The sequence below is a fragment of the Dipteris shenzhenensis genome, chromosome 18 (genome assembly GCF_047967505.1).
Source record: "Dipteris shenzhenensis isolate YYH24624 ecotype China chromosome 18, Dip_SZ_1.0, whole genome shotgun sequence".
Lineage (NCBI taxonomy): Eukaryota > Viridiplantae > Streptophyta > Polypodiopsida > Gleicheniales > Dipteridaceae > Dipteris > Dipteris shenzhenensis.
The window spans coordinates 27,349,603-27,421,691 of record NC_141613.1 but is presented as its reverse complement, the minus strand read 5'-3'; the positions used below and the strand labels follow the sequence as shown (position 1 = coordinate 27,421,691).

At 41.8% G+C, this 72,089-nt stretch overlaps 1 protein-coding gene and 1 pseudogene across 1 annotated transcript; one reads left to right on the top strand and one right to left on the bottom strand.

Moving 5' to 3' along the window:
* Positions 1-2,925: 2,925 nt before the first annotated feature.
* On the top strand, positions 2,926-7,793 carry LOC147891035 (uncharacterized; annotated as a pseudogene).
* Positions 7,794-19,890: 12,097 nt separating this feature from the next.
* Positions 19,891-58,100, bottom strand: LOC147891034 (uncharacterized). The gene is made up of 11 exons (XM_087389558.1): positions 56,968-58,100; positions 53,845-53,892; positions 53,402-53,567; positions 52,893-53,077; positions 52,526-52,634; positions 52,340-52,412; positions 52,131-52,209; positions 35,418-35,470; positions 20,828-20,864; positions 20,339-20,416; positions 19,891-20,235 (listed from the first exon to the last, which is right to left on the bottom strand). The coding sequence occupies exons 1-11, from the start codon at positions 57,139-57,141 to the stop codon at positions 20,185-20,187; spliced, it is 1,053 nt and encodes a 350-aa protein (XP_087245684.1). The 5' UTR covers positions 57,142-58,100; the 3' UTR covers positions 19,891-20,184.
* Between the last annotated feature and the right edge of the window lie 13,989 nt (positions 58,101-72,089).

The following is a 72,089-nucleotide window of genomic DNA, read 5'->3' as shown; positions in this document are numbered from 1 at the left end:
TCAAACCTTAGAAGTCTTATTTTTAAGAAATGGTTCTTTAGCACTAGTGAAAAGGAAAGTAGGATTCCAGAATCCACTTTATATGAAGATTGGGATTTGGATCCTAACCTTAAAGCTTACATTGGTTGTAAAGAAACAAAATAGCTCTATTTGGGATTCTGGAATCCCAAAGTTTGGGAAGAGTGGACTTCGAGAGTCCAACTAAGATGTGAAGGATTTTGGAATCCCAAAACAAAAAGACATGTAGTGGAAGGTTTTTAAAACTTCAAGCATCAACGGGGTTCCCCTGATAGTATGGGGTTCAAGGGATGGCAGCCCTTGAGAGCACGAACAAAATCATCTAGAATACAATGCAAAAGTCTGAAAAGTAGCATAGAAGCTACTTTACCTTCTCTACAGCTATTGTATTCCTTTGAAGGTTGGTTTCTAGAATCCCAATTCTCTACACTTGGGATTCTAGAATCTTAGTTCTCTGCACTTGGGACACTGGAATCCCAAAAATCAACACGATTATGTTAATATCAGCACAAACAACATTTACATCATGCAAAAGCTTCAAACTATTTCTTATTTCCCTCATCTACTCCCGTTTGTTTTCATGAAATTAAATTCTAGAATCCGAGTTCTCTATACCTAGGGGAAACGCCTAGCAAGTGATGTGAAATCTTGCAAATCATGTCAAAAAGAGAAGAAGAAGGGAAAGTGGTTATGATCGTGGGATCTTCTATTCCTTTCACCTCTCCAATGTTTACAGGAGTCTTAGTGGATCAAATTCCATCCTTCAGTTTGGATTCAATGACTCTACATTCAACACACACAAAACCCCATTCAGCAAACATAATTTTAGCACTTCGCTATGCTCAAGTTATGTCCATTGATGCTCTTTACAAAGAGGTGAGAATTCTCAACAAGGATCATGTTTAGTTTACAAATTCTATAAAAGTTGAAATTTCTTGGGTTTTTCTTGAAAAATGTACTTTATTTAACGTCTTCCTTGCTTTTTTTAACAAGTGAAAGCAACGATTTCTATACTTTTAAAACAATCAAAGTGCTCTTTTGGTCAAAATATTGTAGTTATTATCTCCCAATTTCACAAAATTTATGTGAATTTGGAGAGATTTTGCAATGTTCTCTTCAATTTCTACTTTTGAGATGTTTTTTGGTAAAAATTGTGCTTTTATATTTTTGTACCTTTCATACTGGGATTCTGGAATCCTACCTCTTAGATTTGTGACTCACTATTCTTTTACAATGTTCTAGGTTTCACTTCCATGCTACTTTCCACTTCACTAGTTCTTCTTTAATCTTCTTTTGTTTAGTTTAATTTCTAGAATCCAATTTCTAACTTGTTTCGTGATGGGGCATGCTAATTTGACTTTTATACAAGAACTTCTTCACTCATTTCTCTTTCCTCCATTACTTTAAGTTTTTTTAATCTCAGTATTTGTTTTCCAAGCAATGGCATCACAATCCCAACTTCTCCACTCCAAGAAAACATCCAAAACCTCCAAAATAACATCACCTTCTGAGGTGGGAGGTGATGGAAGAGGAAGGTTGGGGTGTTCAGGCTCCTTGACTCCTTCCCATTTGCAAGCACCTCCCATGAGTCTAGAGTTTCCGGAGACAAGATTGCTCAACTCACCAAATTTTTCGTCAAGGAGACAGCTTCTTGCACCTAAACAGTCTCTACAGCAAAGTGAGGTCATGCCAACAAGGGAGAGAGTGTCTTAAAAAAAGCATGTTCTTGCAGCAAAATAATTTCCATAGCAAAGCAGTCAACACCATCAAGAGTGAAAGGTCGTACACATAAGCGCTCTTCAAATGAGATGGAGGCTCCTATTCCAAAGGCTTCAAAACCTACTAGCAATGATGATTCTTTTGAGGAAAAGACTAAAAAATCAAAGTATGGGCATGGTTAGACATTGACCATGGGAGTTCTTGGCCTTCATAGGACAATAGTTGATCCTACTAACTACCTTTTTGCTCGTGACTAAACATAAAGGTTTATCAAGTGATACTAATCAAGTTTATGATGGAGCAAAGATCAAAAAAGATTTACATTATAGTTGAGTGTGAACTAGGATCATTTGAAGTTGTTGTCCTTTTTCAAAATGAATTTGAGCTACAAGAGGTCAATCCCCAAAGCACACAACAATTTTTGGAAGATGCGATGGAAACAAGAGGTTTGGTAAGAAAATTTCCTCTTCATCTCCTACTTTTTCTAACTATAATTTGCATGTTCTTTTTTTAAGTTCTAGTTTTCTTATTGGACTTTAGAGTTTGGTCAAGCATTTTTGGAGAATGTGGAGAGTATTTTTGGTGGTTCATATTTTGCAAGTATCTCTAATGAAGATGAAGAGACGCAAGAAGATGCGGACACCGACACTAAAGATTCGAGTGAAGAGGAGCCAGTTCAAGAACCTTCTATGCAAGACAAAAGAACAAAAGGTAGTAAAGGTAAAAAAAGGGAGAAACAACTCTTAAGTGAAGGTGAGATTGTGCCCTCACATCTAGGTGCACCCTTGTCAGCTTCACAAGATGAGAATTTAGATAATGCTACTCGAGAGATGTGTAAGAAGACAAGATGGTCAATCCTTTACCTTGTGAGCTACCTGTCAGTTGTATTGAACTACCATCCATTGATCCAAATCAAAACCTACAACCATGGTGCTACTACTACTTGTTTTGGTGGACGGGGATCAATGTCCTACAAAGAACTCATGGATAAAGTCTTAGGCAGATTCTTACAAGTATTATGTTCTAGGTAGAACCCATGGATTGCTTGCAAAAAAAGAACTTTGTCTAGAATATGACCACCTTGATAGTTATAAGATAGCAATTTGTTGGATTTATGCAGGTTTGACTGACGAGGAGTGCATAATATTATCCATGAATCACAATATTGACTCAAATTATCACTTACAAATGACTTTCATTCAAAAAATTAGATTCTTTCATAATGAATGGGTCACACAACAAAGTGAAGGGCAGATTGTTGATCATAAATTTTGAGTCACTCTTTGTGAGAGATGTGGTCTACACGTACACAAGAATAATGCATGTGGTGCTGACCAAAAGCCTAACATCAAGCCTTATGATAATTATTTTTAGTTGGCATTTCGTGATGGGGATGTCTGGAACCTACAAGAAGAGATTCTTGATTTATGGGAGCAAGGAAAGTTGAAAGGTCAAAAGATGTTGAAGGATCCTTCTAGCTCTCATGGGAAAGTCAAGGCAGATGAAGCCATAAATCCTATTTATGAAGACATGAAGATAACTCCTTGAAGATCTTTGCAAGGAATTCGTGATACATCTTTAATAGTAAGAGTTTTAGCACGTGTGAAGGTTGGAAACATCTCCTTAGAGGAGATGGGAGCAAAATTTGAAATGTATATTTTCTTACTTTGCTCATTCACTCAAATTTTATAATTTTTCACTCAAGAACTTGCTTTTAGCTTCTTGATAAATGTAGTTTTGTCTTTGTAGGCAAAAATCTTATTTGCACATGCAAAGAATTATGATAGAAAAGTTGAATTGTAGTGATTGGGATGAAGTTAGGAAATACCATCTTGATTCAAGTAACCCAAAGGAGCTTGAGAGATTCTTATTTATTTTTGAAAAATGTGTAAGTGGATTCTAGAATCCTACCTCCAAGTTTGTAAGGTTCTTCTTCTAGTTTTAATCTTAAGGTCACATGAACACTCTTTGAATTCTAGAATCCACTTCTAGTCTCATCAAGATGGTCTTTGCATTCTAGGTTCTAGCTTAAGGTCATATGTGAAATTCTAAGATTAATATTTTCATTTTTAAGGCTTAACAATCTTCTTGTCAAATGTTATGATTTACATTCTGAAATGTGAACTCTTTGATACTATTTTAAGTTTCAAGTATCTTGGGTGTTACTTAATATCTATGAAATGCATAATCGAGACCCTCATGTTAAGTTGAGGGAAATTCATCAACCCTTTAAACAGCTTTAAACATTTTTTGTCTCGTTGTCGAATAGAGAGGAAAAGAAGAGAGCAAGAACAAACAATTCAAAATGTTCCTGGTTAACCCAAATATATTTCAGATGATGTGGATGAGCCTCCCTTGCTTTGGATAGTTAATTAAGGATGAGTAGAGGAGATGACCACATTTGTGACAGTTCATCCTTATACTTTAGCAATCGTTGATGCTCCATATGGTTTTAAAGCTTCAAACTCAGTCAATGATGATGTGAAGTATGGAGTAAGTTCTTATAAAAGAGTCATTCAAAGTTTTCCGAAAGTGACAACTTGTCAATCATGGGCACTCATATTTTTTCATGCTCATGATCAAATTACAGCTGCTCAAAAAGCCTTCACAGATCTTAACATGGTGAATCAGATGATCATATGGTACTATTTCTACTTTTTCTCTTCTCTAGCCCTTTCTTTTCTTTTGGTTACATTTTTGTGGCATTTTTTACTAGAATCTTGTTGAGATATGGTGCCATGAGCACATAATTAGAGGCTAAGGTATGGTATAGGAAAAAATTAAAGTAGCCACCTAGGATGTGGACTACATGATGTGGAGATGTGCATCAAGCATATCCACAAGGAGAGATGTGGATCATAAGATCCCACAAGTGTTGACTATTCAAAGGGAACCCTCTATATAAGAGGCCTATCATGTATTGTTGAAGTGTGAGAAATGCACATCCACTCAAGATTCTATTTATGAGTCCAAGCCAATATATCTTGGAACCTAATTGACTTGACGTACATGTCATGAGCACTCTCTTCATCATATCTCCACATAGGTTCCATCCACCTTAGAGCGCTCCATCGATCCTGAGGTACTCTAGTTTTGTCATGGTATCAGAGCATAGGTTCAGCTCTCAGAGTTTAGCTCATTATAGTAGTTCACTAGGATTGCTCCGATTCCTAGATTAGTTTCAGAGTGTAAGATTAGTTTTAGATCTCGAGAGTTCTTCATTTAGAGAGATTCTTTCTGAGTGAGATTTTTGAAATCAGAGAGACATACTATTTTGGGGACTAACTATGTGTTCGAGCTCCTTCCCATGGCACTCACATTTCAAAATCTATGCCAAAGATGTTGAGAGAGGCTTTCCTAGGTGTGTGTGCAAGTGTTTGTTGTTGCTAAGGGTGTGTCCCTGTTTCTTGTTCAAGCTGCTGAGTGAGGGTTGTAGAGTGCTTAAATGCTTGGGTTTTAGTGAGAAGCCTTCAAGAGAACCTGCAACAAGTACTCAAGCAAAGTAGCAGTGCTACAAGCAAAGCGGCCGAGCTCCATCCGGTAATGAAAGCTTTGACCTTCAACTCCAAGGACCTCCTTCAGCAAAGGTGGCTTTACTCCTTCAGCAAAGGCATCTCGGCCATCCCAGACAGCCAGCAAGCCACCACAACCAAGGCGATGGCAAACGAGGCTCTCATTAGCCTAAAGGCCTCAACGGAGCCTCAAATGCCTCTTCACCTCCCATAGTTCCAAATAGCTTGATGATCAGCTGCTGCAAACCACCTTATCAAACGTCGCACAAGCACACGCTCCTTCAACAACCTTTCTATAGAAGACTCTACGTGGTGATGAGCTTGATGCAAGGAAGCTGAGACAAGCTACAACTCTAGCGAGTTCTTCTTCTATGCTCCCTGGTCTTTTGTCGAACTCTGCACTCCAGAGCTCCTGCAAACGGGCCAACCAAATTTCTCCTAGCTGCTAGTGAACTCACCTGCACCTACAGTGGCTGACACGCGTAGATCCATACTCTGAACCTGTTATTTTCTTCTTGTTTAATTGAACGGGCTAATACCAGCCTCTTCTCAGAAGCATTGGAGCAAGAAAACAAGTAGGTCGTTCTCGCCTTCTATGAGGCGCTTGCTGCAGGCGATGCAGAAAATGTATAGGAGCTACTGGCCTTGAATGATCTAGAGTGTTGGTTTCATGGGTCTCCGTCTGATCAGTACTTGATGTGTTTACTTATTGCATCAAGCACCCTTGACTCAGCTCCTCTCGTTCTCTGCATCTCAGGCGACTCCACTTCTCTACAGTGCCCGTCTCCTTCAATGACAACCGATTCATCTGCATCACCATCTTCTTCCCCCCCCCAAAAAAAAGGCCACGTGGCAAGATAAGACTTAATTGTGGTTAAGTTAATCCAACCACAGTGAATGTTCGTTAGTTTGGTTGAGTGCTAGTCAACTTAACCTAGATAGGACTAAACTTGGTCAGTAAGTGGATAGGGTTGGTCAAGCCAAACCCTTGGTCAGGTCAACCCATTATGCCATGGTTAGTTTAAGGTTAGGTAAAAATGCCACATAAGCACAAAGGCCTTTACTAAGCACAGTGTGTCTGCAGCATATGAACAGCCTCTGCCACATCATCAATTGCCCCTCTTCTTCACAGAAACTTCAACTAGCCGTAACTTTCAATCCAGAAAGAATTTGCACATGCTCCAAAAAGGAAAAGTGATCTTCTTTTTGAGCTCTATGCGCCTATTAGATCAAAATCATTGTATGCAATTAGACACTTCCATTAAAGCAAAACGAAGCAGACACTTCCATTAAAGCAAAACGAAGCTCATGGTAAGACCTTTGCAACAAATGGAAAAGCGAATCATGAATGCAAAAAAACCATGCCAAAAGCACGTGTATGAGATGACCATAGCACAAAGCATGGCAACCACACATAAAGCATTAAGGCACATGGTAGAACAAAGCATCATCCATCAAGCTACATCAAGCAAAGAAGAGACTGCCATCGACAACATGTATTGAAAAGCAAAAGCCTTGCCACCTTTAGCCCCATACAAACCTAAACACCTGAGAGTAGCTATGAAAGCACCTAGGGGAGGATTTGATCTTGTAACTCACATCTGACCACCTTGTAGTAGTAGCCAATGGATCATGACACCAAGGGGAGGTGTTGAGATATGGTGCCATGAGCACATAATTAGAGGCTAAGGTATGGTATAGGAAATAATTAAAGTAGCCACCCTAGGATGTGGACCATATGATGTGGAGATGTGGATCAACAATATCCAAAAGGAGAGATGTGGATCAGAGGATCTCACAAGTGTTGACTATTCAAAGGGCACTCTGTAACTCAAGATTATGTTTATGAGTCCAAGCCAATTTGTCTTGGAACCTAATTGACTTGAGGTACATGTCATGAGCACTCTCTTCATCATGTCTTCACTAGGTTCCATCCACCTTGGAGCACTCCATCGATCCTGAGGCACTCCAGTTTTGTCAAATCTTACTTGCAAGACTAAACCCAACATCCATGGGTACAAACTTGATCGACTTTCTTAGGCATGTGAGATTGCAATGACTGGTTTTCACTCTCCATCTAGATTAAGAGCTCAAGGGACATATAATTTTGCATGAAACCAACTCGTGCAAAGTTTTTGGAGACACCTGGCATTTGCAAAAAGTTTAGGCATACGATTGGTAAATTAACAGGCATAATTAATCTTTATCATCAAAATCGTCAACTTTTGATGATGGATTTAATTGACCTTCTTTCAATTAATGGACTTGTTTGCCGGAACATGCACCACAACTGTCAGTGCTCTAAAGAGGGGGAGAAATGTTTTTATTGTTGACTGTGACCCCTTATAGGTACAATTTATTGAACAAAGAGTGATGGCACTAGCAGAGTTTCCAGATGAGTACCAAGAAGTAGGAATGGAGACTACAGAGTCTGATCCAAGGTTTTCTTATGCTTCTAGAGAGCCTCAACCTTCCATTCGTGAACAAGCTATTGGGAAGATTGTAGATCTATTTGATTATGAACCAGATGCTCATAATGAGTAGGACAGAATAGTAACCAATACTCTTGATGCTAATCTTAAGCAACAAGAGGGATAGGGACACCAAGAAGAAGAAGAATATCCAATGATAGAATAGGATTTCTTGTCTTTTTGTCCATTACTCATGTTGATGAGTCTCATTAGGATAGAATTTCTCACTTTCTTGTCCATTACTCATGTTACTCAAAAATGTTTGTGTTATTCATGAGTCTCATTATCTTCTTCACAAGATGTTGTTGCTATCTTTTTATTGATGGTTAATACATATTTCATGGTGAAATGTGAGCAATATTTTGTTTTGATAGATCATTTCTTTTAGAAGGAAAAAACATGTCTTTGTGATTATAATTGATGAATGCATTATACATTACACATGCATGAATTATTAAAATATTTATAGAATATTAGATCTTATCATTGAACTTCAATTTTCCAATTTTCTAATTTGACTTGAAAAGTGGATATTTCTCAATTTTGAATTTGTGATATGTGCAATTTCTAAATCAATTCTAAAAGTAAGCTTATTTTGCAAAAGTTATGAAAATAGTTATCTTTAAGGTTTCCAAAACTTTCTAAAATTGAATAATATCTAGGCCAAGTAAAACAAGAAGATAGTCTATTGCAAATGACAACTCATGACTGGTTGTCATTTTTTATGACTCCCTGTTTGAGGTTTGTGTGCTTTGTGTAAACACCCAAGAGGTCCCCCTAAAAAGTGGAGGGATCTCAGCAACTTCCCACCACCATAGCTCAAACAACCTTGTGATTTCTAGAACAAGATGAAATCTAGAAGAGTTCCAATGGAGAGAGATATGGTTGATAGATACATATGTTATGGTTTATGTTTAGACCCAAGACCACTACCTAAACAAAGTACATATTATGCTTACTTGCCACCGTGAACTTTCCTTTGTCAAACCTCTGGACAAAGTCCGCACAGTGCATTGCAAATTATCACTTATAGTCACATTGTAAGTACCTTAAAACAAAGGTTCCGTACTACTCCAAATGTAATTACACCTAGCATGATACTTTGTACTATCATGATTTAGATCCTTCCAACCTTAGTCCCATTTTGACCATTCATGCCCAACTTCACCATGCAAAAACAACATCATGGACCGACATGTGCCACAGTCTATGTCACTAAGAATTTTCTTTAAAAAAGTGCATTTGTAGATCTATATTTGGTATAGTGCTTGGGCCAATAGTGACCAAAATCAAACTAAGCTTTGTCTCATTATAGGTCATGGAGCCATGTTCAACTCAAGGCATGGTAAAAAAAGGGACATACAACCTATGTGTGCTTTTAACCTATGTTCATAGGCCTTACTATGATTACTTTAAGTCTTGTTTAAAGTATCATAACATTTGGATATAATTTTCATGGTTGATCATGCATATTTCCTTGTTTCTTATGATACATTATGTCAAGCGTTGAAAAATATGCATTGGTGTGCTTCTAGGCTATGTGCTTGCCTCTAATAGGTGTAATACCTTACACAACCCTTAATCTAACTTATTTTGAGACTTATAGAAAATAATCATAACCATCGAATATGATTTGCATGGTTGAGAATGCATATTTACATGATTTTTACCACACATCATGCCTTGGTATTAAAATATATGCATAGATGTGCTTTTAGCTTATGTTATAACACCTGTTGGCATCCTAAAGAATTTGATTTACCTCATCAGGCATGCAGGTCGGTACTCGCCTCTGTCCTCCAACAAACTTTGCCTTATGGGCTATGAAAACTTTCTGAACTTCTTAGGGGATTCTGTCTTACTGCCCTTTGACCTTGATGTTTCCTGTGAGCTTCCTTTGAACCCAAAAATGCTTTTCATAAGCCTTAAACTAAGTAATTTTGAGGCATCTACAAAGTATCATACACATCGAATATCATTTTCATGGTTGGGTATGCATTTTTCCCTATTTCTTATCATACATGATGTCTGAGTCTTGAAGAACATGCATCAGTTTGCTTCTATCCTATGTGCTTGTCTTACATGGGTGTGATAATTTGCACATGCCATGATATTTTTCAACTTAAGTCGTATGAAAATTACCATACATCACATATCATTTGCATCATTGGAAGCATATTTCCTATTTTTGTACTAAGTATCATGCCTACGTATATCTCTGATGGGTGTGATACCTTCAAAACCGCTTAATCTTACTTAGTTTAATGTTTTGTCAAAGTATCATATCCATTGTGTGCCAAGGTCGCATGGGAATGCATTTTCTTGTTCTTACGATGTCCTAGTGCATGCCACTAGCTTTCTTAAAAAAAGTGCATGTGAAGGCCTATTTATGGAAGATTTGTTATAGTACTTGGTCATAGAATGAACTAGAGTCATTCCCATCACAAGTCACAAAGCCATGCATTTGATCCTTAACCTATTGAAAATTTATCAACTCAAGGTGTGATTAAAAAGAATATATGCACCCTTAAACAAGGCACGACACTACTCCAAATGCAATAACATCTAGCATGAATCTTTGTGCCACCATGATTTGTAGTCTTTGATGCCCCATATCCTACAATGTAGTGCACGAGTGACCAAAGTGGTGGACCCATATGTGTCCAATTACAATCTCTTGGAATTTTCCAAAAAAAGTGCATGTGCAAACCTATATATGGGACAAGATTTGTTACAGTGCTTGGAACCAGATTGACCTAGAATCATACCAAGTCTTATCCCATTACAAGCCACAATGCCATGAATTTGGCATTACCCTATTCAAAATTTATTAGCTTAACTTATAGCGGTGAAAAACGAGATACACACCCTAAAACAAGGCATCGTGCTATTCCAAATGTTATAGCACTTAGAATTAATCTCTGTATTATCATGATTTAGACTCATGCCAATTCTAGTCCTATTTCAACCATTATCCCCAACATCTCTTCAAAAAACCAACATCATGGACCCACGCATGTCCGAGTGCATTCCACTATGGTTTTTCTAAAATAAGTGCATGTATAGGCCTATGTATGGAAAAAAATTTGGTAGAAATCTTGGGCCCATAGTGACCTAGAGTCGTACTAGGTCTTGTCTCATTTCAAGTCATGGAATGATGGATTTGTCCTTATCCTATTGAAAATAACTCAAGGTGTACAAAAAAAGGGATAAGCATCCTAAACCACAGCATCGCATTACTCCAAATGCAATAACACCTAGCAATAATCTTTGTATCATCATGATTTAGAGTCTATAAATTTTAGTCCATTTTCAACCATCAATGCCTAGCATCCCCATATGAAAAAACAACATAGTGGACCACACGTGTCTTAGTACATGCAGCGATGGTTTTCCTTAAAAACATACAATTGTAGACCTATTTATGGCACAATTTTTGCTATAGTGATTAGGACCATAGTGAACTAGATTCATACCAAGTCTTGTCCAACTACAAGTCATGGAGACATGGATTTGGCCTTATCATGTCAAACTGTGGTAAAAACAGGGTTACACCCCTAAAACAAGGCATCATGCTACTCCAAATGCAATGACATCTAGATTGAATTTTTTGTACTATTATGACTTCAGTCCTGAATTTTTCTCCCATTTTAGCCATTGATGCCCAACACCCCCATGAAAAACCAAGGTCATGGGCCCACACGTGTCTTTTCTAACAAAAGTGCATGTCTGCACCTACTTATGGGACAAGATTTTGTACACTGTTTGGGAATAGAGTGATTTAGATTCATACCAAGACTTGTCCTATGATAATTCATAGAGCCATGTATTTGGCCTTACGTTATTGAAAATTTATTAGCTCAAGATGTAGGATAAAAAAAGATACACACCCTAAAACAAGGTGTCGCACTATTCCAAATGCAATAACACCTATCATGAATACGTTTACCACCATGAACTAGAATTGTGCGAACTTTGGTCCCATTTTGACTATTGATTCCCAACATCCCCATGAAAGACCAATGTCATGGACTTACACATGTCCTAGTGCATGCCACTTGGATTTTCCTTTCAAAAATGCATGTGAAGACATATTTATGGGACAAGATGCTTGAGCGCATAGTGAACTAGAGCTATAGAATGTCTTGTCTATTACAAGTCATGGAGCCATGGATTCGGCCTTGCCTAATTGGAAATTTATCACTCAAGGTGCAATTAGAAAAGGAATATGCACCCTGGAACATGCTACTCCAAATGCAATCTAACACCTAGCATATATTCGTAACATCATGATTTAGATTCCTTCCTTTTTTTTTTCCATTTTGACCCTTTATTCCCAACATCCCCATGAAAAATCAACATTGTGGACTGAGCTATGTCCCAGTCATGCCACTAGGGTTTTTCTAAGAAAAGTGCATTGCAGACCTTGGTCCCCTATGCCATCGAGTCATACCAAGTATTATAGGTCATGGAGCCATGAATTTAGCCTTACACCCTAAAATAAAACCTCCCAGGTTCCAAAATTTCACAATCCAATATAGTTTATCCTTTTTTAAGCTTTTTCAAGAACTAGAAGTGATGGAAGCATTAAGTTTTGAGGAAATTCATGTATGCACAAATTGCAATGGTAATATCAACACTTAGGAGAAACCCCCTATCCCAAAACCCATTGCTTTCATTACAAATCTTTAAGCTACTTGTGCAAAATCTCAAGCCTATAAAACCTTTTACCCATCTCTCCCCCACTTCTTCCTTTGGAGACACATCCACATTGTGTGAGGAGTCACATCTAGCCTCCAAAAACAAATTCTTTGCAGTGTGCTAGGTAGGTCTTGTGCTACCAATTCGCATCCTCTTTTCCAGTTCTTTCTTAAAGGGGTCTCTTTGATTTGACTTTGCATGATTAAGAAGAGGGGAAGGAAGATTCATGAAGAGGTGAAGAGGAATAAGAGGATTCATGAAAGGGAGAAGAGGGTAGCCCTTCTTCTTGCCTTTCCCTTCCTCTTTCCATCTTTTCTCCCTTCCTAGCTATCCCTTCCCAAATCCATCCCTTTCCCCTTCCACTTATTTCCCTTCCACCATCTCCCACCCCCTTGTTGTATCCATTTATAAAGTTTTGGAAACTTGCATTGTTCTTTTATATCTCACTATCTCTTTTTCTAATGCACAAAGGTTAAAATTGAAATTTTCATGGGAAAATGCTATGAAATTTTCCAAGAGTATTTGCTTTGTATTTTTTGTATTGTCTATCCCTCTTCTTCCTCACAAAACATTATGCTTTTGTTGTAGAATTGACAACCTACTATCCATTTTAAACATTTTGTAAGTACCTTATTTGTTTTGCTTTTTCATGTTGTTTTTGCTACTTTCTTTTGAAAATATGTGTGTTTGTTTCTATGCTTCCTATTCCATTCCTTCACCTCTCCAATCCTCTTCTCCCATACACATAACCCTCTACCTTATCACTTTGATAGAATTTACTTTTTTTTTTAAATCCAAAATTGGGAAAATGTGGGTATTATCATCATTCTTAGCATACATATGTATATGTTTGGATAGTATCATCATTCTTAGCATACATATACATACATACACACACACACACATACATACATACATACATATGCGTGTGTGTGTGTGTGCATGCATGCGTGCATACATGTGTGTGTGTGTGTGTGTGTGTGTGTGTGTGTGAGTGAGAATCCATTTGTGTCTATAATTAATTATAACATATTTTGCAAGACCAAAATTGTTGTATCAAACTAAATTTATTGTTTCATACAAAATTGAATGTATCTATACAAAAGTATCCCTAGCTACTTCCTACCCCTTTACTCATCCTCATTATTGTTGTCTGGGTCCTCACTATCTCCATAGCCACCACTACTTCCCTTCTCATCATCGTTCTCCCCTCCCTGAGCCCCTGCACTTGCTCCACTAGCTTGCTTAACAATTCACCACAAACATTGATCTTGCACATTATTAATGAGTTATCAAGTAAACATTACAAGATGTTTCCTTCCAAGAGTTATGAAGTAATCATTACAAGATGTTACCTTCCAAATTACTTATGAAAAATTAGTTTGCAATGGCCACTATTTCAAGACAATCACATCAAATGCACAATACCCAAGATAACGAGGTTACATAAGGAAAATCTTACTATATGATTCTTGTATTCATTGTTACAAATTGCAAGGTGTGAGCATATTAGATATATCCCTTCCCTAGAGAACTTTCCTCAACACATAGGCCATATAACTTCAATTGACATTAGCCCACCATAAGAAGTCAAGGTTGTAAATTTAGCAATCCATGCTACTAGAATACACACTTATTAACAACCCCTCCCAAGAGATGTGGAGAGTGTTTGGCAAAACAAAAGGCAAGGATATCTCCCAGGGACAAATGCCTCTCATCTCCATGATGTTGAATACATGGTTCAAGAAAAAGGGGGTCCATGAACAGATACTAGTAGAGCCTTGGATTTTGAAGAGAGCACTTATGTGCCTACATAAGGTTCCAATGTTCAAACAATGCAAAAAGGCAATATGTGTATGTCATAATGTAGGAAAAATACCTTTATGATGTTTGCTATTGGGCCCTTTGTAGTGTAGGATGTAAGTTCTAGTGCCAAACATGGTTTTCAAGTTTTGTCACAAGTGTGGGAAACAAATGAGCAATAATAGCATCGTGGAGCGTGGAAGCCAGGTGCATTGCCAAGCATGGCTTTCAAGTTTTAGTAAATAGAGTGGAAATTGATTAATGAGAATAAATTTGTGGAAATGTCTCCCCATGTTTCAATCTAGAATAAGCCAAACCAAGCTCAAATATTGGTTCTATCAGATGATGTGACACATGCATAGTCGCAATTCACTAAGCACAAGAGTATTGGTGCCCAAAAGCTTTGAAAAGTGGCAAGTACAAAGGGATTATGTTTATTCTCGATGTTTCTAAGAATTTGGGAAAAATTCCTACAAATGAAACAATATCAAACAACCAACCTCTTTGGAAAATAACTCCTACAGCAGATATCAAAGGAGCTTCAAACTGCATTGATCACTCTTTACACATGCCAACTACTATGACCCCAGGAATGTTTCAATGTGTAGTAGCTAAAGCTGAAGAGAGATTTGAATTAGATTATTTGGGAAATACATTCAGTGTGTATTTATAGTGAACCATCATCATAAGATATAGCACAAGACAAGCATATCAAAGGCAACTACAAACGGCATTGATCGCTCTCTACACATGCTACCTCCTATGATGCCAAGAATGGTGCAATGTGTACATGAAGATGAAGAGAAATCTTCAAATTAGATCATATGGGCAATACATATAGTTCATATCTACAAGAAAGCATCATGCACTTGCAATGACTTTAGTCAATGTGTGTCACAAGGCACATTTGTTACATGCAAGCCAGTGTATGTCCTAGGTCAAAAACATGGAAGACATGCCATGGTAGCTCACCATCCCTAACTCACTAGTATGGAGATCTTATATTGACCTCATATAACCATAAAATAAATGTAGATTCAAGAGAGATCATGGGGCTATTCTCAATTGGAATTGAAGAAAGGGAGGTGCAGATATCGATAGAAAGGGCATTAAGATAAGTGGGACTTTCTTCGCAATAGTTGGTGATGCCAAAGCATATACTAAGGGATGTATGCATTAAGATAAGTGGGGCTTACTTCACGGTGACATTCATCACAGTCAAGATGGAAAATGAGCAAGGATACCCCATGAGGCGGGGAAGGTTAAGGAGCAAAAGTGGTGCACAATTGGAAAAGTGATACGCTCTCAATTGCAATTGAAGAAAAGGAGGTGTAGATATTGATAGAAAAAGAACAATCATCAAAGAATGCAAACCTATATGCTTAGAAAGGGAGGAAGCATGGACATACAAGATAAGCTACTCACAATGAACATTGTGGTGATGGTGATACTTGATGCCATGAGAGTAGCAATATAGATGTTATTGGATGAAGGGAGCCAAAATTGGCATTTCCAAAGGGACTCACTGAACATGAACAGGTAAAAAGAAAAATGTGAGAAGAACCCAGCCATCGAATCAACCATATCAACAGCAATGGTCAAATCACTAAGAAACAAGCCCCCAAAGAACTTAATGTGGGTTTAGAAAGACAACTAAAGATAATACAAATTAATGAGGAACTACTTAAAGAGTTCCTATGAACTCTTATCACGAGACGAACAAATCTTTGCATGGGAGTACCTTGACTTAAGGGTGTACCATACACATTGATTCAGCTAGCTGATAGATGGTTGCTAACAGTCAAATCAAGCTTAACGACCTGAAAGGACATGATCATGGAAGAGAAGGCACTAAATCTTGTCAAGATTCTTCAAGCATCAACATCCCATGATGCCATGAAAGGAAGGGATCCCGTGAATTTGAAGAAGACACCATACGGTAAGGTAGTAGTGAACTAGCAATCATGGGGAAGAGTTCAAAGCGATTTACATGCTTATTTTTCCTCAAAACTATGATGCTTGTAGAAGCTCCAAAAATTATTGAGCTCACCTCAACTTTATTCCTATTTGTTTTGGCCCATGGAGGCTAATAATCCTATGTTTTTCCATGGTTTAATATATTGTATGCATAGGTTATCTTTTAAGCTTATGTCTAAGAGGGGTGCATATTATATTTGAAATTCAAGTGGGGGATTCAAACCCATAATCTTTTATTTCACACACTAGAGCTCTACCACTAAGCTATAGAGTAGTATAGCATCCCTAAAGATAATATAATATTATAAATGGTCTCTCCTCCCCCTCCATGTCTTTTCCTCTTTAATGCCCTCTTCATAAATGGTCCCTCCTACTCTCCCCAATCTCACCTCAAGGTGGCTCCTTCTTTAATGCCCCTATTCTTTAATTGAAACTCTTTCCCTTCCCCCTTTATCCCTTAGTTTAATGATGGCCTTGCCATCTTCCTTTTCACCCCTCTTCTTTTCCCCACAGCTAATTAATATGCATTTCCAATTTTTCAACATCTTGGGGACATAGGCTATAAAACGTTTGGTTTTAAGATAATCAAATTCTTAGAAACGATGCTTAGTACATTTGCATGCATCCGTTTTCACAATCTTTTCCTTTTTCACATTCATTCTCACTTTGTATTGGGTTCATCACTCCTTTCATTATCTATTTTATATAGGGAAATTGGTCCTTTCCTAGGAGGAAAATGCCCGACCAATCGCTGGCTACAAGCCATTGGCCAAGCACTTTTTGACCAAGAAAGGGACCGAGCACGAGCCATTCCCCCACGTGGAGGACCTTGGGGAGTCCCACTTGGGAGCCGTGGCAACCACTTGCAAACATCCTCTATGGTTTCTTCTTTGTAGCTTGGCCGACCCAAGCCAAATTGGCCACAACCAGCGCTGGAACAAATGTGGCTTAAAAGCTTTCAAACAAAATAAGTCTTCGATCACACCAAGGAGGAGAATGCCATCGCCACATACAAATCTACGATGAAATCATTCCGGGCCGGTAGGAGATGAATTCACGTGAATGAAGCCGAGGTGTCGACAGTATTCAAAGTTCCAAACAAAGATGACGAGCATCGAGTGCGATGAATTGTTACTTGACAGAGCTTGGCTATAAGGCTAAGGCTACGTCACAAGCCTTTAAGGAACACTGGATACTTGTGTGCAACTCGTCCAAAATGCAATCCAGGCAGGGAAGCAACCGATCCAAAAAGCGAACCCTTACGATTACAACAAAGAAGGGTTGCCATCCATCCCATGAATCAACCTCGATAGGTCCGCATAACAAGATCTCAAACAAGAGAGCAACACCTACTTCCAAATGTTTAAGCAGGCGGTCAACATCATAGCCCATCTGCAGAAATTTCCAAAACCCACCCGCTCCCCCCCCTCCCCCCCAAGATCATGGAATATGCAAAGCTGGACAAAACATGTGCCAGTGAAGGGAGAAAGAAGCAAGCAAAGAAATCGGTCCACAAATTGGTCAAAGCCGAGTTAAAGAAGGCAGCATCGCATCGAAGCAACAACCGCATGAGTGGACAAGGTGAGCAAAAGAAAGCATCGATCTCAAGGTGCACATAGAGGTTTAAGAAATGCAAGTAAACCAAGCAATCAAAGAAAGTGCGAGTTTGCAAAGCGAAGCTCAAAACAGTGCAACCCAAGTTCACGAATGAGCTTCTAAAATCTTCAAGGTGAGCTACAAAACAAAGTCAAGGAGTTGCTACATGTGTTAACCAAACCATCCGAGCCCTCCAAATTCAATGCTATACAAAAACATGACCAAGGTCTAGATTTGGCACCCAAGGGAGCAGCAAGCAAAAGAGTGACAAAAAATCATTTCAACCCAACCACGCGGAAGAGCATCCGGAAGTCACGAGGAGAGGAGGCACCACAACTTCCCATCTCCAAACGGAGCCAATAAAGTGCAGATAAGCAACGTGCGCAAAAGGTGACCCAAGTTGAAGACGAGCCCAAAGCAAAGGCCAACCAACTTTTCAACTTCCAGTGCCTCGCATGAGGTAGTAGACTCTATTGGCTGCCCATCAATCAGGGCAAATGGAGACCCAATAGAGGGAGCTTGTGTCTCCGATCACGTTACAAATTCCCATGAATATAAAGCAACTCCATATATCGCAAAGGCAAAGAAGATTCAAGGATGGCATTAACATACTAAATCTCCTGGATAACATTGCACATATGGCCACACCAAACAAAGAGGAAATGGAGCATTTATTATAAGCAGGCTAAAGATCATTAACTACAAAATGTCTCAAACCTCAAAAGTCAAACCCAACAAATAGACTTGCTGAATGACTATGCAAACCCACCTATCTCGAGAATCCAAGGTAATAAATAAAAAATGGGACCAGTTTTGAATCCCCAAACAGAGCAGATCCAAACATGAAGCAAAGTTCCACGCAAAACCAACAAGAGCCAAAGCGAGTTATGGCCTATATCCTGAATCGTCTAGACTAAACTGCAAAGAAGGGATGGAGGCGACGCACTAAGTGGAAAGGATACCAACACCACAAAGGAATTCCATCAACAACCTTGATAGAAATCCAGGCACAAGGCTTGACAATGTCTTTAGTGATGTTTGGACTTCATCAAAATGCCCAATGTTTGGGGGAGAGAGTACTTAAGGGATGAGTAATCAAGAGTTGTGAGGAATTACATTAATTGTGAAATGGCTGGTTCAAGATTATAAGCGTGCAGCTATTTTATGCATTGGCATTGTACTTAGTGGATGCATGAGTAGGGATATAATAGATTAGAGTTCAAGAGGTGTTTGTGTGCACATGTTCGAAGCAGTTGTATGGAGTTGTTGTGAGTTGTCAAGGCATTGGCCTTGTACTTGGCAAATATGCAATCATCGACTCACAAAGTATGTTCATAAGCGAAGAGTAGAAGATAGAAAATGAGTGTGTCGAGTGCAGCAATGCAGTTTGTATGGACTTGTGCTAAATTGAAGCAATGAATGGAACACCCTTTTCTCCCAACACAGTCTGAGCCATTTGGCCATCGGTGCATCTCGCAACTGTAATGAACTTGCTTTAATCCATTGTCCGACCTTGCGTATGAATGAGCATGTTGCATAGTTATCCCTATATATCTATTTATAATTATACATTGCACTTTTGCTTTGCTATATAATTACAGGACTAGGAACAGGTTGAGGCATTGTTACCTACTGATGGTAATAATGGCACATGTTGAGGGATCCCTCATTACAACGGAGCACCCCAGTTGCATGAAATGCAGATGCCAAAAGTTGTTTTCAAATAATGACATACTTACCAAAAAGCTAATAGAAAAACTGCTCACATTCCCAAGCTTCAAGACAGCAAAGTGACACAAGCCACATGCAACAAATGTTTCCAGTGAATTTACTAGTTGAAGCTCAGATTCAATAGTCGTACACAGCAGTTTACCAACACCACTGCACAACCTCAAACCATGTTTACAACAAGTTCTCAGCAAGGAATTAACATTGGATCATACAGTTCCAGGATTATTTTGCGAGGAACATCCCATATAAAACGCTCATAGAGACTTGACTAGAGGAGATGTCGAATGTTTCTATGAAAAAATATGGGAGGATTTCAAGGGAAGAAAATAGCAACTGGGAACTTGGGACCAATCACAATAATTCAAGAATTTCACATATGAAAATTCGGAATTTCCATTCTTAGAGAAGTGAACCTCCAATAAGACCTATCCCATAGGGGCAGGCCAAAGAAGGACTAGCCGAACAATGGCCCTCTAGACAGATTTTCTTAGACTAGTATCAAGAAGTTACCGTTAACTAAACACTGAAATACTGATCATTCACAAGACTAAATTACATAGGTTTGCAAGCAGCTGCAAAAAAACCATCAATTGCTGGCTTACTGTTTTGCAAATCATATAAATTTACAATGGACAGATCTCAAGGAAAACAGGTAATCACTCTAGATATGGTTGTACAAATTGCAGCTGAATTGACTTGTCCAAGGGCTGCAAAACCAAGATTCAAACAAGGAGTGTTTAGAAGATAAAGCTAGAATGGAAAAAAGTATATGAACTTCATCCCTTCTAAATCATGGATTGTATATTAAACCTTCACGTTTTTCTTTGCAGCCTCTAACGCCTCTTCTGGCATAAGGGATAAAAACAAGTCCAAATTTTGTCGAGCTGTCTGCACATGCAGAACTCAAATTAGCACTCTTCGAAACATTAAAAACCCTACTGCAATAGTCCATTAAGATTTTATAAATGCCACACATGTCTACTCTAATGCCCAGGGTTTCTAGTGTGCATGCATGCAACGATCTCTCTGTCTCTCTCCATCTCCCACAAAAATATGGTGATGTTTGTAACTCTTGTTGACAATGAAACTTTGTATATTCCTTACGTACACAGATAAGGTGACTGACTATGAGTGAAGATGGTTTCTAAGCACAAAATTCTGTACTTCTTGTCTGCCTGGTACATTCTCTTGGCCCATGAACAAGGAAGAACAGTTGAGTTCATTCTGCTGTCTGTGCATGTTGTGTCCATGCCCCCATGTGCATATGCATGAGAGAGAGAGAGAGAGAGAGAGAGAGACCTGCACCGACCGTAGACTGAACTTCAAAAATTCCATCCTGCAAAAGACAGAACAGGAGGTATGCACTTATACTCTGGTAGAGATTCCGTAGCATGGCAGGCAAAACAAACATATAAAAACCTAATACAGAATTCGAATCCATCTAATCAAGTATGCTCACTTTCAGTTTAGTAAAATGCATCATCAAGTGCAGACCATGACAATGTATTACTGGGCAAGAACCCAAAACTGATCTTTCAGGACAAACAACATTCCAAACGTATTACAGCTATTTGAATATTCTTAAGTTTTGCAGACCATCATCCATATAGCTCAGTTACAAACATAAAATCAGTCTGTAAATTACTGAGCTTCCTTTGGACCTTTACACTCAGTTGCTCCGCTAGAAAAAGGGAATCAATTAGCCACTAATGTCTTCATGCAAATCTTGAATACAGCTTCCATACTACTATTGTAAGGCGCTTGAAGACTTCTTACCATCACTAATCACCCACAAATAGTGGGTTGCTCAGCCTCCCCCGAGGGGAGATCCCTAACCCCTTCATACCCTTACCATCCTCTGCTTCCCCTTAGGCTCATTTGCAGTTGTGATTCGCAGCCCAAGGGGCTGCATGTCTGCCCTCACTCTCTCCATTTCTTAGAGAAGCTGCATGCATCTATGCTCATGGGGAGCAAAGATAAATGCTTTTAAAGATCAAGAAAAGAAGGGAAAAAGACAAAACACGGAAAGCTTCCAATGCAACAAATGGTTTGATGCTGATTGCAAGGCATCCCTGGGGTTAAACCAGGCCCAAAAAGCATTTGGTCTGCTCAAAAAGGGAGAAATAACTCTATGAAGAGGATATTCATAAAGAGAACTAAGCAGACCACCATGGACCCCAAAGGCTTCCATAAAGGAACACAAAGGAATAGGGGTACAAGGTGATGGATGCGCGAGAGGGTACACAGCTCTACCTCTTCACCCCAGAAGACATAAAGGGAAGGGTAGACAAATTGGCAAACAGTAAAGCCAGGATCAACGAGGGTTCAAAGATGATGCAAAAATGGGCAGATGAGAAGGCAATCCCTAAGATGGGAGTTTGTAAGAGAGAAGGAGACATCAAACAAAATTAAGAGTAACAGACAAAGGGGAGAAGAGAATAAGGGGGTTGTAAGAGAAAAGGAGACAAGGGAAAAGGGAGTTTGTAAGAGACATTAAACAAAATTAAGAGTAAAAGACACAAATAAATAAAACATTTGAGTAAGATAACCTACGCATATATTCTCATCAATACCCAAGCATAAGCTGCCATCTGGGTTTCCAAAGATTCCAGAACCTCTTGGATAAACCCAATGCTTATTAAGCTTTAAAATTCTAACCAAACAACAAAAACTTCGATATTGAAGAAAAAGACAAGAAAGCAAAAAACAAGAAAAGGAAATGCAAGAAAGAAAGTTTATTAACATCTACAAAAGACCAAAGGGTCTATGCGACTGAAAAGAAACCCGATTCCAAGCATATAAACTCCTCTGATCCCCCTCTGCCTCCAATGCCATAGATGAAGTCAGGGCTAGCCATGGCAGTCTACGTCGTCCGGATGTCGTGGTACCAAAGTCTAAAATGTCTAGGACAAATAAGCCATCTATGAACCTCCTAACCTGACTAAATTTATGAAGAACAATAAGACACGTCTCAAACAAGATCAATCGTCTCATAAACTCATTTGTAAGTAACAAGTAGAAGCTTGCTAAGAGAACAAAACAGTTAGTGCCCATGGGAATGCTGATGCCTTGTTGGAATAAACAATCCCCTAGTTCTGAACGAATTATCTAGAAGAATATTTAACCCAAGACACCTTCAGCATCCATAACTTTTCTCTTTCCATTCAGGGGCTTGATTTACACATGTCATCCAACAATAGTCAAAATGAAAGGCTGATTTTTTTACTCTTGAAATTTGCATCTATTTTTTTCTTATTTGTAATTGACAAGATTTCCTATTTGTGACGCCAAATCTTCCAAATCTATTTGAGTGTAGTAAAATCGAAGTTCCAAGCAAGATTGGAGTGCACATCTCTACACTTTGGGGAGTTAAAAAACTTCATCATTGATATACCGAACCATTCAAGATCCAACTTAAATCTACTGGAAAATATAACATGACCTTGAAGCAATAACTCAACCACATTTGAGACATCTATTGAAAAAGCCTTACAAGCATCTGCAATGAATCTAGGTTTCTAGGGGTTTTTATAAACTTCTAAGCTGCAGAAATTTGGGTTGCAAATGAACCCAAAAGACTTACAAAAAATTTGATGTTTTAAAATCACATCTGAGGTATGCTTTGCTGAATAGTTAATTCTCCTAGTAGAGATTGCAAATAAAACGTTTTGAAAGTGAAGGAAATTAATTGAGCATGTCTACATAAGAGATCACAAATATTTATTGGAACCTGCACAGGGATGCCTTGTCCCGAGCTACCACTATCAAAGGTGCAAATCAAAGGAACTTCTCTTAATTTTAAGCAGCTAGATTTGAAAGTTTGATTTCCAATCTAATAAGAGACCTTGGATTCTTCCACTTAGATAGCAAATTTTGAAACATCTTTCTCTATGGCTCTTAATAGACACGAATCCTTATAGGAAGAAAGTCAAAAAATAGGAAAAGAAATATGAAGGACTGAACTATTAATGGTAACAACACATCCTAAAGAACTATGAAAGAAAAGAGCAAACCTTTTATAAGCTAACTCTCCATGCATTATAAGGTTTCTACCAATGTTTGCATAATCAAAGGCCTTTTGTCCTAATGTTTTTACGTATTTCCAAGAAATCATGTCATGTGCATGGATTGGTATCTAACGTGTACTAGGTACACAAGACTAGCTCAGGTAGCCTGGGGAGGCTTAGAGCTAGGTAGGCTTGATTCTCGGGTTGAGTGGCAAGGGTACGAACCAATTAGAGGTCTTCCCTATTTTTGGTGCTTGGGGCCCGAGTCTATATAAGGGGCCCAGAGGTTCGGTTCTCTGAGAACCGATGGGAGCAAGTCTCGTTCCCAAGTGCTAGGTCTGATCATGGATTGAGTCACGGACGTGCACCTACATCATAGCATAGCCCAAGGCCCGGCAGCAAATCCCAAGCTTCACAGCGCCACCTGGTGGTATGGGACACCACGCTAGTTAGGATCTAGTTGGGAGTTCATGCCAGCAGCTCAGCTCGTGGCTCGAAGGGGACATCTCCTGATTCGGGATCGCATCCCGTAGATGTCATGGTTGAGTGGTGAGCAACTTGCTCAGATTCCTCACGTTTGGTGTGTTCTTGTGTTTGCTTGCAGGTCAAAGATTTCAAGAGTGCTGGGGTCGTGTCACTTGGTATCAGAGCCAACTCCTGAGGTAGAAACTTCTGTTGCGAGAATTTTGGACAATTTTTTCTCCAGGTATGCCCTAATTTCGAAATTCGTGCTCAAACCTTGCAAGTGTCTGCTCGTTCATCGGTTAAGGGAAGTGGTTAGGTTTAGGGAAAGAAGGAAGGAAGAAGAGAGAGAGGGTGAATTCGAGGCTAATAAGTGGGGTTAGGTGAGAGAGAGTGTAAGGTGTAGCTAGGAGAGAGTGGAGAGGGTTGGAGGAGAGGCGTGAGAGGGGCTGCTAGGCAAGCGATGGGTTGAGGGGAACCCCAGGGGATCCCGTGTATGGTCAGGGCTGCGCAGTGATTAGGTGACGCATGCAGGAGAGTGTAGAGGGGTGCGCCATAGGCTGGAGCAAGATTGCAGCCAGGCTGTTGTTCGGGGAGGCTGGATGCTAAAAAAAGCACCAACCCTCCAAGTTTGGGAGGGTCGGCTTCTTAAAAAGCATAGCTTTCTAAAAGCTGTACCTTCTACGTTATAGCCTGGCGAGACCATAGTTCTGCCTCAGCTTATGCTTGTGCACACGAGAAGACCCCTCCACACCCCTGGCGGATTTCGTCACCTAGGTATGGCTTGCAGTAGACTTCCGTACGGCGCAGCCAGCAGCGGGAGTCTCAGGGTTCACTGACTCGAGCTGATCGTCAGTCTCATATCTCTTTCATCGGCCAGCCTCTCCTCTCTTTCGTCACCTCCTATCTGGACAGTTTTTTCTTCTGGTCCACTCTCCTAGCTCGGATCCCACCTGTAACTTCTCTAAGTTACTCCTTTCATCAGATCAGATTTCAGATATGGCTGATTCAGTAGACCCCGCACTTGCGATGGGAGATCAGGATATGAACTACCTCACGAAGAAAGCCTTCAATGAATTCACCACTGCTCTTGATGGAAAGTTTGAGCAGGTTAACACGAATCAAACACAGCAACTCCGAGGGATTCAGACTACACTCACACTTTTGACTAGCACTGTTCAGGCGCTCACACATGTGGATGCCATGGCCTCAATGTTAGGTCCGAACATCACTCCAGATCCTTTTCGCGGAGATCAGAAGTCTCGTACCAAGGAGGTCGTTGACACTTGGTTGCACAAGTGGCAAGTACACTTCCAGTTTCACCCTTACCCAATGACAAGAAAATACAGCTTGCAGCAGGGTTTATGTCAGGAAAGGCTTTATTGTGGTGGAAGAAATCCAACCCAAGCTTGCAACATGGATAGAATTCGAAGGGGTCTTCAGGAGTTTCTGAAGAAGGAGGAAGATTACGATATCGTACGCAAGCTCAAAGCCCTCGATATGTCCAAGCTGAATCTGACTTTTGAGGTTTATCTTCAGAGGTTTCAGGATTTGCAGACCAGAGCTACAAAGATGGATCCAGTGACCTTGTTAGGTTTGATACCATGGCCAACGCAAAGGGAACCACAGTTGCTGACACGGGTGGGAAGAACAAGAGAAAGTTATTCCAGTATACCACTAGTACCGGGGAGTCGAAGTCTATAGACAACGCCTCCAAGAACCATTCGACTCACGCGAAGAATGGTCGTGCTGTTTCCTTCGTACCCTGAAGCTAAAGAAAAAAGGATGTTGCTTCATAAGCAAAGAGTGGGGCCACACTAGGAATGATTGTCCTAAGCGCAAGGACCAGAAGCAAGTGCCGGGCCAGAAGCTCCATGCGGGTCTAGGTACCAAAGCTAAGGGAGCTAATCAAGTTTCGATTACAGGTATTTCTGTAAATGTCATTACCTGCCCATTTTCTTGTAATTGCACTTTTAATAATTCGTTATTTGGTTCCCATGATCTTTTTCGAGTTTATGGAGAAGTTAGGGACCAAAGAGTTCACATTCTCTTTGACCCGAGCAGCTCTCACAACTTTGTTAATTGCAAACTTGTGCAGAAGATGGGGCTGTCCATGATACCTAGCGATCACACCTACAAAGTGCAGCTTCCCGCTGGGAAGCAATTCTGGGATCGCAAGATTGAAGCGCTTTCTATCCGGATTCAAGACTACACAGCGGCTCTTACGTGCTATGTCATGCACTTGGAGCTTGTGGACTTGTTAATCGGAATAGAGTGGTTTAAAACCCACGATATTCGGATTGGATCAAAGGAACATACTCTTTCTTTTTTGGATAAGGACACCCAATTTTGTATTCAGTGTGATTTCCCTCTTCTTAGGGACCTATTGTATCTATGATGCAGCTTCGGAATATATTAAACACTTCTCATTATGATGTGTATCAGTGTGTTTTGATTCCGCTTTCTTCATTTGTTGTTTCTGTTAATACCAAGAATGATTTAAGTGTATTTGAACACCATGAATTGAGAACGTTGTTAGGTGATTTCATGGATGTATTCCCTGCTCAACTACCGGAAGGTTTACCTCTAGAACGGGCAGTAGACCATCGCATAGATTTAATCCCTGAGGCTCAACCTATTAGTGTCCCACCTTATAGGATGAGCCAGCTTGAGGAGGATGAGTTAGATTCACATCTGCAGGATTATCTGAATATGGGCTATATTCGTCCTAGTAAATCACCTTAGGAAGCACCTGTCCTCCTAAGAAGAAAGATACTTCGTGGAGAATGTGTATAGATTATAAACAATTGAATAAAGTGACAATTAAGAATCGATACCCCCTTCCTCATTCCGATGATTTGATAGACCGTTTGACCGGAGCGAAGTATTTCACTAAGATTGATTGCGTACGGGTTATCACCAAATCCGTATCTATGCTAAACACATACATAGAACCGCATTCTGAACTGAGTATGGCCTCTACGAGTTTCTCGCATTACCTTTTGGTTTGACCAATGCTCCTGCCACCTTCTAGCAAACGATGAACGATTTGTTTCGAGATTTTCTGGGCAATTCGTTGTTGTGTTCTTGGATGACATCTTGGTATATAGCCGAACGCTAGAGGATCACATAGGACACCTCCGGATTATCTTAGTTATTCTAAGACAGCATAAGCTCTATGCCAAGATGAGTAAATGTGACTTCTTTATGAAGGAGATCGTTTATTTAGGACACAAGATTTCTTCTGAAGGTATTAGCATTGATCTGGATCGTATCCAGAAGGTTTTAGAATGGCCTATCCCTCAGACTGTGAAACAACTTCGTTCTTTCCTAGGATTCACGGTATTTCTATGGAAGTCTATGTGTGATTATTCACACATCACGGCACCCCTAACAAACATATTGAAAGGTCGTGGACGCAGGTCTACCCAGCCGATCTCTTGAAATGATGCATTGAACAAGGCTTTTGAAACCTTGAAGTTAACTATCAAGGAAGCACCCGTTCTTGCATTACCCGATTCTACCCGGCCTTATGTTTTAAAGGCCGATGCGAGTGATTTTGCGATTGGGGCAGCTTTATTCCAAGAGGGCAGACCTGTAGCTTTTGAGAGTAAGAAGCTCGACGACACCCAATATCGTTGGCCCACACTAGAAAATGAACTCTATGCGGTTGTGTAAGCTCTGAAGGTTTGGAGACACTACTTGTATGGTTCGACGTTTCTTGTATTGACCGATCATCAGTCAATCAAGTATGTGTGTGATGGGTCTAAATTGAGGGGACAGAAGGCTAGATGGGCAGAATTAATGCAAGATTTTGATTGTGAAATACGTTATCGAAAGGGTTCGCTGAATAGTGTGGCGGATGCCTTAAGTCGAGTCAAGTTTGTAAATGCTATGTCATTTACGAAAATATCCTCATACCTATTTCAATCCTTGAGAGGGCTTTGCGCAACTGATAGTCATTTCAGTTCTTATTGGCAGAGAGTCCAGGATGGGAGCTCCATGGTTAACCAGGACTCAAGGATTGTGCCACCTACGGTACAGGCGGCGGGAGGTCAATGGATGATTAGGAACGGCTTGCTGTTCCGAAATGGAAAGATATGTGTGCCAGAGGTTTTGGATCTTCGATCCAAGATTCTCTGGGAGTGTCATGATGCTCCTAGTGCTGGACATCCAGGTATACATCAGACTCTGTCTCTTGTGAAACATACCTTTTATTGGCCTAAGATGCATGCATTTATTGAACACTGTGGTAAGTTGCCGGGTTTGTCAGGTTACTAAGGCAGAACGCCTTAGAAGCGCGGGTTTATTACAGCCATTGCAAATCCCGGGTAATAAATGGGAAAGTATTTCCATGGATTTTACTACCGGTTTGCCAAGAACGCGCAAGGGTCATGACTCTATTTGGGTCATAGTCGACCGTCTAACAAAAATGGCTAGATTCTTACCTACAAGAACAACTATTTCAGCTGTTCAACTAGCTCACGAGTTTGTGAACCACTTGTTTAAGCTGTATGGTTTGCCCTCTAACATAGTCAGCAACAGGGACTCGAAGTTTACAAGTAACTTTTGGACACTTGTTTTTGAGCTAAAGGAACGATGGTATATTTGCGAATTCTCAAGGAATCTAAGAGCCTAAGTACTGGTTTGGTTCCGAAGTTATCCCCCAAATACTGTGGTCCATTCAAGGTTATTAAAAGAATTGGACGAGTTGCATATAGACTAGAATTGCCTCTTGACGTTAAAGTACATCCAGTATTTCATGTCAGTAGGCTAAAAGAGTTACTAGGTGCAAATGATCAAATTGTTTCTCCTCAAGAAATAATAGAAGTTACAGATTTGACTTTTATTCCACACGAACCTGAGAGTATTCTTGAATTTCAGGATAGACAGATTCGTAATAGAACTATCACGGAACACAAGATCAAGTGGAAGGATCATGTTGAGGAGGATGCAACATGGGAGACATTACAGAACCTCCAGAGGACATTCCCGGGTTTTTTAGCGAACTCAGGAGTGAGTTCTTAAAGGAGGGGAAGTATGTCATGTGCACGCACTGGTATCTGATGTGTACTAGGTACACAAGACTAGCTCAAGTAGCCTGGGGAGGCTTAGAGCTAGGCAGGCTTGATTCTCAGGTCGAGTGGCAAGGGTATGAACCAGTTAGAGGTCTTCGTTATTTTTGGCGCTTGGGGCCCAAGCCTATATAAGGGGCCCAGAGGTTCAGCTCTCTGAGAGCCAATGGGAGCAAGTCTCGTTCCCAGTGTTGAAAATGGGGAGAGGGTGAGAGACGCATGATTGGAGACAAGAGCTGAGGCACAAACTGATGTTGATTGATTATATTATCACAGCAAGTACATAGCCTCTTTTATAGGCTGGGCAAGCCTTATCTTCCCACACAGACATCTCATAGATGAGGTCACACACAAGAGAATCTAGATCCTATAATCTAGGGGAGGAATCACACCTATCACATGAGGTGGCACAAGTGGCCTCAAGACTCTTCACACTCACACAACTGTAGGACACTCCTAGGACTCTAGGACCACACACACTAGGACTCCGATTCCAACAAACCCCCCTTCGGAGCTAGGGTGAGAAACTATGACATCATCCAGACTGTGCATCCCAAGCAATCTCAGAGGCTAACAACTGAGCATAATTCAGAGGTTGAACCAAGCACTCTCATGGCTTAGGTGTCAACGTGATCAGAGACTCAAATCTGAGCATGGATGCATGACCAACTCATAGGTCTAGGGAGTACACCAACATCCTGGAACTTGGCCAGGCCTGATAAAGGAAAGACATAACAACCCCCCTGTCTCCCAACTGGGTACATGGAAATAAGTGGAGCCTTTTATAGGACAAGGCACACAAAATGACAAATTATTACATCATTTTAGGGGGACTACCCAAGGCAGAGTACCTAACACACATGACTCTAGAAAGCCCACTCTTCATCTATCACCTCATGGAGGGATAGACCAGAAATAGCAGCAGTGCAAGCTTGTTCCTCAAGTCCAGAAGGTGTAGCTTCATCGTCTTCATCCTCACTCTACTCCGCAACCAGATTGGCATGTTCTTTGGCTTGTACCTTTGCCATCTTCTTGAAGCAACGATCCTCTGGATGGCCAAGCTTCTGACAATAATTACATTTAAGAGGTTTTCCTTTGTTCTTGGGCTTATTCTTGAGAAAGAATGCTTTGCCAGATTCAAAGGAAGATTCTGCTTTCTCTGTAAGCCTACGGTCCTCATCAATGAGATGAGCTACCATATCCTTAAAGCTCATATTGCGGCTGAGTCTTAGGACAGCAAGGATCTCATTGTACTTGGAAATGTCTTCAATACTTAAGAGAAGTACAGCAACTTGATCATCATCTTCAACAATGGCTCGGATGGCAGATAATTGTTGGAGAATTGACCCAAGATTGCTCAAGTATTCATTGAGGGTTTCAGTTTCCTTCATCTTGAGCTTGAAGAGTTTTTGTTTGAGAAATACTTTGGAATTATTGATCTTATGCCCAAACAAATTCTCTAATTTTTCCCAAACGTCACTTGCAGTCTTATCAAAATCCACATGGTGGATAAGGTTGTCAGCTAAAGCTAGGCCAATGATAGCCATTGCTTTATCATTTTGGTTCTCCCACCAACTGATTCTAGCATCATCACTTTGGGGTTTTGGCTCCTTGCCATTGGTGATATTCCATATCCCTTCTCGCATAAGACGAAGCCGGAGTTTCGTCTACAAAGTTGGGAAATTGCTCCCTGAGAATTTCTCGATTAACGAGGAGTTTTTTATGCTATCCATTGGTGGGAAGGTCTTAGCTGTTATTACAGCCAATGTCTAAATCCCTTACAATGTTTACTCAAATTTTGCAAAAAAAGGCCAAATTTTACATGGTAGAAGCTTCAATTATGCCAAAGGAAGACACAGGACAGAAAAGCCCTAAATTTTAGGGTTAGGGTTGCTGCAAAATTAGGGTTTGCAGAAAATTGGGGCTTTTCAAAATTTCCTAGAGCATAGTGTTCTAGCAATACTAGGGAAGCTTAAGACCATAAAAGCCCCAACAAATTCACCCAAAATGAGGCAAAATTCTTGAAAAGCGCAATTCAGGGTTTTGGGCTCAGAAATGGGCTGGAACAAGCTGCTCTTCAGGTCGGTCTGAATCCCCTCCAAATGTGGCGGCGATTTTGACACGGGCAGCAAGATAGTGCTAGCATACCTCCGAGTTCACAGCAGGGCAATCAAGCTGAGCAAAGGCGGAACAGTTTGCTGAAGCGTGGGCAACACAAATCAGCACGGAAGCGTGAACTGCAAACCAAAAGAGCTGCGACGTGCGAGTCGATGGCCACGGCCCTCACAAGGTCGTCAGTTGCTGGTACATGCGAGACACCGCCAACATCATCGCAGGAGCTATCGCAGGTCAGGGGCGGAAGGAGGAGAGCGGAGAGGCGGCAGCAGATTGCGAGGGATGCGTGAGCAGATTGTGAGGGAGGCGTGAGCAGATTGCGAGGGAGGAGAGAGGTAGCAAGCAGAGGAGTTAGCGGAGGAGATAGCGGGCAAGAGGTAACATCAGCGCGGACAACATCGGCATTCTTGAGGCTGATGGCGGGTAGAATGGCGCAGCATCAGGAAAGATAGCGGGCAGAACTGGAACGGCCTGCTGGTCAGCAACGTAGAGATGGCGACGTGCGGTGGAGGTAAGGCTCAGTCAGGGAAGACTTGCTCTGATACCAACTGTTGAAAATGGGGAGAGGGTGAGAGACGCATGATTGGAGACAAGAGCTGAGGCACAAACTGATGTTGATTGATTGTATTATCACAGCAAGTACATAGCCTCTTTTATAGGCTGGGCAAGCCTTATCTTCCCACACAGACACCTCATAGATGAGGTCACACACAAGAGAATCTAGATCCTATAATCTAGGGGAGGAATCACACCTACCACATGAGGTGGCACAAGTGGCCTCAAGACTCTTCACACTCACACAACTGTAGGACACTCCTAGGACTCTAGGACCACACACACTAGGACTCCGATTCCAACAACCAAGTTCTAGGTCTGATCTTGGATTGAGTCGCGGACGCATGCATGCATCATAGCGTAGCCCAAGACCCAGCAGCAGATCCCCGGCTTCACAGCACCACCTAGTGGTATGGGACACCAAGCTGGTTAGGATCTCGTTGGGAGTTCGTGCCAGTAGCTCAGCTCGTGGCTCAAAGGGGACATCTCCTGATTCGGGATCGCATCCCGTAGATGTCATGGTTAGGTGGTGAGCAGCCTGCTCAGATTCCTCACGTTTGGTGTGTTCTTGTGTTTGCTTGTAGGTCAAAGGTTGCAGGAGTGCTGGGATCGTGTCAAATCATAAGAGAATTCTAAACTCCTCTAATCCAATGAGGAAGAGCACTCATAACCTGAGGTGAACTTAAACCTTGTCAAGATCAAGACAAGTAAATCAGCTATCATAAGCTCTTTCCTTAAAATGGGAGCTCTTTCAAGGCAAGAACTTGAGATTTTAAAAACATCTCTAAAGACACGTTCATACAAATGACTATTGGTTTTGTAATTGATCTTAACAAGAGAAGCTTTTTAAAATATATAGAAGTTTAAAAAGAACCTTGATATTAAATCTTTCGAAAAACTTAATAGAAAGAGAGAGAAATTTATATGAAAGAGTCTAGAAAGAAAGAAATTTTATTAAAGTCTTCGGAAGACCGATGGGTCTATGAGACTAAAAGAAAACATGATACAAATCACAGTAAGGGTGGAGCTACTAAACGAGCATCATCACCCGTGCTGAGTCCTAAGTCTGATCATACATAATCAAATACATCTGAGAGTGACAATGAAAAGAAAAAAGACTGGAGTGGGAGCGGAATCCTCCGTATGTCATGTCACCCTGGCCGGTGCATAGTCGGTGATGGGACGCTGGCGTCTCTCAAGGGATGCCATGCGTCTCGATCTCCTGGAGGAGGCTCGACGCAAGACCAGAGCCACCGTGACTCTCGTGGGACGTGCCCCGAGTCTAAACAATGAAAGGAGGTCCCCTAGAGTAATCTATGTGTCCCCTCGATGCCTCGTGTGTCGTGCTACGATCGTCGGGTCGGGGTCTTTGTCACGTCTGCGTCTAGAGACTAGACAATCAATATCACTCAATGGGAAGAACTCTGTGATCCTGCTCTGAGAGGTGTCTGGTGGTGTGGCCAAGCTCTGTCGCCTGAGTAAGTACTCTCTGTGTCAGACCTCCTCGTGAATGAAGGCCGCTAGGCATCTCTGATCTGGGTAGGCGAGGAATATGGAAAGGAGCCCGAAACCGTCTCTGAAGAGACAGTAGTAGCGACCTCGGATCTCGTGGTACACTAGGCACCTAAAAATAAAATGCTCCTCCGACTCAACCTCCTAGCAGTCGCACAATGTGCATGTGCGATGCTCCCTAGGAATCCCCTTTGCTATACCGCTCTCTATGTGGAGGCGGTGTGACGATACCCGACACTGTCCGATGGAGATCCGTAGTGAGTGAGGCATGTGAAGCTTAGTGTACCCTGGTGGCGTGATGAATCCCTCCTCCGAACTACGAAGACACTGATCTCTGTAGAAGCTTCACTGGAAGCTCCCTCGGCTCCAACCACGTCCTAAAGGTGTGTAGCTGCAGGAGATCCTCTCGAATGACCTAGTTGGTGTGTGGCCCGATCGGGATGGTGGGTGGGAGTACCGGAGGGGCATCCAAACTGTACTGAAAAGGAGGTATCCTATCGATGTGAAACCCCAATCTCACAAACCATCTGTGAGTCTGTGCATACCAGCCTCGCTCATCTCCCTCTGCTGCCAACCTCATGGAGGAATCGAGAGCCAACCATGGCAACCTCTGTCTCCCTGATGTGCAGTCCCCATATGATCTGACCCAGTGTAGATATGTGATGGTCTGAAAGGCTGCATCTGGCTGGAGTGGAGAAGCACCAAACTCGGCCTGGATAATATGATGTGGTACAAATGGTTTCCCCCGGATCATCCGTGAGAGCATAAGGATCTGCAGGCGCTCCACCCATGTCCACTCTATATCTGACATGTCAGGTCCCCAACAAGGGCTGCCATAGATACCGGCTAGTCAGAGAATAAAGAACCTACGAGTAACGACAAAGTTTGGACTACATGACAACAATAGCCACAATCTTTGAGAGGGTAAAAAGTAGCATCAAAACTAAAGAGGGGATTTATCAAGAAACTTTGGTTTCTAACAAAAATGCCCTTTTTCTCCCACTCGATGTGGGTTTTGCAAGGTGAGCTGAAAGCATCATGGAAGACTGCATGAAAAAAGAAAGGGAGAGAGGACCGACACTAGAACGCATAGTGCCTTTGTTGCTATATGTAGATGATGTAGTTTTAGTGACACAATCCCAAGAGGGTCAACAAACCCTAGCAAATACCTAGAGTCTTTCTCACATAAGATTACCCTGGTAGTTAATGTGGATAAAATAGTCTTGAGCAAGGGGCTTTGCTCCAGCCTTGTCTCCTCTTCTCCAACTCTGCCCATCCCTCAAGCTAAGTCAACAAACCCTAGCAAATACCTAGAGTCTTTCTCACATAAGATTAGTCTGGTAGTTAATGTGGATAAAATAGTCTTGAGCAAGGGGCTTTGCTCTAGCCTTGTCTCCTTTTCTCCAACTCTGCCCATCCCTCAAGCTGGTTTCCATTGGGCCTCCCTCCTCCGCCTCCAACCTTGGCAAGCACCCCCCAAGTGGAATCGTGATATCATACAAACCAACTAGATCCGACCAAAGGAGGTCCCATGGCAACATCCTCGAATTCCTCCCCGTATCACATTTCGCCTCCCTTGAGGAAAGAAGCAGGTTAAGCAAGCCCAAAATGACAAGGCACCTTGTGGGCCTTACTCTTACTCGACTCCAGACTTGAGATTAAGAATATGGGAGCCTAATGCTAGAGGTGACCACATCCAAAATATGAAAATATCTAGACAGGGCTTGACCCCTTCCACTTGCATATCAAACGTTATGTTCCTTCTCAAATCCTAGTGGTTTCTCCATGTACACTCCTAAGAACATCTGATTCGGCATCCATATAGTCAACATGCAAATCCAATGTGCAAGCCACCAATAGCAAGGGTGCTCCATGTACACATCCAGTAAACCTTTATTAAGGACATATGATTCGGCATCCATATAGTGAACACGCAAGTCCAATGTGCAAGCCATCAATAGCAAGGGTCTACTTAATTTCACACTTTCATCGATGAAACAGCTCACATTTCCAGAGAAGGCTGATAAAAACTGTACAAAGATTGCTTAGGACATGGTGAGGAGAAATAATATATACCATGGTCTCACGCCTTCACCTTTGGCTCCATGATCATACAAAAGAACAAAATAAAGACATAAATTGAAGGAGGAGAGAGGGAGGTACTGTTGAGTTGTTGATGGTGAGCTGAAATTTTCAAAGTATTTATTGTAGTCTGCCTGCATTTAAAAAAACAAAAAACAAAACCAACAATTGTTTATCACACTAAGATTCAACACCATAGCACATCTTGCAACTTTTCTCCTTCAATTCTAGAAAAGCATTGGATTCATACGCTTGACATGTGTAAATATGTTGACTATTCCACCAATTTTTAAACAAATGCTTGGGGATACTAAACCCCACAAATGCACATCTCAAACATATTGTAACTGTTTACAGCAATAAAAGTATGAAACATAACTACAAGCATTGAATGGACATAAAATGAATCTGGATTCTGGTATGCACCCAAAACTTGTCCTCAAAGTTCACAATTGCATGATCAATGCACAAGGAAGAGCACTCCAGTGTATGATTAATGGACTGCACATGCCAGTTTTGAATGGGATGCAACTCTTTCCAAGGACTGACAAGATGCCATGTTTCTCCACCAGCTGAGGACATAGTGTCCTAGACTATGCCTTGGCACAAGTCAATGCTCTACATGACATAGAAACTTTCAGGATAGGAGAAAAATATCCTGAGTCAAACTCTTTCCACGGACTGACAAGATGCCATGTTTCTCCACCAGCTCAGGACATAGTGTCCTAGACTATGCCTTGGCACAAGTCAATGCTCTACATGACATAGAAACTTTCAGGATAGGAGAAAAATATCCTGAGTCAGACCATTTCCCAATATGGATGACTCTTGGTATCCACATTGAAACAGAAGTGCAGAAATTTGCAGCCAATTCAAGAGGCTTCCGAATAGATCAAGACAAGCAGAAAGAATATTCCATCACACTGGATGCAAAGCTGAATGCAATGGCAATCACACCTACATGGGAAGCCCTCAAAGAAGCTGTCCTCGACACCGCAACACAGGTTTTTGGAGCAATTCCTCAAGACAGAAAGAAGATGCAAAAAGGGCTGCCATGTAAGAAATGGTATGATGATGAATGCAAGAAACTACGCAATGAGCTGAAACATATTTCTGATGCAAACCTCTACAAACAAAAGGAGAAGCAATACAATGCCCTCACGAGGAAGAAAAAAAGAAATTACATTCTGAAAAGGGAAAAATCTGATTTGCTCACCTTCATCAAGAATCCCAGAAAGGGGTGGAAACGGATTAAGGGCCCGAAGAAAAAGGTCATGGGAAATATCTCAAATGAGGAAATGCTTGAGTATGTTATCAGACTCTACAACCATGCCAATGCAACAGAAATGGGAAATGAAGAAATGTCATATGCCTCAGTCAACCCTTTCACTTTTGAGGACATTGAAGCCGGGCTGAAAAAGATGGCAAATGGAAAGGCCTCTGACCACATGCACATGTGTGCTGAACTCTTAAAATGGACAGAAGATAGGACACGACAATGGCTATCTCACATACTGACAAATGCTTTACACCATGGCTTTCCACTTGACTGGCAAGAGAATTGGGTTCAGCCCCTATTCAAAGGGGGAGACAAAAATTCAGTCACTAACTACAGAACTATAATGGTCAGCTCCACACTAGCTAAACTTTTTAGCACAGTGCTTGAAGCAAAAATTAGCACTTGGGCCGAAGAGACCAAGAAGAGGGCCATTGGACAAGCAGGCTTCCGTAAAGAGCATAGGACTGCAGATCATCTGGTCACATTAAGAGTACTCATGGATGAAAGCTGACTAAAAGGAAAAACTCTTTTGTGCTGTTTTGTAGATTTTAAGAAAGCATTTGATACAGTCCCGAGAGGGGACCTATGGAAAAGAATGCAAGACCTCAGAGTCCCCTTGGCATTAAGGGTAGGCATCTCCCGAATATACGAGAAAGTATTATGCAGACTAAAACAAGAGCATGGACTGTCAGCTGCATTTCAAAGTAATATGGGGGTAAAACAAGGCTGTCCTCTCTCACCTACACTGTTAGGAAAATGCATTGACAAGTTAGAAGAACTCATAAATAAATTTGCAGCAAGAGAAGGGATACAAGGACCCAAGCTCGGGCTATGGGCAGGGCTATGGACAATACTGTTGCTTCTATATGCAGATGATGTGGTTCTTTTTGCCTATGACCCTGATTCCATGCATCAACTTCTACAGACACTTCAGGTCTATTGCAATGAAAGTGGTTTGCAAGTTAATGTCACCAAAACCAAAATGATGGCAGTATGCACCACCCAGCCTGAACATCCTCCTGTTATCAGCTTTGAGGGGCAGCCCATTGAATATGTCAATACCTTTAAATACTTGGGAATCGACATACCAGCCGACCACAAATGGTGGCAATGTGCACAAAGAAGGTTGGATACAGGTTGGGGAAAATACTATCAACTTGAAAATGACTGTAGGCACACTGACACCCGGAACTGGAAGATCCGGAATATGTTGTTCGATGCATATGTAGTTGAAACAGTGCTACATAGACTAGAAGTATGGGGAGGAAGCATCTCTCCATCCACATGGAATGAGATTGACAAAATGCACAAAGCATTCCTACGACGACGTCTAGGAGTCAAGGCTACTACCCCTTACTCAATGCTCCTATTGGAAACGGGTAGGAGGCCAATTGAGTTTCATGCACTGATCAGAATGATGCAGTATCTAGTGGACGTGCAACAAATGCCAATAGACAGATTACCACACAGAGCACAGACAGCAAGTATGAAACTTCAAAAAAACCATAAAAGCAAGGTCATAGGTACAGGATGGGGGACAGACATAAGGAAATGGTTCAGCAGACGGAAAGTGGAATCATACTTGACTATGCCACCTGAAAAGGTCAATCTACAAGACTTCCAATTGTCCTTACTATGCACCCTACAGGCTCAATGGTTGATAGCAGAAAAGAAGAAAAAGCTAGAATACTACCAAGATCAAATAAACCCCCTATGCAAGTCATCATTCATGACATCAGATGCCTCTGCTCAGCCATACATCAGCACTCCCATCCCTCTTCTTCTCTATCGCGGGATTATTGCCAGATTCCGCACACGATCACACACCTTGGCAATAGAGAGAGGAGCTTGGCTGAATTTGCCACGACATGCCAAAGTTTGCAGATTCTCTGATTCACAATGTACAGAGGCACATGTAGCTCTACAATGCCCCAGATATACACATATCAGGGACAACTACCAGCAGATACTTGTAGACACCACTCAGCTCTCATCAGTTCTCACCATTGTCCCTCCAGCAACGTTGGGATCTTGTCACCGGTATTTTTTCGTAGCGTCAAGAACTTGAAAATTCTTGACCCCTCCACATCGGAGGAGATTTTTGTACTGATGATTAGGTCCCATGGGTCATCTTTGACCCCCCAAGGACGATAAATTCTACTTCTCTCTCTCTCTCTCTCTCTCTCTCTCTCTCTCTCTCTCTCTCTCTCTCTCCTTCCAAGAAAGCTCACGCCAAGTCTTGGCTGAGGCGAGCTCCATGGCTCAGCCAAGGGCGTCACCCAGTCATGGAGCTCACCCTAGCCACAGCCCCGACCTGTCCAAAAGCCGCAGCCCCAACGAAACCTTAACCACTGCCATCATCACTTCAACTCGAACAGACCTTCCAAGAAAGCTCAGAAACGAACCCGCCATTCAACAATTCAAACCCCCACAGCTCCAAAACATACTCTCAGACCTCCGTTCGTGGATGTACCAGCCGTCACGCAGGGTTTACATAGCCGGCTTTGTTTCTACTGCCAGCTCAGTCGGCTCTGTTTTGAGCTCGTCATAGCCTATCGTTGTGCGTCTCACAAGCAACTTCGTGCTCAAGCAGTTCTCATCGTGGTTCGATGGTGGGCTGTTTTGTTTCATGGTGTCTTGGGCAAGCATGCATTGCCACAATCAATTCGCACAAGAGCAAGTTCTTAGGGTTGCTTGATGGAAGAATTGACGGAACCGGATTTCTATTGACCGAACCCAACGCTGTTTTTCTGACAGGAAAAATACAATTGACGGAATATGACCAAACCAAGAGTCAAATCTTTCACACAAGATGTGAGTTCCTTCCTATGTAGAGACATCTCCAATCGCAGCTCGAACAAGATGGGGTGAACTCAAACATACTTTAAGTCCTCAAGAATAGATTAAGAACCTTGAAAGGGAGAATCGTGAGCTAAGCTAGATAGTGTACTCAAACGCCTAGCCACACTGGAGAGTCAACTTGAGAAGCAATCTAGCCAAGAACACATTCAAGAAGCTGTACACCAGTCTGTGAGTGATTCCCCTTCACATGTCATTTCTAAGCTTGATTATATGATTTCACATGAGGTCAAATCGAAACTCAATAAACATGTGGATTTAGCGTTCAAGGAGGAGAAAGCTAGAGAGAAACTTGCACTTACTAAGCAGATTGGGGGCTTACCAAAGCATTGGCGAAGCAAGGATGTAAAAGTTCTTTTACCATTTGAGGAAAGCCTTGACAGTATAGCAAATGCCATGCCCATGATTACTTGGGACACTGCGGTAGTTGCGGCATTCCAATGCACACCACAAAATCATGCCATCATCACATTCAAGACCATAGTTACGGGAAACGGGGAAACGGAAACGGGAAACGAAAACGGAAACGTTTCGGGATTTTTGAGAGGTGAAACGGGAAAACGCCACGTCATCAAGGGGGTTTAGAGTAATGCATACACACATTTAGAGTGCTCTACCTTCAAAAAAAGTGCACAATAAGCTATGCTCTACCTAGTACCATTAATATTGATTGTAACTTTGAAGATTCAAGTTTCATTGTTCAACCAATCACACAATGCAGATTTCAATTACGCAAGGTGGGGTAATTTATAAATCCTATAACAAGTTACAAAATGGAAAAATAATTCATGATTCATGATATTTAAGAAACCAATTGTTACGCTCTAGCCGAGGTAGCATGACCTCGGAAGAATCAGTCGACATTTCCCTTATAGGATCTATCTTTGTAATATATGTGCTTTCGCTTTATGTAAATGATCGGGAGGGATTAATGTCAAGGTCCTAGGTGAGGGCTGATAGCACCGGACTAGATAGATCTGAGACCAGGGGCCTAGTGCAAAGAAGTTGCCTAGGGGCAAGGAATTAAATGCATCCCAAGAGAGGGGTGAAATGTTGCATTAGAAAGGCCCTATATGGATGACATGTGGCATCTAGATCTATCTAGGGAATTGGGGTCTGTCAAGGCTTGAGAGAGAATGAAGAATTGGGATTTACGTGATTTCGAAATGGTTCTCTCTCTTATGCTTGAAGTTTTGGCAGTTTGGCTGGGTGGACAAGAGAGGTGCTACTCCCGTGATCAGCAGTAGCGGCTAGGAAAGAGAAATCTGTTATATTTGGTATCAGAGCGACGGGTTGTGTAGGGGTAAGACTTGGGAGCAGCGCAAGTGAACGGCGCTCACGTGGAAGGGTGACGTGCTGCGGTGAATCGACGCAGACAGGCCCAAGGTTGAGAGAAAGAGGTGACGCTGGTCAGCGGAAAGTCCCAGGGGAGACTTCGATTGATGCAGCGGCCAGTGAGCGGCAAAGTTGAAGGCTGGCTGGTCGTCGCGTGAGCTCGTGAAGGACTTGTGTGCACGTCGTCCGGGGGAGTGGTCGGAGCTGTCGATGAATGGAATTGGAGAGTCCAATGGGGACACGTCTTACGTAATAGGCGATACGTAATAGGTGATATCCATCGTAAGGGCGCTGACCTATGAACGACGTGGGCAGTCGGTGATTGACGACGGATCAACGGAAGACCTGGAATGGGATACGCAGTTGACTCGACGCAATAATAGAGGAAGAGCGCAGGAGGGTTCCGTTGATTCTGACCTCCATGCGATGAACTACGATGACGTGACGACGAGGGGTCTGAGTGTAGCCCTCCCGCACTTGGCATAGTTGATCGGACCTGACGGAGGGGAACCCGTGGAGAACAGTTGGTAACAGCAGTCGACTGTTTCTCTGGCGCGCATACAATCAGCGTAGGGATGATTTGTTAGAACTGCCAGCAGGCCGTACGTGCAGGCTGCGACACATTCCAAACAGAAGGGAAAAAAGTTGTATCAGTGCAAGCAGATCATTCGTGGAGGCTACAGTCTTCGGGGACTCGGATTGCGTGGAGTTTCCAGGGAGCATCGAACTTTCCTTCACTATAAAATTTCAGTTTGATTATACAGTTTGTTGTTTTAGTATAGAGGAGTTTACGGTTACTATACTTGTGTGTATGCATGCGTGCTCCGATCAGAATCAGTTTGCAGAAAATTCCCTAGTATAGGGAAAAGCGCTATTTGGGTTATGCATCTATCAAATGCCTGGTCAGTGTGCATAAGGGATTGCAGGAATTCCCTAGTATAGGGAATGGTGTTCAGAGTGTCAGTACCCTGAATTGTGTCAGCTTGTGATTACAGTGTTCTAGGGGTGTGTTTTTATAATAAAAAAAAAAAAAAAAAAAAACCCCAAAACAAAACGCCTACTGAACTAATGGAAGCAGAAGAAGGGGCTTCCAGGAGGGACCCTGGTGAATCAGGAGTCCGGCCGACCCAGCAGGGATCGCGCCCAGTAGCTCACACTTTATCTGGCAGGATTGCATTGTTGGAGGATGCCTTGCAACAGTTGTTAGCGCAGCAATTACAAGCCAATGCAGGGCAGTCCGAACTTAGGAGAGTATTACAGAGTATGTCTGCCAGACCTTCTCGAGAGGAGAAGGGAAAGGCTCCAATGGAACCGGAGTCTAGTGTCCATACGGTCGAGCCTAGGAAGGCTAAAGTGCCAAATATTGCAAATTACAGACCGGAAAAGTATTCTGGTCGGATGAACGACCGTAGCTCCGATGTCATTGAGACATGGTTACACAAATGGGACGAGGCGTTCGCCATTTGTGAGATCAGAAATGACATCAAAAAGATCCGCGAGGCCACCCATATGTTTAGTGAGGCAGCGGATCGGTGGTGGATTAAACAACAAAAAGATGGCATAGCATCCACTACCTGGGAGGGGTTTAAAAGAGAGTTCAGGAAACACTTCTTACCTCCTGACGAGGCATCCCGAGCTTGGGATCAATATAGGAACCTGCGTCAGAGAAATTTATCAGTGGCAGAATACACTGATAAGTTTCGAGAGAGTGTAATGAAGGTTGACGAACCCCTGCCTCAATCAATCCAAGTGAAAGATTTCATATTTGGATTGAATGACCGAATAAAAATGGAAGTTCGGGCTAAGTACGCGAACACGCTAGATGATGCAATAGCTATAGCCTTGAACTACGAGGATGCCAAGGGCAGCAAGCCAAGTGGGTTTGCACAGGTCGGAACCCAGTATGGGTATCCGAAGAAATCTGGGTTTAAGAAGAAGTGGACTAGTAAAGGGAGTGGTTCGCAGCCGAGTGGTCAAGCCAAGCAGGCGAGACCGGCTGAAACTCCTAAACCAAGTACCACCATTGGAGTGAAGAGAAAAGTAACTCCAATGGCAGCCCGGGCTTGGTCTAAGTCTCCCTTGAACCCGGAACAAAGGGAAAAAGCGAGGAGAGAAGGTTTATGCTTTGGTTGCCTTCAACCTCATCAGTGGAGAGATTGTCCACGTAATAAAGATCGTCGGATGGCTGAGATGGTGATCTCAGAGTGCGACGTGGAGATGCAGGGAAGTCCCAGAGCAGAAGAGATGCAGATTCAGCTAGCGGGATCTTCTCAGAGGTTAGTACCTTGTTTGTTCTGTGTGTCTGTTACTAAGTTAGTGACGAGTGCACCTGATAACATCCTATCTAAGCCCGCAGCAACGGGGTATACAGCCTTCAATGATACGGAGTTAATCAAAATGAAAGGGCAAGTGGCCAATCATGATGTCATTGTGTTGTTTGACTCAGCGTCAACTCACAATGTGATTAACTCCAAGCTCGTGAAGAGGCTGAAATTAAAAACAAGTCCATCTGACTATGCGTATACAGTCAGGATGGCTGATGGAAGTTCAACTGAAGTATGGGACCAAAGGGTTACCCAGTTGGAGCTTCGGATTCAGGACTATGCTGAGAAGCTTGATTTTGAGATGACCAAGCTTGCTCATGCGGATATAGCCCTGGGAATGGCGTGGCATTCTAGGAAGAATCCAGCCATTGATTGGAAAAAGCACGTATATCAATTCAAGATGAATGATGTGCTTTATGTCTTGCGAGGTGAAAGAGATATACCTCAGGGACCGTTGGTTTCCGTGATGGAAATCAGAAAGGCTCAAGTAGAGTCTTTATACCTTTGCACAGCATCGGTAGAGTCGGTGGATGAGTCTTCGGCTAGCACTGATGTTATGCAAAGTGATGAGATGGCCAAGCTGGCTAATCTTATAACAGAGGAGTTCTCTGAATGCTTTAGGGATGAACTACCTTATGGGTTACCTCCAGAGCGGAATGTTCAGCATAAGATTGAACTGATCCCGGGGGCAGAACCTGTAAATAGACCTCCCTATAGAATGAGTTTTACTGAAGAAGCGGAGGTGCGTAGGCAACTGGAAGAATACCTCAAGTTGGGGCAGATTCAACCAAGTTTCTCACCATTTGCTTCGCCAGTGATATTAAAGAGGAAAAAGGATGATACGTTTCGCCTCTGTATAGATTACAGAGCATTGAATAATATCACTGTTAAGCACAGGTATCCGATGGCTCGGATTGATGATTTGCTAGATGCATTACATGGAGCCGTGATTTTCAGCAAGATAGATCTCAAGTGCGGCTATCATCAGATCCGGATTAGAGCCGAGGATGTGCATAAAACCGCTTTTAGAAGTAGGTTTGGTCATTATGAGTTTTTGGTAATGCCCTTCGGCCTTACCAATGCTCCAGCGACCTTCGTCATGCTTATGAACGACTTACTACGACCGTATATCGGAAAGTTCGTAGTACATTTTATTGACGATATCTTGATATTCAGTAAAAGTGTTACTGAGCATTATGAACACTTAAGAATAGTGTTCAGTACTTTGAGGAAAGCCAGTCTTTACGTGAATAAAAAGAAAACTATACTGTGTATGGTTAGGCTTGAGTACTTAGGGTTCATAATTACTCCACAGGGGGTTGAAATGGATCCGAAGAAAGTGGCTGCGATACTGACTTGGCCAATCCCTCAGAGTCTGACCGCGTTGCGATCATTCTTGGGATTTGTCCAGTTTTATAGAAGGCATATCAAAGGATATTCCGGAATAGTATCGCCATTGACTGATCTGACCTCAGATAAAATACCTTTTATTTGGGGACAGAATCAACAAGAAAGTTTTAACACCATAAAACAAGCTGTGGTCTCAGGACCGGTGTTAAAAATAGTTGATCCCCAGAAACCGTTGTTCCTAGAAACCGATGCAAGTGGCATTGCGGTAGGAGCAGTTCTCCTTCAAGAGGGAAGGCCAGTAGCCTTTGAAAGCAAGAAGCTTTCTCCCTCTCAAAGGAATTGGCCAACTCATGAATTGGAGTTGTACGTTGTTATCCATGCTTTGAAAACATGGAGGCATTATCTGTATGGTTCAGAGTTTTATGTGGATGTGGATCATGATACTCTGAAACATTTCTGTAAACAGCCTGACTTGAGGGGCCGCCAAGCTAGGTGGGCAGAGCTCATGCAGGAGTTTAATCTAACGATTCGGTACCGAAGAGGAAAAGACAATAAGGTAGCTGATGCGTTGTCTCGCATTATGCACAACCTGAGTTTCACGGTATTAGAGAGTGCTCTAATGACCGAGATTAGAGAAACTCAGAACGTGGACGAGTTTGTCCAGAGCTTATGGCCTAAAGCTCATGTGTTAAAACCCGGGGAAAATGAAAAGGATGACCTGGCATCCAGAAAAGGCCAAACTTATGCAAGATATACCATAAGGGATGGTATGCTAGTTAGAAATGGCAAGGTTGTAGTACCTGGTCAGAATGATCTCAGGCAGAGAGTCATTCGACATGTGGCATCTAGATCTATCTAGGGAATTGGGGTCTGTCAAGGCTTGAGAGAGAATGAAGAATTGGGATTTACGTGATTTCGAAATGGTTCTCTCTCTTATGCTTGAAGTTTTGGCAGTTTGGCTGGGTGGACAAGAGAGGTGCTACTCCCGTGATCAGCAGTAGCGGCTAGGAAAGAGAAATCTGTTATACCAATCATGATTCATAAATGGTAATTCAGCTTTCAAAGCCCAAATGTCATAGTAACAAAAAGAAAGCTGAAACCCAAAAAAGGCTACATCGAGGATGATATGATCAAATAATAAGCTCATCCTCATCCTGAGACTCAACCTCTGCTCCTCCGCCTCCTCATCATCATTCTCCTCTACTAACAAATCATCATCATTAGGTGAGTGGGCATCATATGGGCTATGAAATCCAATATATTTGTCATGCGTATACTCGTGTCTCATCTTGTTAAGCAAACGCAAGTTTGCATTAACAAAGACAAGATCATTGGCCCGTTGCGTTCGCAGACGGTTTCTCTTCTTTGTGTGGATATGGGCAAAGCTACTCCACAAACGCTCACAAGAAGAGAAGGTGCAAGCTTGGCTTAGAATGCGGATGGCAAGCTTTTGCAACTCGGGGGAATCAGCTCCATAATCCTCCCACCATGTAACAGCCCCAACTCGAAATCTGAAATTCCAAAACTCCTAAATTTCAGATTTCTAATTTTGTATTAAATAACAAATTACAAGTTCCTAAAATCTGAAAATTAAAGTGAGTTAATATTACCTATCATGCTGTGCATCTGGCCATCCATACATGCCTTCCTTATTGCGATAATTGGCAAGCTGGTCTTTTATCCTCCGCCGTCCATCAGGAGTTGGCACCATCTTCTGAAGAGTGAGGTTCCAACCACGAACAACCTCTGCATCACTCTGTTGTGCACTTGCCTTGTGTTGAAACTCTAGGTCCAACACAAAGGCAGCTGCATGCATGGGAGAGTAATATTGATTCCATTTGCTCACAGCCAACTCTTCCAATTCTCTCAACCTTTGGGGATCCTTTTCTATTTCTCTAATATTCTCACTCATCCAATCCATCCCCTCATACACCTTACCAAGAAAAGGCATATCTCCATCAACTCGGTTAAGCAGCTTCACAATAGGCACACATAGATCAACAATGTGAGATGCATCAGCCCAAAATTCATCACTACCTATGCACAAGTCATAACAATAAATTCCAAGAGCCTGCCTAGAAGTGGGCCATGCATCCCACTCCGGGATTGCCACAACTTGTTTCAGTGCATGTCTCATTTCAAGGAGCCTGCAAAGCATCAAAAAGTTGTATGCAAATCTTGTCTCTGCATACTTCAAAAGCTCCTTGTTGGCAAATTTACGGTACAAAGCAAGAGAAAAATTATGTCGTGTGATGAAGTTAACCACCTCTTTTCCATTGTCAATAACATTCTTGACCCAATCCAATTTGCCAATGTCTTTCAATAAATTATTCAAGCAATGTGCTACACAAGCACTCCACTGGATATGAGGATACTTTTGCTCCAATAATGCACCTACTGCCTTACTGGTATTTTCCCCATCTGAAACAAGTTGCAAAACATTAGACGGCCCCACATATTCCACTGCATCTGCCCACATTTGCATCAATATAGGTGCTGTTTTTTGTTGCACTCCACACTCTATGGAGTGTATGTAGAGTGCAGATCCCCTACAATATGCAAGGATACCCTCTAGTGAGTGACTTCACACATCACTCCATCCATTTGCAACCAAACTTACCCCATACTTTACCCATTTCTCTTTCACAGGTTCAATAGCTTGCTTAACTGCCACCACCTCATCCTCTAGAAGCTTGCCCCTCAAAGCATCAAATGTGGGAGGGGTATATGTGGATCCAAATGTTTTGATTTCTGACACAATCTCTTTGAAGTAGGGTGATCTAGCAACATTGAAGCTAATCCCATTGGAGTAAAAAAATCGGGCCACAGCTGCATCTACTTGTGCCTTCCTTTGCAGATGCCATGATGTGTAAAGACTGCCCTGCCTATGTGAAGTAGACCGAGATGTAGCAGGAATATCAGCAGGAGCTCCATGTGCACTCGCAGAAGAAGAAGCCGTAGTAGCAGAGGGAAGAGGACTCTGAAATGCAGTGGCCTGCTGAACACGTGCTGCATGAGCACCTGAAGAAGCTCCTACACCAGTGGAAGCCATTGTCTTTGCCCTTTTTGTAGTGGGCAATACTTCAACCTCTCTTTGCAGCCTTTCTTTCTCTTGTGGTGAGATTACGGAGCATAGCCCAATCCCCCCATCCTTAATGCCAAGAAGATGACATTTGACCCTCTCAGGGTTCCCTCCTCGCTCCAATCCACACCATCTGCATCTAAACTTGCGAGCTCCTCCTTTCTTGGAGTCATACTTACCTACCAAATCAACTTGGCTCCACCAATAATCCGATTGGGTGAACTCCTTCTCTTGCTGAGGGACAATGCTTTGTGAAGCCATATCCATGAGCAAAAAGAGCACTTGTACAAGCTGCAATAGATCAAATTTCAAAGGGAAAAGCCAAGAATCAATGGTTGCAGCCAAAAAACAGCAAGATGTTTGTGGCAAGAGAAGCATAGAGAAAAGAAATGTGCTCACTAAAGCCGGGTGTCCAAAAGAGCAGCCACTCGTAGGGCCGGGAGAGAACCAGGCGGGCCAAGAAATCGTGGGGGAGAGTAGCAGGCAGGCGAGCAGAAAAACGTGACGAAGAGAAGTAGGCGCGTGGCGTTTTTTTTTGTTCTATCCCTGTTTTTAGGTCACGCCCGAAACAGCCCCGGAAACGGCGCGTTTCGGCTCTGAAACGTCGTTTCAGATGCCATTTCGGCGTTTCTGCACGCCGTTTCAGGCCGCGTTTCACGTTTCGACCGCGTTTCGCGTTTTGGGGGGTCGGGCACGGGGGAAACGCCGTTTCCGGCCTAAATTGCGCCATTTCAACGTTCCAGCGTAACTATGTTCAAGACACAAGAGGATAGGTTGGTAATCTTTCGCTAAACCAAAGCCTTGAAAGGCACCAAGGTATGGATAACAAAAGATCTTACCCCTCAACAACTTAAGATGAAGGCTAGTGAACCTCACAAAGTACGAGAAGCTCGAAAGAATGGCAAGTGGGCAGTATATCGGGAAGGTGTTGCTCTCATTAAAGATTTCAAATTGGCTAAGACACCACCGTAGATGTAGAGATACTCAGTCCATAACTGATGTAGTACAGAAGTCTTCTAAGGCACTAGGAGGGACTCTCAGTCCTTAACGAACATTTTTGGTTCATGGACTCTTAGTCCTTAACTAATTGTGGTTTCTTTAGTCTCATAGATCTTTCGGTCTTTAGCAGACTTTAAGAGACTTTAATAAACTCTCTCTCTCTCTCTCTCTCTCTCTCTCTCTCTCTCTCTCTCACCCACTGAGGCTTATATGAGATCATCCTTTTGGTGTACTTTGTACCTTGTCCCATAGGCCCGTGAGGTCTTCCGCAGATGTTAATACATCTTTCTTTCTTTCTTTCTTTCTTTCTCTCCCCCTCTCCCCAAAACTCCGTCAAAGTAATGGTGGCCAAGATGAGATCTCTTGTCACCGTCTCATATAACGTTGACCTCACAATTCACTCCTCATGCCAAGAGCTGACCTAACACCTATTACGCGATGTTTAATTGCCCCCCAACATCTGAATGGCTCATATAGTCACTCCTTCCACATAGAGCCACACTCACTTTGACCACTCATCTCTACACTCGTACAAAGGACATAAACAGCCAACCAGCCCTAAACACCAAAGCCAAATCCTCACTCATACATTCACTACTCCCCTCTCCCCAAAAGCCATGATCATAAAGGCCTTCAAGAAAACACTTCAAGAAAACTCTCTACTCATGGTTGTGGAATACTTGCTAGCCAAGCTCTTTCATTAGGCTTTACGTGTAGGCTTAATGGCCAAGGTGTATGAATCAACACTAGAGATCCACATACCCTAAGCATTCTCAACACATAAACATGCCAACAATGACTTAGAAAGGTTTTAAACAAGAATCAAGATCACTCCAACAAGATCACATTTCCATCCTAGGAGCCTCATAGAGAAGGCCAAACACTAGAAGGATTCAACTTCATACCATGAGCCTACCTTACGTCATGACATGCTCACATCAAGACATCTTCCTCGGTCTCCATTTCATGTATGTGTAACAAGGGTATAGAGCGTCAAATCTATATGATATCATTTGGTTGCAATCTCGTGTCTTATCTCAAACAGAACTCTATGATGAGGCGTTGAGCTGGCTCATAGGTACCCTGGTGACAATATGAAGGCAGTCCTCACTCAAATGGACTTGCAAAAGGCCATCTTGGCCGCACGTAGCTGCGAGGACGATCCCCATGTCTTCTGGCTCTCTAGCTGCCATTGGCCTTTCCCAAATGTTTGATTCCTTATGACTCTCTTGTTTTACCGAAGGCAGGAAGGGGCATCTAGATATGGCAGTAAATGATTGATAGACATGCCTTACAATGGAAACCATCTCGAGACACAGGTGTATCAACGCTGCTCGTCTTCATTAGCTACAAGCCACATAAATGATGAGGGCCCTACATGGTAGTCTCTGTGGACCTGCATTTGTGCCAACTGCTTTTAGCAGTACCACGCCACACAATTGTGTCACAAACAAACACATACCTTTACACTTGGCCAGCCTCCACCTCCCCACCATTCGACTGTCGGTTGCCAAGTCCGATCAGCGAAATCCAAATTGTGGATGGCTTCGTATGTACCTCATTGGTCCATCTTGCCATATGACCCCCCAGATTGCGATTGGACAAAGCTGAGCCATTACCAAAGGAGATACCAAGGCTGAGATTGGTCAAGGCATGCAAAAGCGCTACATTGAGCCTGATGTTATGCAACTGCAAGACATAAATGGCCAACACCAAATCCAGAAATCCACATAGTTGGTAACACTCCTCAGCACGTAAAGGGAGGGGCTGGCCCAGATTATTGCAATATCCTACAAGTATGGTGACAAGCAACAGCAGATCAAGTCAACTCAGCCCAACACAAAGCAAGCCAAGGTAGACGTGTCTGTGGTAGAACACCAAATTTAGCACAATGCCATGTGCAATCAAAGAAGAACAGATCTTGCCTCTCATGGAAGAACTGCCCCTTGTGATTGGGGTGCACACATCCACCACTCAGACCGAGATAGATGCCTCTACTCAAGTGGAACTTTCCCAAGAACAAAAGTCTAAAAGATCTATGCATGAACCAATTGTGAGGCCATTGCCATGATCACATGAAATCACCTCTCCATCAGTATTGCATTCAAGCTTACAATAGAGCCTGAGACCCGTCCAACCCCAGATAAAATACACCAAACAACGTCAATTCCATGTTTACACATATGAGTCTGACACAAACTAGCGAGAAGATAAGACACGTAAAGAATTGGAACACCTCATAATTGTCCCACACTTCAGCCGCATGAGGTCGCCTTTATGCTAGAAAACCGCACATGCTACCTTCATACGAAAAGGCAGCCAGCGAGGAGATGAACTCAAATTGTGGCAAACTGCTCGTTATCCTTCATGCTGCTCCAACAGCTGGGTATTATATAGTGAGGCCTGCTAATGGTATCTCTTCCTCCTACTTCTATTCTCAGAATCAAAAACTTTCCCCCCTTTAATTCATTATGCTGACCACATTATACATCTTCCCACTGTCGATTGCAGCAATTGTCGCCAAGTACAACACGCCACACCTCCCTGGCTTGACATGGCAGTTCACGATTCTTACAACTTGGCATCCTGCTATTTTCTCAGCTGTGCCATCACGGCATTAACCAAGACATAGTATATTTGAAGGGATTCCATAAGTGGGTTGTGCTTGGGAATCCATGATCGAGGGTGTGTGGCTGTGAAGTTGAGGATGGATCTTAAAAAATGTTGCCTGTGATGTGGTCGACTGTTTAGCTAGGTTTGTGTAATCTTGGATGTTGGGAATGGGAGTATCCCCTGTACATTCATGGTCTCCTCTTGATGCTAGGGACACTTCTCCGCACATTGTGCTATGATTTGCATTACACCAGTTGCCATTATCTTAAATGAGTGAAACTTTACTAGTTGCACCTACTGTCTTTTAGATATAAATCTGTTTGATAACTAATTCAAGTGTCAAATTGCACAAGTGCTTCCACAATGACTCGTGCTGTTGTATAGCTTTGTATATCCGTAAAAGTGTTCTACTAGGTTAGTAGGAGTCCCATGCTTTGCCTAAGTCACAAGGTTGCTCCACAATAAATTTGCACCAGTATAGACATGAATGCTTCCTTGTAGAATAAGTAGGTGGTACCATGGTTGTTGAGAAGCATCACTCACCTAGCATCACCTAGTATATGCTCTGATATCAACCAATAAAGTCTTCACTCAGGTGAGAAGGGCCTGTCGAGTAAGTAGGTATAGCGACACACATGACAAGTCAGTAAGAGTAGTCTCATCGGCGATGAGACTACTCTTAGTCATTTCTGACTTGCCCAGTTCAAGCAGGGTGGACAACAGCCCTGGCAATTAGTAACAAAATAACTTGCAGCCAAGGACCAACAAAGTACAAATCCTGTCATATACGCCTGCATTCTTCAAGACGAGTCATGGATTTGCACCACTGGAATATCCAAGTCCCCTTGTCAGAAGCTTACCAAGTCTGAACCTTATGTCACACGTGAAAAGGAAAAGGGATAGAAACCATCACTCGCAATTTGTCTTAAGAGCTTTGGGCTAGAGATGGCCACCTGATTGAGATAATCAAAAATTTTGTAAGTCAATGCAACAGCCTTATCTGCATCATCTCCATCAAGCCATCCTGCAGCACTGACAAGCAAAATATTCCGTCAGCATTTGCAACATTGTAATAAGAATCCCTATTACTAATGCTATTATGCATACACTAAGCCCATGTATGCTTTAATGTATAGAAAAGGACATATCTTTGAATTTGCACCTTAGAAAGGTATCCTTGGAGATATCTGCTGGATCCATTGCCCTTTGTAGCCTTTGCCTCACAGAGTTAGCTTCTAAAGACCACAAAATCACCTATTGTTACCAGGTAACCTCAAAATCATTCATGCATGTTTGTGCATCTGATGGCATCCAGAACAAAAAAAAGAGGAGTAGGATCTCATGTTACCAGAGCTAGCCTCTTCAATCAACTTGAGCTCTTCACGAAGGTGAACAATTGGACTAAGATAAAAGAAAAGAGGTTGTGGTGGCTTCACTAATCCCGCCGGAAGCTTCAACTAATCACCTTGAAAACAGCTTAGGAAATAAGTTCAGAAATCACAGTGAAAAACACCAAACAAGTCACCTCAAACATGGTTCCTCACTTGAATCAAAAATTTCAAGATACACAGAATAAAATGACAAGCAGAAAGAGGAAATTCTTAAAAAACAGAATTTATAAAAGAAATATGAAGAAACAGCATTTCCTCCAATCAATCCAGCTGACTGTCTTCAAGTTAAAGCAAAAAGAGAATGTCCTGCGTAAAGAAACTTACAAAGGACAAAGCCACTGCCAATACTGTTATTCCTACTCCTATGAGTAAGCGGCGGGTCACTATCTCATCGGTCCCATCATCCATGGCCGGGCCTGCCAAGGCTGAACCTTCTGTTGGAGCTCCTTTAGAGAGAAATAATTCTGTCTCTAAAAGGCCCCATGTGCTTGGCTTCTTTTCGGATACCCCTGGAAATTTACATGTTATACATCGATGAGAACAAAGGAACAGGATAAGAGAAAAAATGGGCTGGGGTTGGAGATGTAGAAAAGCAAAATGCATGTGCAATAAGGGGCTACGGAAAGGGCAAAAGCAATAAAAAATCCTCTGGTTCGTGATGAGTCAATTTCAATAGAGATCCGATGTGCCAATAGAGCAAGCAAGATGCTGGCCAGACTTAACAAGAAATTTCGAGCAATTGTGCAGTAGAAACTAAACTTAACTTTTCAAAAAATAATTAAGAGCAGCACCATTGGAATCAAACTAACCAAGGCTTAATAATGGCTAGTTACCACTGTCTTTTCCTGGCCCTGAGAACAGGGTTTCTCTATATCCTGTCCCATCAATTCTCTTCTCTGGCATTGCTGGTTTTAGCTTAGCAAGATCAACGTCTCTGTCAGCCCTCCTTGCTGCAAGCTCCTTCTTCAATGCCTCAGCCTCTGCTTCTGCAGCTGCCAACTGATAACAAATAATCAAAATCTATATCTGTCTTCGTAATCTTCAATCTTACAGACCAGGATTAAAAGAGCTTTGTTAGAGAGAGTTTAGCAAAAGTAGTCTCAGACGAAATGGCAAGTACCCAGTGGGTTTTAATACTGTGCTTGGCCTTTGCGATGCAGTTACCTGGTAAGTACTGTGTTATCCATAAACTAGGCCTTCATTGCACATTTTTCTTTACAAATTTGTATGCATGAAGGAAAAACAAGTCGTCCATATATTGTGGAGAAGTATTTACTTTGGCAGCCAGCTCCTCCTTTTCTTGATCGGATGTTCTGACGGAAACCTGTGCATAACCATCTCTGAAATTAGCGCGTTGCAATAAACACAATAACACATTTATCAAACAGGGCACACAAGTTGAAAGACACAAGCTCTCTCTCTCTCTCTCTCTCTCTCTCTCTCTCTCTCTCACACAGTAACTTATTGGCCATTGATCTGCCGTTCTCTTCCTCAAGGTCTGCCATTTTGTGGCAGGCTTGTGGATTGGAAAGAGAGGGGCCTGCTTTGCAGGTACCCCATTTGGAGTCCATGCAGCATGAAAGGAGATAAGGCGTTCAGATGCCTGCCTAGACAGTTTCCTAGAAGAAGGGATGGGCAGAAGGGACAAAGAAGGGGGGTGATGCCCCCCTTGAGAAGAAAGAAAGATTTATTAACGTCTGCAGAGCCTATGCGGCTAAAGAACTGAAATCAACCTGAGGTTACAGCCCCCATGGGGGGAGCTAGACCTGTCTATCACAAACCAAGAGATGACTGATAGGAGAGAGAACAGAGAAGCAGCACGCATGTGAGACAGGTGGAGCCGAGTGCCCAAGCCATTTCTTGTGCTGTAAGCTTCGATGATTGTCCATGCTCCAGCAACAGGCAGTGTTGATCTTCTTCCTCACACACACAAATAATCAACTGCAACTATCGAAGCAGGCTTTTGGAAATTGCAGCAAAAGACTGTTTTGTCCACTCTGAATTCAAGGACTGCAACCACAACCAGAGCTCGACAGCTACAATAGATTTGTGTGTGCAGCAAACATCTTCTGTCCCCCCCCCCCCCCCTTTCTCTCTCACTCTCTCACAGATAAAAGCCAGCCATATTTCCTGCAAAAACCACTGCTGCTCATCACAGGTCATGAGTGATGCCGACCTGAACAACAGGAAACTCAGAAGTGGGTCAGAAACTGACAGCTTTCCTGTCAACGGTCCAGAAACAAAGTGATCAAGACAATGACAGGATCAAAGCCTGTTACTGCTGAGAAAGGATCCAAGGATGCAACTCCGGATGCAGAGAAAATGCCCCAAAGTATCACAGAAAAGGGTGCCACAGCCCCAGTAAGGACTAGATCTTTTGATACATCAGCAGCAGCTTTCTGCCCCAATAATGCCGGTTATGAACCAGATGTGTGAAAAAAATTTGCATAGAAATGCAAGAAAAGTTACGTGCACTAGAGATGGAAACAAAGGAGAATAAGAAGCAAGTTGTGCAAGCAAATGCCAAGGTGAAGAGCTAGAAGATCTGCAGCAGCAGAAACATAAGAACTACAAAATGCAACTAGCAGAAACGAACACGGAAATGGCTCACTGCAACATCACAGCATCAGCTACCTCGCAATGCCCACAGGTGCGCCTCATGGAGAGCAAGAGGGTGACAACGGGCAAACTTGAAAATGTTCCAATGGCGCCAGGGCTCAAAGGGGGACCCCCAGTGGTTATTTATGGATGACACATGACAGGAATCACTAACTACAAATGCTTCTATTTTAAGTTTTGGCATTATACAGTTACAGGTGTGCTAGACGCCTCTAAATCCCCTGTAACAGGGGTTTTCCTCATGATTTGGTTTGAATTTGGTCTCATGGCCTCTTAGGACTCCACAGACGTTAATAAAACCTCAAGAAAGAAAGAAAGAAGATCGGGTCTACACATTATGCGAAGGTCATGACATCAAAGATGAGGAACACTTCACACTCACTTGCCCAGCCTATGCCCATATTAGAGTGCAGTTTCCAGCATTGATTACCCAATGTACCAATGTATCTCAACTTCTTGAGATCAGACATAGAAATCCCCATCTCCTAGGTACCTTTTTATGTCTCCTATTTGAGCACAACAACAAATCATGACCAAATGCATAAGAATTGAACCCTCCTAATGTTATTGCTAGGTCCCATAGGTCATGTCCCGAGGACACTAATATATCATCATCATCATCTCTCTCTCTCTCTCTCTCTCTCTCTCTCATACACATCCCCCCAGCCAGGCACCCACATGGAGGAGGTCAAGACTGAGGATCATTGATCTTTAGGTGTAGTCCCTACTATGAGATCAAAGGTTAATTCCACTGTGACTGTAGCTTCCTCCCCTTGTGGACAGATGATAATGAGGCTACAGGGATGCAAGCTCACAGGAGCAAATCACAGACGTGCTTTAGAACCTCATCAGAAAGAAGAACCTACTAGCACATGAGGAATCATGGGAGAGCCAAAGAGCATATTGCAAGACCGCCTCAAACCCTCGATAGCACTCATTGCCCAGGTCTCTCCTGTTCAGCCAGCCAACTCTGTAATTCTAAGAGTTGGGAAGGGATGGCTGTAATGAACATTGAAAGTAGCGCACTAGGGATCATCTTAGCCAGAGGGGCCGAAAAGGAGGACCTGGGGGAGGACTACCTGCCATTCATTCGTACACATAATTGGAATCCTCCAAATTTACTTCCCGACACTCTCTCTCGCTCTCTCTCTCTCTCTCTCTCTCTCTCTCTTTCTCTCCACCTTTGTCCTGCTAGGCAGGACTGTTGCATTTACTTGACAATTTTGGGAAGTATCTAGGTCAACACTAGGGGCCCATCCCTCAAGTACTAATGACAAACTGGCATCTACTTGGAAGAAATTAAAGACAATTTGGCACCTACTTTAAAGAAATTAATGAAAGGACTGGCGGTTCACCTTGTGGTTATAACCACTTTCTTACTGTTGTTTTGAAGCCAAGTTAGGGAAGAAATGTGAGAAACTTTTAACCTGGCAACTGAAGAACGGTAAGGGTGTGGGACCAAGAAAGGGTGATTCTTGGACTGTCACGAAATGGGCTTTGCGGGGCAATAATAGCATGCTTCCAATTTTTCCGAGTTGAGACAACATTTACTAGTCAATCCGTTTCCGGCATGGACACTTATTCTCGCATTAATTTGCCAATCAGATCGCGTGCTACCATAGAATTCCTCACAGAAGCAACAACCTCATCAACAACGTATTGATTATCAGCTGTTTACAAGCACGGTAGAGGAGAGGGAGCCTTAGAACTATGTTTGACAGCATCCAGGTGCTTGTTTATTCGGGGAAAAAAACTCAAGTCGAAATTTGGCGACACGAACCGTGGTTGCATCGGACTGCTCATCGGCAGACGCGTATATCCGTCGAAACCGTGGAATGGCAGGCGCCGTGAGGAGAGCTCTGCGGACGTGAACATGGCCAAGGCGGGAGCGTAAGGGGAGGTGGGCGAAGGAGGAGCTAGGGGGAAGGAGGCAAAGCAAATGGCAGCAAGCCATGGCAGAAAATTTAAGGGGAGGGGAAGCTCATGGAAATGGAGGGGAGGCAGAGCGGGGCAGGAATGGAGGACGGGTGGAGCTGGCGATGGCGGGCGGTATGGTGGTGAGAGTGAGCTAGATTGCCTAATGGCAATGAGCAAGATAAGCCATAGCGAGTGAGCTGGGGAGCTAGAGGGGCTTCGGTGGGTGAGCTAGATCGCCACAGCGAGAGGGAGGGAGAGCTTGATAGCCATAGCCATGGGAGCTGAGAGCGTGATCGCCATAGCCAGAGCTTGTCTTCTGATAAGCTAGGACGCCATAGCCAATCGAGCGTAAGCTACTACTGCTGCTTAGCATGTCGTAGCTTGTATTTAGTGTTTCAATTGCCAACTTCGTATATTTGAAGGGTGCTCTTGCCGCCACGCGTCCCCCTCCGTCTCCTCGTGTTCCAACTCCTCGTCACTCACACCTCCTTCCTAAGTTCCTAGCGCCTGTTCCCACAAGCACCACTACCGTGCCGTCTTTTTCTGGCACCCGCATCCACGTTCCCGTGCCCACGCAGGATGACGCCCCTGCGGACCATCTCCAGACTCCAGCGCCGGCCAGCCCTTCATCCCCAGGCTCCAGCCTACCTCGGCGATAGTATCTCTCATTTGCAAATTCACGCGACGATATTTTGGTCCCCTGCTGCACTTCTCTCCCATTCTGCATCCCTTATCGTTGACAAACAATGAGCTCCAGCCACCATCGTGCCGTTTGCTTGCACTATTGTATCTAGAGCCTCCTGAACGACCCTCTCGGAGACTATGTCAAGGGGCTGTATCTCGTACGCAATGGTATCTCTCAGCTGCATCTCCAGGCTCCAGCCTACCCGTACGCGACGGTACCTGTAGCGTGCTTTGTTTTAGGGCATCCCGTTCCCAGCAAAGAACTCGTGGCATCCCGTTCTGCCTCCCGCATCACTCCATCGCTAATTCTCATCTACCAGCCATGTGTGAGTAGGTGGAGACATTTTTCCAACAAGCTTGCGGGTACATTTGGAACGACTAAATTCCCTTTTCCTTGCGCTCAGATCATTTGGAACAAAGGTATTTTTTTCATTCAGCTTCCATATAGTAGTAATTCATTGCATTTTGGATTAATCCCTTATAGAGAGCATTTTGCTGCTTGCTGCTACGGACTCCGATCGGATAGAGCTTATGCACGCCGGAATCTGGCTGGCAGCACGTGTAGAGCTCCCTGGTGCACCTGTAATGCAAGATTGAATCCACCCAAATCATGAAGGTTCGTGGGAACCAAAAGAATGGCAGCACCCGCACCCAGATGCTCACATGGGGAAACACAGGCTCCAAGATGTGGGGCGACATCACAAGTCAGGGTGTCTAGAGCAAGTTCCTGTGTTGGAGAATGCTGGCAAATTTGCAAGCCCCCTGGCGGAACTCACCAGCCCGGCGTGACAATCGTTCCCCACGTTTGCTTGCTGGAGATCATCATTGCCTGAGAGTTCCCGCGTTGGAGAATACTGGCACATTTGCCAGCCCCCTCGCGCAACTCAGCTCGGCCTGGGAAGCGTCCCCATGATTGCTTGTGCCTCCATTCTTGCATCGTGGGAATATAGGTGATGCAAGCAAGCTCTCCAAATTAGGCGATTTGCCCCGCAATGCTAGGGTAGAAACCCACTTTGGCTATCTCCAACAAGGCATCAACATCTAAAGCATGGAAACAAGTCAAGCACGGGTGAATATCAACATATTTGCTGAGTGGCAGAGCATGGGAACAAGCTGTTACACAATGGTCCTGCGACCAAGCTCACGGCCTTGACACACTAAGCACCTCCCTGCCATCATCAAGCATTTCAACCACTGACAACAATGGCAGGCAGTGAATGCTTTACACAATGCCAACCCGCCTACAATGCATGGATCCAAGTCTGCCAAGCCAAGCCCAAAGTCTTCACCAAGTAAACTAGCCACCCGTATGCTCTCCCCCACAATGGGCTCTTTCCATCCCTACCCACCACTCATTAATGAATTCTTGTCACCTGCAGGCAAGCAGTGTGTGTCTATAAAGGTCTTCCCATGACAACCCACCATTCCCATTTTTGGCCTGCCCTAGGGGTAGCCTAAGCAACGGCCTCAAATTTGCAAAGCAAAAAATCGTCTTATGCATGCGAAAATTCTTATTAGTCCATGTGTGCTCCTCTGTTATGCATGCCAAAATTACGATTGGCCCACAGCCCACTTGTACAACTGTTACTTGTCTGGACTTGGTATACAACTGTTACTTGTCTCTGGACTTAGTCCACGGTATATGCATGCAATGTCTTAATGGTATCCAATTGCATTTCTCGTAAGTGATGAGTTTTTTTGCATTCATTCTTTATTTGCACGGTGCGTACTCTAGAACTTAAGGTTCTTTGTCGTTTCGTTCTCTACTTCCACAACTGAAGCTTTGTTTGCGTTTTGTTCTCTGATATAGTATCTTTCGGCCATTCACTTTCGGGTATCGCCTCTGCCTTCTTTTCGTGAGGTTTAACTTACTTGGCTGGCGGTGAGCAGAGTCGTGCCTTCTTTTCGTGAGGTTAAGGTATTGATTGAGTTGGCTATCAGTGAGTAGAGCCAGGCGAGTAGCCACTCATTTATTGTGTTGATAGAAAGGCAGATGGGTCGATTAAAGTGCCAGAATTGCAATTGATTTCTTTCGATTTTGGAGTCACCGCTGTAATCCTACAAACTGCTTTTTGTTCTCTGTCATTGCCACTTTGCTCTATTTTAATGAGCCACTTTTGCTGTCCGTCTCCATGAGGCAAAAGAAGTTCTCAATCTACATGCGTTTTCCCATGAACCTTATTTTCACATACAGTGATAGAAACTTTGAAGTACATACTCTCTAAATGCAAAAAGCGTACATTATTTGTTTGTTATTGCGCATAGCCACAAAGGCGCATACAATCATAAGAAACACACATAACTCTTGTTGTTGCGCATAGACCTTTATTACTTCACAACATAACTCTTGTGTTTAGGTACACCTGCTGGCTTTGCTTTCTCGTACACTAAAAAGAATGCATCACCACCTAGTCCAAGGTTAACTCCATTGGTGGTTGGTAGTCCAAGTAGGCCCCCAAAAGAAAATCTTTTGAAAAATTCAGCTACTATTAAGAAAACTCCACATTGTTCATTGAAGCATTCCTTCCAAGAAGTGGCACAAGAAGCTTATGCTTAAGGTAATTTCAATATTATTATTTTTTTGGTTGGCCTTTCAAGAAATTTTGTTTGATTGAATTGGGTTTTTTTTTTTGTATCAGTGAAGAAGCTTGTTCGCGAAAACCCGAAGTATGTTAGTTTTAAATCTACGATAACATCTCATGTGCAACCTAGAAGTGTGCCTAAGAATTCCAAACATGAAGAACCTAAAGCTTCCCCATCCAAAAGAGGCATGACCAATGTTCTAATCATTGACTGATCATCTACTATGTTGGAATTGCCAATTTGGAGCATTGTGAGAACTACATTGTCTTTGACAAATATAATACTTTCAAATGTAGACGTTTTCTCTTTCGTAGTATGGTTTCTTTGTGGATATTGAATTTTGACATTTGAGGACACTGAAGAATTAAAGTCACATGAGAAGTTATCATTGTTTCCATTTTTTGTCTTTGGAAAGTTTAACAATATGCAATTTGACTTGTTACATGATAATGTGATATGCTTTGTGAGAGCAATAACAGTGTGCAAGTAAATTGGAATTACAAGAAGAAATGCAATGACAATGCTAATGCTTTTCAATCAATGTTACTCTAAATAGTGTAGTACCTTACTTCCTTTCACATTTGTACTTGCAGCAAGCAAACAATTGATGTGCAAGGAAGAAAATGATGAGGTTAACTCTCACAATGGCCCTAATTATGCTACAAATTTGCAACCATCACCCCATAATTTTCCATCCATAGCCAAAGCAATAGTACTACGTGCACTAAGGATAGCTCACAAAGTAGCCACAGGATTAACACCTTTCAGGCTAGTGTATGGATGTGAGGCAGTAGTACCCATGGAATTTATTGTAGGAAGTCTTAAAGTGGCAATTGACAACAAACTTTCCCTAGAAGACTCCATAAATGCAAGATTGGAGCAGCTTTTACAATTCGATGAGGATAGATTGACAAGCTCTCACACAGTTGACATTATTCAAAGAAGAAGAGGAGCATGGATATATAGAAACATAAAGTTTAAGCTTTTCAAAAAGGGAGATTTAGTGTTGATGTTCAACACCAAACTGGGAAAAATGCCATGAAAATTCAAGCTTAGATATGATGGTCCATTTAGAGTACTTGAGGCATATGAACAAGGGACATTTCTTCTCTCAGATCTCCATGGTAATCCATTTGACAAACTAGTAATGGCTTCAGACTGAAACCATACATTGAAGACCCTACAACAGAGGCAAAAATAAATATGGTTTCTCTGCATGATTCTGTAAATACAACATAATATTTTCATTTTGTTTCGACATTTCAGGATACCAAAATAGAGCTTTGTAGCGGGGGGGGATTCTTTAGTGTTGCTTAGCATAACTCAACTCTATCAAATTGCACCCCTCAGATTTGTTTTTGAGGGAAAGTTGCTTTGAAAGTATGGTACTTCCAAAGTAACAAATCCAAAGTATCCCACATTCTTGAAAGGAGACTTCACTCTGCTGATAGGTTCTACTCTCACACAACCACATTGCTCATTCCTTCCACTTACATTCATCAATTTGTTAATCTCTTGCAAATTGGGGAGTTCTATAGAATAGAAGGAGTGACTATTGTCTTGAGAGGCCCAACAGAAGGTAGAACTTGTAGATTCTGTCTACTTGTTGATGCAACAACATGCATCATTAAAGGAGAACCTTTTGAAGGAAATCTTCGTTTGTTACCTAACCATTCCCTTTGCACATTCAACTCTTGGGCTACTAAGATGATTAACTTTGGCAAATTAAATATTTCAAATGTGATGGGAACTATTGCAATCGTGATCATCAAAGTGGCAAATGAAGAAGGGATGTTGGATCAAATCATTGTTGCAGATGGACCACGAGATGAGGAACAGAGCTGCAGTAAGTTGAAGTCCTTGTTATTTTTTAACTTGAACAACATTACAAGACATTTGGCTCATGTTTGGGTGGGATCTATTGTGTAGCTATCTTTCGTCAATGAAATAAAATCCACATTGACTCAACTTGTGCAAGAGTTTAACGAGGAGGGTGTGGTTATGTACATCTTAAAGAATGTTTCATTCTTAACGGCAAAAAATACAATTTGTGTGTTTGACTTCACCATTTTGGTGGACGTCCCCAATGGTCCAACCAAGGCTGGTTTGCAATTAGCTTTCACTAGCCAAGTTTCTCGACTAGGCTATGGGACTAAGGTACCTATTTTTGTTTTACAATTTGTATGTTTGATAACACAACAAATACTCACTTGGAGGTTGTTTCACAATTGCAGGTGTTTGGAATTTTGTACTTTACAAATGTGAATGTTGACCTTGTGGAGCACATGTGCAAGACTTGTGGAGGATTTCGTGTGAGCAGAGACCCACTTTGCCTATTGTGCTACTCTTGCAAGGGCCCCGAAAATGTGGAGCAAGTTGCTAGCTTGACAGGAGACATAGTCCAATGCAATGGAGAGCAAGTTCTAGTTCATGTAGACCTTATGATGGCACGTAGCAAGCTCAAAACTTACAAACCTAGTGGAAGCTTCACTATTAATAGCTCCAGCTTTGTCATTGCATTCGAACCGAATGCATGATGTATGCTTTCATTATCATAAGCTATTCTATTTGTACTTCCATGTTTCCAGCAAGAGATTTCCTTTCAATGTACTTTTGAAGTCATCCATTTCTTTTTGGGATTTTGTTGATCACACTATGGACATAGAACTACCTATTAAAAAGAGGCGATTTGCAAAAAACAAAGATTTTATTGATGCAAACCCTATTAACACAAATGTCCTCATTTTTCTTCTACAATTCCCCTCCCAACTCTAAGTTATGAACAATTGATAACTACTTTATTTGAGAGCATTGTCTTTTATTGTGACAATTTCACTGCTCCATGACAAATCTTTTAAACAATTTCTAAGGAGTCCTTGTTGACAATTGAAACTATGTTGAAACTTCTTTAACATCTCTTGTGCTAATTGTTGACATTCTCAAATGATTTAACTTCATCTTTGGTACATCATTTGCTATGTTATGCTACAATGGAGTGAACATTCAAAACAAAGTCACAATAGGATGAGTAAACTACAACAAATTGTGGAACAAAGAAGATGAAAGTCAACTACAACAAATAGTGTTGCAAAACCCTTGCTTGGCCAGCAAAAGAGATTGCTTCCTTGTTTGGCCAAACATGTTTGAAAAGTAATTATACAATGCAAGCAACTTTAAACAAAATATACAAAATGAGGAGAGTTGTTCTTGGGCCTAGTTCTATGTTAGACCCACCAAACTCACTAAAAGAAGCATCAGCATCTGGAAAAAGGTTTTGTGGGATGAAAAAGAAAAAGACACAAGAATGTATATCAAGAATAATACAACAAGAAAATCTTGGATGCTCATGCTTTCCCATGTATTTGTTGTGGCTCACTCAAATTCTTGTTGAAGTTGAAGAAGCTCAAGTAACATATGGCAATATTCTTGCAAAGTAATGGAGTAAATATATCATCAACCCAATCACAAAATAATTTCTTGCGTTATCTTTGCTACAAAGATATAACAAAAGCAAATATGCCATTGCTAAACAAGAAAAATATTTGAATGACTGAAATCAAAATATCCACAAACAAACTAAACGAGCTGGAGGCTCACTTGGTTTCCATTCGAATACCATTTGCACAAATTCGCGAGCTCTCATATGAAGGTCAATATGGAATACATGGAAGTGTTGTAAATGTGTTTATAGATGTTGATAGAGCCCAACGTGCATTTCCAAGGTTCATGGGACAAAATGACAGAGTCGCAATAGCAATTAAGTGTAAGCTATCCTATAAACATAGCTACATGAGTGGTGTTGTGCGACCAAATTTGACTATGCTGGCCTTAATGGAGTTGCTAGCCACTCCTCTATATGGAAAATACAATGTGAAGGTCAATCTTGTTTGGGAGAATCACATTAAAAACTCTTAACAAGATGAAGAAGCATTGCAAAAGAGCATGGAAGACCCCATTCCAATAGAAGAAGAGGATTATACAACTGGCACTTTAGTTGACGGAATATATGCAAGCCAACAAGTTGTTGACTTTGAAGATCAAGCTATTGTGTTGCTCCATCTGAAGGTTTTCCGCCATTGAGTATTTTCAAAGACAAATTTTGTAAGGAACTAGCATACCCCAAACTATTTTTTGGCCATCAACAAAACTACAACATCCCTGATCATACTTCCTACCAAAGAATTACCTGTTGGGAACTCACAAATGTCAATTGCGGTTCACAATGTCAATAGACAACCTCTTCTTCAAACCAATGAAAATTTTGGTGTGCTAAGTACTTTTGTCATCTTGGATACGCATGCGAAAAGCACAAACAAAGGGAAAAACGCTACAAGTGAAGGATGCTCTCTTGGATACAAATATTGAAAATCTTCTTTAATCAAACATAGGATTTCGTGACCACACCCCTAAGAACTTCCATTGACTACAAGTACCATCTCAAGAAAAACCCATTTACAATGTTAAGACAATTGGGGCCCCCATGCTTCTTCATAACACTATCTGCAGAGCAGAGAAACTTTGGCAACCGCTACTAGATTGTCTAAAACAAGTAAACCCATCACAAGTGACAAACAATTTGAATTCAAATTTGGAAACACGTAATTTGATTTGATTAGACCTAGTGACAACAGCACAATATTATGTGCATAAATTTCAAGCACTTAAAACATCGCTAAAGAAGGATGACACCTTACTAGGAAAGGTACACGACTTCTTCTTTGTAACAAAATTTTAAAATGGAGGAAGCCAACATGATCATGGGCTCTTGTGGGTTCAAAATGCACCTACTTTTGGAAAGTCATCCAACCATGACATTGAAGCCTTCGTTGATAAATACATCTCAACAGATATCAATCATTTCCCGCATGACAAACACGAAATACAAACACACAAACATTGAAAAACATGCTTCAGGCGGAAAAACAAATGAAGATTTGGATTTCCACATCTACCTATGCGAACTACACAAGTATTACTACCATTGCAAGATGATTTCAACCACAAAATCCTCAAGAAAAAAATGAAACAAATTAACTCTTTCTTGTTGGAAGAAAAAACGACGTCTACATTGTTTTTGACGAGGCAACCAAAAGACATTTACACAAACAATTTAAATCCAACATTGACAAAGTTATGGGGAGCAAATACATATATTCAATTTCTAAATCCACATGGAGCAGTAGCATACTGCACATCATACATAACAAAAATAGACAAGGAAATGATAGAAGCAATTAAAACAGCTTTGACACAAAGCATTGCAACCAACGCCACACCAAATGATTGAATTCGTAGAGTCGGCAACACTATCCTCAACACTCAACATATTAGCTCGCAATAAGTTCTATATTTGGCTCTATCATTGCCATTCTCATCCTCCACAAGACAATTTCAATATAGCAACACAAACCCTCCAAAAAAATGCATGTACTTGCTAAAACACCGAGAACAACTACATTAATTGCACCCAAAAAGTACCGTCTTCTTTGATGACATTATGGCAAAGTACTTGAAATGCACAAGTAGCCTCCAAGACATGTGAATGCAACATTTGCAAGTGAATACACAATTTCCCCATCAAAGGCCGAAAAAAGGAAAAAGGCAAATCATCCACTTCAATAACTATAGCCAAGTACATGATCCAGAAAACTACTACAGAGAGAAATGCAGTCTATTTCTTCCATATCAAAATACTAAAACCACTCTTAATGAAAGTACACAAACATGGCACGACATGTAATATCACAACAAACACATCATAGATCCAAATTGGAGCAAATTTATCAAACTCCTTCCAAAATTCCCCACAAGATCAACTAACTCCTCCACAACATTATCTTCAACTACTACATCTACATTTAAAAACATCGATAAATACAACATTAGAATTGATATGCAAAATAATGTGGTCAACTCAACATCAAGACAAGTCCTTGCCAAAGTACAACATGATGCATAATATAGAATACTATGTCACTTTAAGGATGCTAAACAAAGAACAACGCTTGCTTCTTGAAGACATCATGCTGAAGAAAAGATGCTAAAGAAAAGATGCAAACCCACGACATCACATCATCTCTTCTTAATAGGCAATGAAGGTACATGAAAAACATTTGTTCTCCTGCTAATTGTACAAGCACTTTTGTGGCACTGTTCACACATACAAACAACAAATGTTGAACTCTAAAAAATTATACTCCTCACATACATAGGGAAAGTAGCATTCTCAACATTGGCAGCACAACTATACACTCAATACTACATTTACCACTCATGGCATCCCATTACACAAGTGTATCAATGGAAAAATTTCAAGAGCTATCCCAACTATACAAAGATCTTGAACTCATTGTCTTCGACGAGGTTTCCCTGATTGGACACAGCACACTAGTTGTAGTTGACATGCGCCTGCGCGGGATAAAACACAATCATCTCAAGCCCTTTGGGGGGATTAACATTATCCTGTGTGGGGATCTATGCCAAGCAAGTCCTACAAAAGACTCATGGATATTCATGGAGGACTCATCAAAGTCAACAACAATGTCATCCTTTTGGAAGGACAATGTTCTTCTCTATGAACTAATCACACCAATGCAGCAAAAGGATAGAACTTACATAGAACTATTGAATCGAGTAAGGACTGGGGATCACACTCTACAAGATATCTCCTATCTTAACAATAAATATCTTCATCAACCGATAGAAAAACAAAACGTACCTCACTTATTCTACACAAACGCCGCAAAAGATGCCCACAATGAGGAGGTTTTCACATTACTTCAATAGGATCCATACATCTTTAAATCAATTGACAAAAGGCATAAGACATGTAGCAAAACAATAACAATCCCAACGTGTTCAAAGAACGCTACAGGGTTGCATCACACCCTCTGCGGAATGATAGTTGAAATATGTTTTGGAAACTTGGACATTCTCGACGGGCTTGTCAATGGTGCTCACGGCATATTCAAACAATCTTTTACAAGCACAGAACCACATGTTGTTTGGGTTTTATTTAACAACAACAATATTGGAAAAAAATCATGCTACAACAACTCCAACCTTTACCAAATCAACATCCCTTCCAACTAGACTCCCATACACCAAATAATAAGGGAATTTCAAATTGGAAAGGACTACTTGAACACAATCTCTAGACATCAATTTCCCTTGCAACTAGCAACTTGCAAGAACAATCCATCGCTCGCAAGGTCTATCCATTGATTGTCTCGCATTTGACCCATCCTTCTTCAAGACACATGGTCTTACATACACAACACTTTTGTGTGTACACAATCTTGATAATCTTTTCCTCATCAACCCAATCCAACAACCCAATCCAACAAAAGCACATCAAAGTCGACAAAAATGTTGTGCAAGAAATCGAACGATTGAGATGTCATTGAAAATGGGCTTCACAACAAATAAACTTCTCCAACCACACAAAAACACAAATGACATTGCAATCTCTTAACACAAGAGCAATAACTTCCCATTACAAAGACATTGTTAACGACAAAAGGCTCTTAAGTGCCACTATACTCTTCCTCGAAGAACTACATTGCATAAAAAATGAATCACTATCATTGCCAACATTTGCATGTTTACAAAACAACACTCGAAGTAGGGATTGCAACATGTTACAAAGATAGTATAGACTTACATGTGTAAGAATACATTGCCGACAAAAAGAGTAAGTGCTTCTTAACAATATTCACAACCGAACAATTTTCTTGATTCGCAATCATTAATGTGTAGGGGGGTGCAAACACTATAATACCGCTCACCATTTCTCCAAGAGAAATTGTCCTTTAAGCCTTTCAAAATTGTGGGGAGATAATGGATAGTGAACTTTGCAATGAGTTGAGACATGTCATGAAGTGGGAGAAAATGATGAGAAAAGGATTGAAGACTTGTAGACATGAAGGAATAAGGTGCACAAAACAAGTCTATGGATTAGACAATCAAGGGGAGTCTTGTGGAGGACTTCCTTGAAAATACAACTAGAGGAATTTTAATTCCTTAGAGCCACAAGGGCGCCGAGTGGGGGAGGCATGCTAGAGGGTGGCTAGTAGCTCGGAAGAAATGAAAGGGATAGCTAGGGCCTTTTCTTGTTTCTCGAGTTGGAGATTAGAGAGTTGAGATTGCCCTTCATTGGTGACAAAGATGTCTGGTAGTTCATAAGAAATGAAAGGGACAATTAGGGCCTTTAGAGGCCACCCACATACCCCTGCTTGTGAATATGCATACACTCTTTTGTAGGGTGTTGTTAGACAGCCTAGATCACTGGTCATTGTCCCCATACCTCGCTTGAAACACAGTTGCCTGTGACATGCAAAATGTATGTGGAGACTGTGCTCCCCTTTGCCTATGATGAGTAGATTGTGTGTGGAGATTGTGCCAACAAATCTGTAGTGGAGCTAAGGGCAGCATTGACGATGGCATTGATGAAGGATCTTGAACGAGGTCTAAGGGGGTACCCTGAGCATCCCTAGGATCAAGTTTGGAAGATGATGCTACAGGGGAAGAGGCTATCACTTGCTATGGGGATGCTCCCATAAAATGCCACCCCCCTGTGGAAGTTGGTCTACGGGGATATTGGAGCGGGCTCTTACATGAAAAGGGATTCGATGAAGAGTTGAGATTGCTTTTTATTGAGGGTGGTTACATACTAAGGGTGCCTGCCAAGTTGAGCTGATGTGGCAAACATGTCCACTGCCCAAATTGTGGGTCTTTACAGATTGCCACAAGGTGTCCAAGGAGTGCCCATTGTTGAGGCACCTAAAACAACATGAATTACATTCATAAGGCTTGCCCTATTATGTCAATGTTGGTGTAGATAAGGGAGTGGTCACACAAATAAAATGTAGTTTGTTCCAAATGTTGTGTTTTCATTTAAGTTGTTTTTCCAAATGTGATCAATGTCGAGCCATGAGTAGTTGTAGGTTCTTGGATTAATTTTTTGAAGCTATTTTGTGTCATGAATGTACAAAGTTGTGTTGCAGTGCTTGAGTTGTCGTAGTGAATATGAAAGTCTCCTATGATTATAGTTGGTATATGTTTTTCTATTTTGCTTAGCAATTATTGCAAGAGAGATATAAGTGTTGAATGTGGTGAGGATGGTGACTTGGGGGGCCACATTTTTATACAAATTCATTTGTCAAATTTCCATATGCCAATTGCCCATGTCCATGAGGTCTTCATTTGATCCATCTTGTCATGAATGATGCAAAGATTCTACTTTGGGTCCAACTCTAAAGATAACCTCCATGCATAATATAGGATTTTGCAAGACATTTGCTGCAAACTATGTGCTCGTCTCTTTAGTAACAACCGTTCCCTCTCACTTTCTATCTTTGTTCTTTCTAGCTTCATTTTAAGTTCAGAGCAAGTGTTGCACTTGGAGATTGTGCTTGTATTTGTTGATAGACTAACTTGTTTAGTTTCCTATGAAGAACATCAATCCACTTGTATGGCCCTCAACCCTCTTGGATGTTTGTAGGTTGTTGTAAATGTGATTCACATGATCAGCAAAACATTGATCCCAGTATTTTTGTCACACATTCAAAACCATTTCTCTATCAGCAACTTGACAACAACGTCCTTTACCAACAATCAATAGTTGCAACCCTTTGGATAGCCGTAGGGGTAGTCTTCATGGCTAACCATGTTTCACTTTCATTCTTTTCCTTCTTTTTCCTATTTATCATCTTATATGGATGTTTCTTTTGGAGATGTTTGATGTTTGCCCATGTAAGTCATCAGTAGAGTAGAAAGGAAAAACTATGCAATATTATCCTCATTTTCAGAAGGTTCTCTTAGCAACAACCTACTCCCATCCTCGAATGTAAGTTGTTTTATTGGACATTTTAGCAACTTCACATGAAGACCATCCTCTATAGACTGATTACTAGCACCATCTTGCATAATCACTTGAGAAGTGCCCCCCCAGGTGATCATCCCCTAACTCTTTAGAATGAATTTCTTCATATGGATGCATAAGAAGTATGTGACCCTCCCCTAACTTTGTTTCCAGATGTTGTGACCATAAGAATACTTTTCTCCCCACCCAGTCATCTCTACTTTCCAATTGTTCTTCCTCTTAGTATCATGTTACAAGCCTTGCATAGGCCCTTAGATAAGAAAAATGATTAAAAAATCAGCCATTGAAGCTAACCACTTCTGATAAGAAACAGTTTATACCTTTTAAAACTCTCTCTCTCTCTCTCTCTCTCTCTCTCTCTCTCTCTGGCTTAGTGTGTCAATTTGAGCATATGGATTTGACTAATGTGTGTGCCTATGAGTGGTAGTGTGTGCCTTGCATTAAGATCACATGGTAGCACACACGCACACGCGCACACACACACACACACACATTCTAAGATATGAAATGGACCTTAGGTCAATTTGAGAAGTAGGGCATAAAACACAATCGTCAGGCTTTGCAAATCGACCTTAGGTTGATTTAACGATCACTCACATGCACACACACACACACAAACACATTTAGAACATCTTTTATCTCACACACATGCACACACACAAACATGATCTTAGACACATCCACACAAACTTTCTTGACATCCTTGAGCCGATTTTAGAAGTAGGGTGTTGAACACAATTGTCATGCTTTGCATATATTAAAAAATCCAAACTCCATTCAATGAAAATTGACCTTGGGCCAGTTTGAGCATGTGGATTAAACCAATGTGTGCGCCTATGAATGCGTGTGTGGTATTGTGTGTCTTGAATTAAGATCACGTGGTAGCAATTTTTGAAATTGAGCTAAGGACAATTTGAAATATTGGATTCTATTGTTACCAATTGACCTTAGGTCGATTTGGAATTCATGGATGCTAGTGATCTCTCTCTCTCTCTCTCTCTCTCTCTCTCTCTCTCTCTCTCTCTCATAGTACACACACACACACACACACACACACAAACACTCAAAATGCATTTTGAGTTCCCAAATGGACCTTAGGTCAATTTGCGCTTCATGGATGTTGGTCATCTCTCTCACACATGCACACACACACAAACATGTTCTCAGACATGCCCACACAAACTTGCTTGACGCCCTTGAGTCAATTTTGGAAGTAGGGTACTGAACACAATTCTCATGCTTTGCAAATAAATCTTTGGTCCATTTGGTGTTCACTCATGCACAGACAAACACATTGAGAATATGTTTTGAGTTTCCTAGGTCGATTGGCACTTCATGGATATTGGTGATCACACACACACACACACACAACATTTGAATGTCGACCTCTTTGGATTCCACTGACTCTTTTCCTCCTGTTCGTGGTTCCTATGATGATGAAAATGACACAGAACAAGTCACACGACATAGACAAGCTCATGCACAAGCACAGTACGAGCTTACGAGATGACCTCTCATGCCTCTTCTTTCTATGTATTTCATTCACATACACATTCTCAAGAATTCATTCACACAGAGAACTGAAAAGAATTTTGAAGAACACCTTCTAAACCAAAAGGATCACCTGATGTATATCTTCTTTCACAATCTCTCCATTTGCTTCACGATCTCTCTCCTGATCTCTTCACATCTGTCCCTATGCATCAGTCAATGGAAAGATTAAACTTTTCTTGTTGCAAGTGCAGATTTGATAAAATCTACAACTGTAAAGAATAGGTTTGCAAGCTTACCTAGAAATCTCTACAAAAGACAAGTACTAGCCACCAAGGAAGCTC

Bases quoted from the DNA above. Each gene is read 5' to 3' on its own strand.
- LOC147891034 (XM_087389558.1), bottom strand. From the start codon at position 57,141: ATGGCTTGCTGCCATTTGCTTTGCCTCCTTCCCCCTAGCTCCTCCTTC. The intron at 52,210-52,339 runs GTGCAAATTCAA...TTTGCTTGTCAG, and splicing joins TCCAAGGATACCTTTCTAAG to TGCTGCAGGATGGCTTGATG. The intron at 20,417-20,827 runs GTCTCTCTCTCT...CTGCATGTGCAG, and splicing joins TCAGTCTACGGTCGGTGCAG to ACAGCTCGACAAAATTTGGA.